This window comes from Mytilus trossulus, chromosome 3, assembly GCF_036588685.1.
Source record: "Mytilus trossulus isolate FHL-02 chromosome 3, PNRI_Mtr1.1.1.hap1, whole genome shotgun sequence".
Lineage (NCBI taxonomy): Eukaryota > Metazoa > Mollusca > Bivalvia > Mytilida > Mytilidae > Mytilus > Mytilus trossulus.
Genome location: NC_086375.1, coordinates 5339329 through 5395587, shown reverse-complemented (window position 1 = coordinate 5395587; position 56259 = coordinate 5339329). Strand labels below are relative to the sequence as shown.

At 32.5% G+C, this 56259-nt stretch overlaps 2 protein-coding genes across 3 annotated transcripts; one reads left to right on the top strand and one right to left on the bottom strand.

Moving 5' to 3' along the window:
- Positions 1–270: 270 nt before the first annotated feature.
- LOC134709184 (visual system homeobox 2-like) lies at positions 271–12479 on the top strand. The gene is made up of 5 exons (XM_063569361.1): positions 271–1096; positions 7917–7998; positions 9866–9989; positions 11336–11516; positions 11864–12479. The coding sequence occupies exons 1-5, from the start codon at positions 697–699 to the stop codon at positions 12127–12129; spliced, it is 1053 nt and encodes a 350-aa protein (XP_063425431.1). The 5' UTR covers positions 271–696; the 3' UTR covers positions 12130–12479.
- A 2826-nt stretch (positions 12480–15305) lies between these two features.
- Positions 15306–30355, bottom strand: LOC134710041 (triokinase/FMN cyclase-like). 2 transcript variants are annotated; one of them, XM_063570195.1, is made up of 16 exons: positions 30065–30355; positions 28890–29000; positions 27094–27278; positions 25488–25566; positions 25060–25149; positions 24279–24313; positions 23568–23652; positions 23041–23130; positions 21918–22034; positions 21359–21499; positions 20402–20536; positions 19152–19267; positions 18586–18689; positions 17355–17388; positions 16082–16171; positions 15306–15565 (listed from the first exon to the last, which is right to left on the bottom strand). In XM_063570195.1, the coding sequence occupies exons 1-16, from the start codon at positions 30267–30269 to the stop codon at positions 15413–15415; spliced, it is 1770 nt and encodes a 589-aa protein (XP_063426265.1). In that variant the 5' UTR covers positions 30270–30355; the 3' UTR covers positions 15306–15412. The 2 variants fall into 2 exon arrangements, with proteins under 2 accessions (XP_063426265.1, XP_063426264.1); XM_063570194.1 differs by lacking the exon at positions 27094–27278 and adding an exon at positions 26651–26835 and having other exon boundaries at positions 30065–30350.
- Between the last annotated feature and the right edge of the window lie 25904 nt (positions 30356–56259).

Sequence of the window (56259 nt, the reverse complement as noted above, 5' to 3'; positions counted from 1 at the left end):
TCAAATTTCACATGAAAAGTTTGTTTTGTTCGAACTTTCGTTTTTGACATTGTGTTTAGGACGGTTTGAAGTGTTACCCAATTCATTATATCACTTGGTTCGTCTCCCCCACCAGGACATCACTCAAAGTACCAATTATAGTTAAAACATTTGTCCATTTAATAAAAGCTAATTGTACTAGAAATCTCAAATACACATTTTTTAACTTATATCAAATCATTATTTATCCAAGCAATTGACAGAAATTGAATATAAAGGTTGTTGCATTAAATGTGTAAAAAGAACGGATAGTAAGGCGCCCCTTTGAGAAGGTTCGTGTTTATTTCATCGCCAGTTAATCTGTTAAACCTGCCGAATTTCACAAGTGATTGACAAATACAAGATATTTGTGTAAACAAAGGGGAGGAGATAGTGACGAAAAACAAAAAGGTAATTAGGATGTGATGACCACGTGACTTTGAAAGTGATGGGGTGGATACCTTCTTAACAGGTAATAAAATCTGTAATATGCAAATATTCCAGTTAGAGAACCCATTGGTCTGTGTGCATCATAATGGTGGGATATAATTAGCGAAGTTAAATATAATTGTAACAGTTCTAAATTGGCCTGCTAAGGACCGACAAATTTACTGATTTCCTCTACAATTAGCATAAGTGAAAAATTAATTACCAACATTTACAAAGTTTATTTGGACTATGAATACACAGCAATCAATGAGCTTCCAGACCCCGTACAATAATGGAACATTATACAGTCCACCACAACAGAGACAGTCTTTTGCAATCCATGAAATTCTGGGACTGCCAAATTGTCGACAGAACCAGAGCCCAGACTTTCTAGATGCCCAGGGATACACTAACATCTCGTATGTACCAGGACTAACACCGACGTCTCCATACCAAACAGGCAATGTTGGATTCGAAACACAGCCACAAAGTTTCTACAGAGACCAGACTGTTCCACAAGGTACAAGTAGTTCTTTTTGTCCATGGAGACTGGATACGGGGACAGTTACAGCCCAAACGTATACCACTGGTACACCACGATACACAGATAACATGGGGTACGGAGTCAAAGCACCGGCCTTAGACGAAGGTGAGTTTACGTTCTTTCTGCACTCTTTGGAGTTTAATTTTGTATAAAGTTTAGAGATTTACAGCTAGTACTGAAAATTAATGACAGACGAAATTTAAAACAACATTTGTTCTCAGGCGACTTGCAGTTTCTTTTTAATTTGTTTGGAATCATAGATCATTTGACTGATATTCTTTATTTTCATTTCAATCTTCTACAAACTCAAAAATAAATTACTAAAAAACGTTTATAATACAGAAAGCCGAATTCTAGTTCATTTTCCCCTCAGGTCGGATACATTCATGCTTAAGTATTAAGATTGTCACGTTAGTGACAAATAAACGAAATTTAAGTTATACTTTGAATTTTATAAGATATATCACAAGTCATGACGTTTATAATCTATCGCAATTCGGATAATCCGAAATTTTTCCTAGTGAACTTTATGTTTTGAAAATCTAATTATTTGTCATTTCGTCTCTCCTTAGCCTTGTCATGATGTCAACAAAAAATATAACAGTTATTTTGAAAAACCTATAAATTCTTTCAATATGGTTAAAAAATTCTGAATTATATACTTTTGAGACATGCTTCGAATATTTACTGCTGGGTCTGTTTTAAGGTATTTTTTTTCTATACTCAAATTGATGAAAATAAATTTAAAAAGTTTGCTTAAATAATATATCAAACATGTTTTAAAATTCATTCGGTAAAACAAAATGTATATGAACTATCAGGCACAAACGTGGTTGGTTCTAGTAGGTTGGAGGCATTCCTTTGAATTAAATAATTTCAAACATTATGACAGGACTTTTCTCCTCAGTGATTTTTCGCAAAAGGAACCTCTTAGTCTAGGACCCTTTCGGTAGGATATTTTCAGCAAATGTTTATTTTTGAACATGTTTTACACTGCCACATTTAATTCATTCACATAGGATACCATTTTAAAATTTATATACAAATAAACAGAGATTGTATGATTGCAAATGAAATATCTATTCAACAAAATTGATATTCAATTATATGTTTTTGAATATTCCTTGGTATTTTCTTCCTCTTAACATGTTGTTAACATGTTTCAGTGTTTTTTCTGAGTTACAAAACACGGGTCATGCCCTTGGTTTGTCAAAATGTTAAAATGATCAAGATGTTTCACCAACGTCCGGTTTGTATTTTCACAGTTGTCTATTTCCACATTCGTTCCTCTTAAGCATGTTCGGAATATGTGTTTTCTTATTTTTGTACCTTATGGTTTGGTTATTCTGGAGGGGGAATATTTTAATGACAATACAAAAATTAAAATTAAATTCGTCTTTGTTATGAAATGAAAAACAAATGATAATTTAACAAGGAAATGAATAACTAAAATTTTCTGATAAAACCGTTTTAAGGACAACAGAAAATTAATGAAAAAATAGGTGCCATGCAATAATGCAATGTATGCTAATATATATAGTATCACAACATATGGAACGAAAACAAATACATGGAAATAAGCACTATAGATAATGCAAGTTTGTTCAACATTTTTATCAAACGAATGAAATAAGTTTTAAAATATCCGTATCATTATATGCTTTACATAAAAGTCTTTTTTTGTTTAACGATTCTTTCGGTTTGAGACGAAATTTCATTAATTTAAATACATGTACAATTCAATTCAATTCAATATTTTATTTAAGTCTCATCTCTCAATAATATATAATACAACATTACATTAAATGTAAAAATATATAAATATAAAAAGAGAGCCATTCTGAACAGAATTACAAGAGACTATAACATTCAAAATTATATAAAGAATGCATCTATTATAAAACATATTGACATTAACATTATTTACAGTATAAAACATTTCTACGTCTATTTAAAATAAGATTACAGGCTTTGGCACAGCTACGAATCATATTATTATCTGTAAATAAAAACACTAATTTCTGTTTATCACCATAAGACATAAAATCACTATTAAAATGTGTTGCTTCATCAAATAATGTTTTTCTAAAATCATCATACAAAGGACACGATAAAATAACATGGGCTTCATCTTCTAAAACATTCGTACAATTATCACATACTCGATCTTTTAAAATTAATTTTTCAAATCTCCCCGTTACATGTGGGTTACTAAACTGCCAGCGGCAAATATTTCATGTATTATATATTAAATCAAATATATGTTTATGATGCATGAAAGAATGAATGTAATTTTCAGTGAGATTCTAACCATTTTTTGGAAATCTTTTTTAATATATGATACATTTATAAATAAAAAGTAAATGGTTTTTTTAACAAGCTAATTTTAAGAGATATTTAAAGCTAAATTAGAATTAAATAACTCAGTTTTCTCTTCTCTAAATCATAAAAAAATATAGTTTTGCATTCAAATAGTTTTCCATAATTAATATAAACAGAAACCGCATGACTTATATTCCATATGTTTTAAATATTTATAATTTTAAAATTGATTCATATTTTAAAATGTAGATGTTATCAGTTCAATCGGTTAAGTATTTTATTCTGTTATTTTTTAATATTAGATGCTATTTTTTTCTTTTGCCCTTTCATCGCATTTCATTGAAAGAAAACAACTTATTTTTCAAAATAAATTTATTTTCCTTGATATGTATCAGATTTTTCGTATATTTTATTTTCAAACGTTGTTTCTAACGGGAACAGTTACAAGCAGATATCAGTATTTTCATTGCTTCACGAGTCAATATTTAGCCAATTATCGCATTATTGTAAATCCATTGAAGAATGATTTGTTAGTTTAAGGAGGATTACAATCCTAACATCAACTAATACAATTTGTTTTTATTTTCTGTAATGCGGAAGGGATTAAGTTATTCATACCTGTAAGAATGAGAGAATTTATCAATGAAATATTTTGGAGTATTGGAAAAACTACGAATTTTGCGTTTTGTTGATAATTTTAAAGCTGTTCTTTTTTTATCGATGGCTCAAGATTATATGTAAATTTATACTAAATTTCACGACAGGGGGTTGAAATAAATTGGACAATAATCTATGAAAAGAATAAGAGATATATGATTTTCAATGAGACAATTTTCTACAAGAGACGGAAAAGGCGAACAGCTATAAGTGATTTTGTCCTAAAAATGGATTAAATTCTCAATATCACTAATTTCAAAGTGTAAAACTTTGATATTCTTGTAATTTTTTTATATGCAAAGTTCATATAGTTGTGTCTCTAGATGACGTCTTACGTTAATGGCGTCGTTAGGTTGCTTTCGCATCGACTCATACCTGACATTTTTTTCAATAATATTTGTTTAAATCTCAAATTATAATGTTATTGCCATTTGCAATTGTTAAGCACTTAAGAATTTTTATAGAAATAAAAATATTCTTCAACTTCATAAAAACAATTATATCGTAAAATAAAGCATGCAGTTTAATTCAAAATATTTCAAATCAGTACAACATTTTTAGAGTTTGTGAAATGATTACATGTCAGCAACCGTTATCAAACTTTCAAGCTTTCAATAATTTTTAATGCTAAATAAGAAACTTCTGAGAAAATGATGTATCCTTGATTTAGGAAGTAAAATTGAGGAAAACGTGTTATAATTCACACGTTATAACAATTTATTAAACAAACTAATTTGACGATTTGTCTATTAGATTAAAACCGGCAAAATTCGCCCAGTTAGCCTTCCAATTATCCGAGCCGATATTGTCATTAAACAAGTCGGTAACGACACGGTTGCCATTTGCTTATTGACATGAGTACAAAGATGGCCAATTGAGCAGGGATGATGTTTTGTCCGAGTACCACGGGACGTCGTGGTCTAGTGCGATCTTTTGTACCGGAGGTGATATCGTACCGTGAACACGGACAAAATGACAATACAATTAACACTATAACCTGATGACATCTTCACGTTGGACGTATAAACACCGACCATTTATTACGCGGCACTTGATCGGTCCTTCAGCTAATTCATGATGGGAACAAACGTCATGGTAACCTGTTATGTTAATGCACTGGTGTTCACGTCAAATGGTGCATTTTAATTAAAAGGAAAAAAAACTGGTCAAGTAGTTTGTAAAATTTGTAACATTTGCTTTTTTTCGGTACGGTTGTTGACATTTTCAAAGGGTCAAGATCGTTAAAACGTGTAACATATTATTTTGATTATCGTATGTAGTTGAAAATTAAATATAAAACCACATCTTTATTGTTATTCGAAGAAAGAATATTTTGTCAAAAAAACTATTTACTCAAAAAGGCTTTATTTTTTTATTTATTTATTTGTTCTTTTCTTTTGGTTTCTTTTGTTTATTTCTGTGATTTTAATATTCAACGAATGTCTGTCATTGAATTTCTGCACGCTTTAAAAATAATGGATAGTAGCGGAGTGTAAAATATAATGTTACATGTTCGAAAAGTAATGCTGACCTCAATCACAAGGGTTCGGGACTTCCCGATCAGATTGTTTTCCCTGTTTTGTTTCAATTGGTTGTAGTATGCACACGTCGTTTAAAATAGATTTCGTAAGCCTCAGTGCTCTATGCCTCGTTATTAAATAGGATTTTGCGAGCGTCAGTGCGCGAGCGTCAGTGCCCTATGTTTCGTTATTAAATAGGATTTCGCGAGCGTCAGTGCCCTATGTTTCGTTATTATAAGGATTGATCTAGCGTCAGTGCCCTATCTTTTGTTATTAAATTGATTTTGCGAGCGACAGTGCCCTATTTTTCGTTATTAAATAGGATTTCGCGAACGTCAGTTCCCTAGCTATATTTTGTTATTTAATAAATCTTCATGAGCTTCATTGGCCTATATTAAACCTTTTATATGATAATTCCATTTTTCAAATTAAGAACATACATTTCTACATCTCTTCTTTTTAATAAATATATTTTTAATACATTTGGTAGATTACACAATTTACCGTTTGTACATTTTTTACTAGGATATGATGTATTTCTTTGTTGACGGATGTATACGATAATTTCATGTGAAGGTCTGATAAACATTAAACTCTATTAAAAATGAATATATAAATTTCAATTGTTATCTTATTTCAATCAATACAAGAGTTGATTAAAACTGTCACGTCTACTCGACAATTATAAGATGTTTTCTTTGTCTCCGACTTTCAACATGAAGCTACAGATAAAATGCTAGGAACTTGCAGATATTTTTTTTTCAAGCACTATTTCGGCAGGTGAATTTGCTCTGGTTTAGGATCGAACCTAATTTTCCTAAACCAAATGACAGTTACATGCAGTAATTTCCGGTTTTCTAATAAATGCAGATTACGAAAAATTCAGTAAATGATTGTTTCGTCGAGTTGGGTTCCATAGCACCTGGGATTCCTTATCAGGACAAAACACAGAAAATCCATTTTCGATAGTCCGGGTGTTAGGAAGGAAAATTGGTTGTTTGAAACGTCATTGTTTGCTCGAAATGGGCAAGATATCGTTTTTACAGTTGCAAACTTAATTTTAATTCATACGGTTTGTCTAGTCGCAGAAACCATAAGTGTCGTCAAAAGCGCTCTCTGGTTCCGCCCCTACTTATTGATATACTTCTCTCTCATAAAAATGCTTTCATCGCTCATTTTTTATGACAATTTCTCAAAAAAATAAGCAGAATAATTAAATCAAAGCCAAATCTGTATTAGTCTGAAAGTAATACTATTTTTACCATGTATTTAACAATATATATTCAGTCGTGTTTTATACATCTTAATTTATAATTTTAAAACTAGACAGCATGTATTTCCAATCGTGTTGAGAATGATAGATATTGATAGGTTCTTTCGATCCCCTCTTACCGATTTCCATTTATCTTTCTATTACATGTAATACTACATGTAAAATGAGAAACCAGTGTCAACGTCCCGCTAATTAAATTTAACTTTTAACGTATCTAGCTGTATACCAACATCGTACTGTGTTCGGAATGTTAAATCCGAAAGACTTGCGTCCGTTCTACCGGTTCTTGAGTTTGTGTATTCAGATATTACCATTTATTTGCACAGTCTTGTCTTAGTCACATTAAAGTATACTTAAGTGATTAACTGGTACCACAGATTATCTCAAGTTTTTGACACAATCGGTTTGGCAGCCATGACACTGGGCGCCATGTTCTGTGTCGTAGTCAGTGCCTTTTCCTGTCGTTTAAATCGTATTTGTTTGTTTTTCTTTTATCATAATCAATAAAATGAAGTGCTATTTAAAATACCACTTTATTTTTTACTTAAGTGAAAGCAAAAAGTACGTTTGTTTACTATTTTAATTCAATATCAAGGTTACTCTTGACCTTCGACATTTTGTAGGTCCTATGAATAAAGTGGCTTGTAATATATTTGCATGTAAAATTGATGTGGTCATTTGTCAGTCAGAAGTACTTCCGGTAAAATGAGGGGGTGTAAAGAAACTATCCCTTTTTTACTGACAAACATTTAAGATCTGTAGACATGCAAGTTGAACGAATTTTCCCAATGAATTAACCTTTGGCTTTCAAGGATTTTGATGTCGGTCAACTTTAGTGAAACCAATTAGCTAAAAGGTTGTTTGAAATAATTTTACACTAGCAATTTTTGGGGCCCATTAATTATAGCTTACTGTTTGATTTGAGCCAAGGGATCAGTGTTGATGACCGTAATTTGATCTATAAGGGTTTACTTCTGGTGACTTGGATTGAGAGTTGTCTCATTGGCACTCTTACCTCATCTTTTTACATCTATGTATCACTTATTCTAATTTAATCTTAACATACATATTTTCCTGACTGCATATGATTAAGTACTGTATTTGAGATGTTTTCTATGTTATATGCTTACGTTTATATTGTTTGTATTTTCAGGTTTACAACGACCAGAATGTGCTCATCTGGAGAAAACAGAACAACAGTTAAATAAAAAGCAGAAAAAGCGACGAAGACACAGGTATACTAATTAATCAAACTTAATAAAAATAAATTATGGAAGACTTGCTGCATACCAAAAATTGTCTTTATTTATATTTAAGATAGTCTGTTAAACGACAGTTGGAATGGGAATTTTCTTCATTGTTGATTCTTTAAAGCCACTTTTATCTTATTTTTTGTTATTTCTTCTTACTTTTTATTTTACTTTTTTAAGTTACAGCAATTCGTAGGAACTATTTTAAATGAAATATGTACTGCTTTCGTATATGTTCTTCCTGTTCATACCATAGGGCTTCTATAATAATACATATATCATAACACGGCCACACTGGGTACATTTTCGGTTTTTAAGTGGGGGTTGTTGTTTTTTTTTGGGGGGGGGGGGGGGGGGTTGCACCGGAGAAAAATCCATAGTCATCGTCATACAACTGTTTATCAAACAGAGAATAGTTGGGATTATTTAACTGCAGAAAACTAGGCATTGTTTCGTATAAGCACTCATTTTGTAAAAGACCTTGAGCAGTTTGTATAAGACACCTTAATTAAACACGAACAATTTAAATGAATCTGACGTTTAAATGGCAAAATTGTCTTTCTACATACAATTACTCAATATTTTATATTTTTATTTTTTAAAAGATGAATTTTCTTTAACGATCTAATTGGAAAAACTAATTTCGTCATATCATCAAATTGATATACAATGCTTTATTATATTTCAAATTAAGCAAAACCGGAGAATAATTCAAAATTTAATAAGCGAGGCATGTGCGTTGTATATTATGTTTCTTTCCAAGCAGTAATGTGATTGACTGGATGTCATGACCATGAAATAAACAACCTAATCATTTTCGCTCCAGCTCAGTCAATTAGTTCTTCCAGAATGCTTAATGTCCAAATTTGCTTCTTTATTAACGTTATAAGATCGACCGGTCTTCAGTAATTAAGGATAGTTACTGAAAATAAAAGGAAGGAGTAGTTATTTCATTTTCCAATTTAATCATTTCTGCCAATAATGTTTGAACTGAACAAATAATTGCTTGTTATGTTTCTATCTTCATTACCTTTGCTTAAACAGAAAGAAATGGCAAACGGAATCTGGATATGAATTCAACATAAGTTACAAAACAAGACAGGAGACGTTCACAAACTGACGGCCATTAATCATAAAGCTATTTGAAAATCACAAATGAGAAAAAAATCAGGATCGTTTCGAATGTAGTTTCCTTTCCTTCTGCCCAAATTATTTCTATTAGGAAAAGTTAAGACATGGAAAAGCTAATGTATGCAATTACGACTTATTTTCACAAAGCATCTTGATAAATGTTGTATTTATGGAATTTATTCCATACATGGATATGTATCTTTGAGGCACGCTTGTTGAAGAAATTTAATGCACATAGTTTAAAATTACAGGAGCGCTATATATATAGTGTAGTAATTTAATCTACGCTATAAGATAGCTGTAAATCTTTAAAAGTCAATTTCTAAAATGTTTGAAATGTATATTTTACCCATATAAGTATTAACATAATGTTATAATATAATATTTCATTGTAATTAAAATAGGGACTTAACTATCATTGTCACTTGACTTTAAAGTTGCATTAATAGTTTCAGCCCAGCGTGGGCAAAACTACAACAGCAGAACAAAAATCGAAAGAAAGGGTTTTTACCCTATTGCTTTGCTTGTGAAATTTGTTTTTGCACTCTAAAAACACTGGTATATGCAACAGCATTATGCTAATCAATAGTTGCCGCACAATCGTGAACAATTAGTTCATGTCTATTGAAAATATGGATTTCTTTTCATATTTGTGGTGTTTTAGTATTTTCTTTCAAATCTTAAAACAATGGCCAAGATATCTTATTTTGTATTTTTGCAGAACAATTTTCACGGGTTACCAAATAGAGGAACTAGAAAAGACTTTCAAAGAATCTCACTATCCGGATCTGTATGCCAGGGAAGTTCTAGCTCTAAAAATAGATCTCCCAGAAGACAGAATACAGGTAAGAACAACAATAGCGACCATTACACCTTTTATACGTCATATATTTATATGGTATAATCTTATAACTTGAAAGGACGTATAGTTATACATATATAACATCTCGAAAGGGTGAAAGAAATATATCAAAAATGAAAGTAGAATCATTTATGTAGAAAACCTTGAAATTTACTGTACCTTTTTCACCAATGTACGTCAGCAGAAAATACTGAGTTAAACTATCAAAAACGATGCAGATGGTTTTCGTTTCAATAGAAACATATGCTTGACTGGTTAAGGAAAAAAAAACCACGCCAAACTAAAAGGTACATTTGTCAGGTGTTTGCTTCTTTTCGTATTTTTTTCAAATTGTACCAATGATCCTATAATGTTTAATTTCCTTTTCATTCAAGTAACCCGAAATCGGACAAAGTGATGTGTTTGCCTATATACCTTTCGTACTGTTGCGAAAAATAAAACCCAGTTATTTTTTATCCGAACACTAATAGTATTTTGAAAGTTTTCTTCGTAATCTCATTAAAATTCTTAAAAGAATGTACGAATCGAACCGAAAATTCTTTCTTAAAGTTAGAGAGGAAATTGTAGAGTTGTTATTCTTGCACCATGCTGTGTCTTATGTTTACATTGCATTTATTTAATCAAAATTGTTCCGACAATATCGAAGATAGTGGCACGTGCATGCATGTCACAAGCGATAAGGAACGGAAACTAACATGCCAAAATATGCTAGCTAGTTTGGAAAATAAACACCGAACATCAATATACTATTTTATCGTTGACCCCCAATGTGACCTTTATTTGTACATTTTATAATTATTTGTGTTTCTATCGAAACTGATAATAAAACAGCATATTTTGCATCTTTTTGTAAAAAAAAATCATTTTCACGGCCAATTAAAAAAAGTAAAACCTTTATCTAATTATGACGGATAAATATGTTTTCTAGTGTAAACTGTTTATCTTAAGTAAAATAAAGTAGTACTAATTAAAATCACTAGTTTTCATGCATACCTTTTTGTTAATATTAGGAAAGAATGCAACCTTTACGTGAATATATTATAATATTTTGTTCAAATTTCTATTTCACGCACCCTGAAATATATCTAATAAAACGCATGCCTGATCTTAGTCTTTATTTTGCTCATTTTTTTTTTTCACTTTTCATATATTTGTGGTGATATTGAGTGCTACCTTTGACTGTCCATCCTTTGCTATGTCGTCTTATTCTCGTTTCTCGTTTTTTTAAATTGCAAATATTGAGCGGGGGCATTCATGTTCTCAGACACTTTCACCGTTTAATTCTATGTAATCATTTACTTCAGTTAAGAATGTTTATTGTTTTGATAGGTTTGGTTTCAAAACAAGAGAGCCAAATGGAGGAAAACAGAGAAGAGATGGGGAAAGAGCAGTATAATGGCGGAATATGGTCTCTACGGTGCTATGGTTAGACACGCTCTTCCGCTTCCGGAATCAATTATTAATACTGCTGATAAAGGAATAGAGAAATCGAGTGCACCATGGCTGTTAGGTATGATGGTTTTATTTTTCGGTCATTTAGTCAATACTGGAGTTATATTTTGTAAAAGCATTACAACGAATTTCCTCTTTATTTTTACTTTCTTTCCCTGGCAAATGGTATTACAGTTGCTTCCGTAAATATAAATGAAAGCATTAATCGTTGTCAATATGAATATGTTCCCAATTTTACAATTATTATTCAATTCATATGTGTGGATAATGTCCCACACATTTATACACTCAAATTGACAATGAACCATCTTCCTATATCTAATCAATGAAATACACTTTGGAGAGAAAAAAAACTTTTTACACACATTTAAACTGTTTTTTTCAATGACGGCTTTCTTGTTTCAGGAATGCACAAGAAATCCTTAGAAGCATCTAAGAAAATACGAGAAGAAGAAGAAGATTGCATAGATAACACGGACAATAAAAATACAGACTTCCGGTCTGAGAGTATAGCCCAACTTCGGGCCAAAGCACAGGAGCACAATGCAAGATTATTACAAGCCTTGAATAAGACTGAACAAGATAAAGAGGATGAGGAATGTAGTGATAATTCATTTGATGGATCATTCTTTTCTGACACAGTGGAATCTTCTGATCTTCTTAGATCGTAATTATTTCACATTTGATCTTCTCCGTCCACCATGTACTGCATAATTATAATTTATAGAGTAACGTGACGTTGTGTATAACTCGTTGAAATAATCTTTAATTACCATACCTGTATTTCGAGACGCGGGATTTACTTTCAGATGTTGACCTACATCTGATAAATAAACTAAACACTATTGAATTCATACCTGCTCTCACCACATAGTATGCAAACTGCTATTTTGAAATATTTGCAGTTCATCACTTCAAATGTAACTTGAACATCAGTTTATTCATATATCCACATACAAAATTCCTTTCATTTATTTAGCAGTCTTTTTCATGTTTTAACAACTCACCAACGTAATGTCTGTACAATACAATTTTTCTTTCAAAATATTATTTTTGGTCTAAACAGTAGAAATTCAACAGTTCATTGTCAAATGAAATCAAATGTAGCTTTAATCTAGATGAATTTTAAATCTAAAAATATTTTGGCTTGGAGAAAGATCCCTTGTATAGAATGCCAAATTCAGGAATTCGATTAATTATGTTATGCTTTTCTAAGCAACCTATTTTACATGTACAAAATCAGTCTGCAAATGGAAGTCAGACTCACTAAAAAGTATCCTGCGATACTTTCTATTATATGTATCATCTATGTTTTATTTATTATTTTGTATTGCCATATTGTATGTTTCATTATAATATATATCTTTTCTATGATGGTTAAATCGGTCTGAGAGGACTGATATGATCAGGTTGGGTTTTTGTGTTGTGCAATAGTACATGAATGTTAACATTTAACAAGATAATAATGTTTTTATAATACCTCTTTTTACTCACTTCTTTTATTAACTTTTCCTACGGCAGAATCAATAGGATCTGTGTTCCTGATTTAACTTTTTTTAAATTTTTTAATGGTATTGAGTACATTCTGTTGTTTCGCATACCATTCCATTGCAATGCAATGAATTATGCTACATCGTATACTGCAGATTTTGTAATGTATCTATGTATCCTGTAATTATTTCAACTGTATACTGTACTTGTCAAAGAGTCGTTGAATCTTTACTCAAATTAATAGTATAAAAACAAATATTCTTACAGCTTTACGTGTGAAGTATGGTCTTCTAAAAGACCAAACTTTATTGTGTTATGATGAATTTAAACTCCAATTATAATTATTTTAAAAATTTGACGACAAGAAATTAATATGAAGGACATTTCAAACAAAGCAGTGAATTTAATGATAAAACAGTTATAAAATGATATATAAACACATAAAAACGAAAATCTTTTATTATGTCTTGTCATATTAGATGAAAAGGGAGGCAACACTTAAAATTATAACAGAATTTTTATCAAATTTAAGAACATATATCTTATTATATCATTTAATTTTACTTAAATTGATTTCATATTTATCGTTTGTACCAGTAACATAATGTAGAGAAAGCATAACATGTCTGCATTATATTTTACTTATACTATGTTTCACCATTATATAATGGACCCTGCATGTTTCTTTTTATATGAAATATTGGGTAGCTTTACATGTATAATTTGATATCATCTTTGATATTAGGATTATCTGACTGAAAATGATATATTAGCGAATTGCCACATCTCTCTGGCCTGTTGATTATTTACATTCCATATTAAACTTCATTCAATGTCCTCTTTAATCACCTTCGCAAGCCAAGGGTTACGATTCAATCTCCTCCTCTCGCGAGTGGATCTTTACCCGTGGCTTGGGAAGACGATCTTTTACTATCATGTCATTATTATGTAGCGATATTTCATCTAAACTTAAATGTTTTGAAGAATTTAGTGCAATATGCCAGTATCTTGCTGACTACTGTAAATAGAAATAAAAATTTTAAAAAAATATTATGCTCGTCATTACTTCAAACAGGTACACCAAGCCTACGAAAAGTCGTGTCCCTAATTTATTTTTACCCCTCATCAACAATTTTCTGTAGTGTTATTTGAGTTTAAGTTATTTCTCTTTGTTACCATGCTGGACGGAAATCAAGTAGAGTTTCTAATTTGACCAACAAAATTGAAACACATGGTATATACCAGCAAATCTGATAAGGGATACTAACTTGATTGAAATAATATATTGTACAAGGCTTAACCAACAAGGCTTTTCGAATTTCTATTGGCTAGCGATCAGTACATCAAGTTAAACTTGGTTGATGAATGAAGGAATTTGTGCATGTAAACCCCCAACATTGCTACAATGGAAAACAATTGTATTTAATATTCGTGAATCGAAAGTTCCTACCCATAGCGTCAATCGAAAGTTCCAGCTCAAATTACTTCGTTAACTGTAAATTAACCAAGTCAGGAATATGACATTTGTTATCCATTCGTTTGATGTGTTCGAGCTTTTAATTTTGCCATTTGATTAAGGACTTTCCTTTTAAATTTTCCTCGGAGTTCAGTATTTTTGTGATTCGACTTTTTATTGGTAGTATAGATTGACAGACTTTAACGATATAACGATACAACGTATGTCAATCGAATATAGTAAAAACTTCATATTAACATATCTTTGAACGAATGATTAAAAGTCGAACCATCAATGACAGCTCTATATTCTGATAGTGCCAATATTTCAGTGGTATTTATACCCGTTACTACATATGAAAGTGTGAATATTTTTGATTTGTTTACCAAAAAGTTCTTTTTTTCTATTCGTCAAACCATGAATCAACATAACAAAAGGTGACGAATCTGACTGTGATGACTGAAGTATCTTAAAGTTCGATCAACGCCAATGGTTTCAAATAAAATGGTTTAAAATGGAAAAATAAATCAAGAACCTTAAAAACATACATCATGACAATAAAGAAAAACTTCTAACAGACAAAAAGTTTTCAGTACACTGCACAAAATACTACAGATTGATTAAAACCCTGGATGAAATCGACAGCTTGACCTTCAGAAAGATTAAAGCTTGCTCACAAGTTGTCTCACCAGATTGCGCTCAAGGTGTTCAAGGTAAACAGACTCTTTGTTCTGTGAAAAATAGAGCTCAGAATTTTTTGAAATATAGATAGGTGTTTCTATTCAGGCTTTTTTGTAATATGCTGTTTGTACCTTTTTAACTTTCACCTTTCGATTGTCCTCTTCCTATCTTCTGTAGGTATCTTTATCACAAAGACCAACCAAAAGATAAGACACAAAATGTTGTGGATAACTAATCAAGTCAGATATGTATTGGTATTTCTAAACGGAAGACTTATCAAGTAGCAAAAACAATGTCATCACATTGTAATTTACAAAGTCTATAAACTATTTGGAAAGAATGTCCAGCACTGCCGATAACCAGATTGTAACAGCCATTGCACCTGGGTCGGGATTTGTCAACCTGTCCTGACTAACGTAACTAGAACGTCCTGCCCTTGCCTTCATTGTCGCTGTACTCTTGGCACCTTCTGTACATTTCTGGAACAGGAAGAAAATATTTTAGATACTCTAAAGAACAATTTTATTTGGGCCATTAAATGCCACATTCATACCAGAAAAGAAAATTCAATGAATGAATTTTAAACCAACGAAAAGATACACCAAAGGTTTACAATTTCCTTTGATGGAGTATTGAGGTGGGTTGGGTTGGTCGTATCATAAATGTGTATATCGCATCTCAAACAAATTGTTTTACATTTGTCATTTCTGGGCATTTTATAGCCGACTAGGCGCTATAGACTTTTCTCCTTGTTTCTATTGTTGTTAATTTCTGTGTCAATTGGTCTCTTGTGGAGAGCTGTCTCATTGGCAATCATACCACATCTTACCGTAACGTCACATTAAATCAACACCTCTTACTCTTATGACATTGTACAACCTCGTGTCGTATTGAATTCATAATGAAAATTAAGATTTTTGTCAAGTTGTGTTGAATAACTTTGAATTCTATAAAGTTGACACCTATTGTCTTAAACTACAATTTTTTTAACATACCTGGACAGCTGATTTAAATGAATCTAGAGGTGATTTGTTGGCTTTAAGGCAAGATAATAATTCTTCGCTTGCAGGATACAATGCATCCAACTGAAACAAATGCGTTTTATACTATAACTTTATTTTATAGTAAAAAAGTCTGGCTGTCGTGACAATTTGTTCATCGTCTTTGTTCGTATAAATAACAGCAACAGTAGTACACCACTGTTCACGTCATACATCGATTGAGAAGGTTACAAACTAAAATCGGGGGAAACCCATCAAATATAGGGGTTAAACAACGAAATAACAGAAACACTGAAGTAAAACAAAAACACCATACGACAATGTAACGCACACAGAAACGAACAACTGCTATTTTCCTAACTTGGTACAGGACATATACTTTCATTTATTTTTATTATTCTTATTAAAACTGTTAGAGACAAATTTATTTCCTTACTGATGAAAATAAAACGATATGAACGGATTCACGAGCTCTTTCTGCGGGTTTGACCTCAACCACTAGTATATAGCTACAATGTGCAATCGGTTTAATGGTAGATACAAATAAAAATGAAGTGTTAGCTATTGCTCAATAATTATATTCCATTTTTAAGTATACTCTGAACAGGACGTTGAAAAGATAAGGTGTAAAAACGAATTACACGATAAAACGAATACCATATTTAAAACTACGAAAATTATGTATTATTGCCAGTGAAGTAACTATCATGATCCATAGACCGAATGACGTAGAAGTAAGCAAATATTTGTCACCGTAATGCAAAGAATATCATAGAAAATAAATATAATGCCACAAAAAAAGACAAATGTAAAATGATTAAAACGAAAAAGGAGATATCATATTCACATGAAGCTTTACACCAAACTTAAATAAGTTTTAATTATTGGTAATTGAGATAATAACAACAAGCAATTCATACATGGATATTATGTGTTAGAATACGCAAGTTTTCGAGTAAAGGGAATGCAGATGAGTGACAAGAGTGAAAACACATTACATGGTATAGTGTACCAATTTCAAGATAGTTCTAAAATTTCATGAGTCTCAAGCTTCTTTGTTAAGTTCATAATAAAATTTGACGAAATTTTCATGAGAGGAGGGACGGACAAGGGTTAACTAGCATATCCCGTTTTTCAGAGAATGCAGTAGATACTATTTTTGAGTACACTCTTAAACAAATCAACTAGTTGGCGATGATCGCAGTAATGTTACACATTCTGAAGCAATACTACACAGGGAAAACATGTTCTTGTGTATCATACTTACCATTGTTCTATCCCCAGGATCAGCACCACCGTACCTATAATGTATTGGTATCATTAAATCAATGAAGCATACAAGGGTAACATTTCGATTAAACTTTTTTATTCCCAACTGACAAGTGCAAGAAAGATAACTCATATTCACAAATAAACAAAGATGCAAAATTTTCAATAATTCAAAATTATTTTAGAACGAAAGGATCTCATGTATTATAAGTAAAAATAAGATGTTACTGTTTATATAAGTTAATAAAATTAACGGTACCAATTTTCTTTCACCAGATGCGCATTTCGACAATACATGTCTCTTCAGTGATGCTCGTGGCCAAAATATTTGAAATCCAAAGCTTATATAAAGGATGAAGAGCTATAATTCAAAAGGTCCAAAAAGTTTAGCCAAATCCGTGAAAGAAATCAGAGCTTTGCATGAGGGAGATACATTCCTTAATTTATAATAATTTATAATATTTTGTAACAGTAAATTTTAATAACACAATAAATCCGTATGTCCATGCCAGTACCGAAGTATTAAAATATGCATCAATTACAAAATGAAATATAATGCTTGCCGGAGCACCTGAGATCACCCCTAGTTTTTGGTGGGGTTCGTGTTGTTCTATGTTGTGTTATGTGTACTATTGTTTGTCTGTTTGTCATTTTCATTTTTAACCATGGCGTTGTCGGTTTATTGTCGATTTATAAGATTGTCCCTCTGGTATCTTTCGTCTCTCTTTTACGTCCGTATGGTTGTTACACAATGTAATTGTATCATTAAAATTGAGCAAGCATGTCAAAAACTTTTTATTCCCAACATCAACTGACAAGTGTAAGAGAGATAACTCATATCATCAAATAAACAAAATGTAAAATCACAAAAATACTAAAGTCCGAGGAAATTCAAAACGGAAAGTCCATAATCAAATGGCATAATCAAAAACACAACAAACGATTAAACAAAATATTGTCTATTATTAATACTACATGCTCCAACATGACCATGACACAAACTGTCTTCAAAATAGTTCGTTAGTGCAATAATATTTTGATACATTATTTCCATGTGGAATTTTCTGTGGTTACCTTTTAAAGCAAAGTATTTGTTTCGACCTGTACAGGTATGATTGGCATAGTCTCAATGGGAACACGTTACAAAAAAATGTTTGTCAAGTAAAACACATGATATAATCAGTTGAAATATGCATTAATTATAAAATGAAATATCATGTTTGTCTTACTTCCGTATGGTCGTAACACCTGCAGCTAATGCACTGCTCCACGCTAAAGGAGAAATTTCTTTTTGTAGTTCACCAGCTACAGTGGTGAAAAATAAGCTATATAACTGTGAAATATAAGAACAGAAAAAATATCAAATATTTGTTATATTTAAATCATACAAAATGAATGTCATTAAAGATGTACCAGGGTTATTTATGTTTATTATTTAAAACTATAATAAATTATGACGACGTTTATATCGAAGCATTGTATATTGAGTTGATGTTACCACCAGGAATAATAGTCAATAAGATGATGTTATATTTTTCTACACATATAAATAAACTCATCATATATACCAGAACCAAATTTATTATATACGCCAGACGCGCGTTTTGTCTACAAAAGACTCATCAGTGACGCTCGAATCCAAAAAAAATTAAAAAGGCCAAATAAAGTACGAAGTTGAAGAGCATTGAGGACCAAATTTTTTAAAAGTTTTTCCAAATACAGCTAAGGTAATCTATGCCTGACGTAGAAAATTCTTAGTATTTCAAAACATTAAACAAAAAAATGAGCAACTTACCCCTCCAGATGAGCCTCCCATTGACACCTCAGCAATGTTCCCCAGTCTCTTGGCCAGTTCTGCAGGATTACCAACAGGCAATGGATTGTCTTTGCTATTTAGTTCTGATAAAACTTCTGTAAAGATGAGGATTTGTTGGTTGAATGACTTACATCAATATTCTTTAATGTATATATAGTCCATTGACCACTACAGTATAACATGACCAGTATCTTCGTAAAATGACTGATAATAATATTTTTCATAAAAAAAAATAACACTACGGTACTTTGGCAAACACAAGGAAACAACAGTTTTTTCTGGGTTTTTTTCTGTTTATTTTTAATTTTTATCTTTATTTCCCATGAAAAATACATTTACGTAGCTAATTATAAACATACAGTTATTTCAAGGTTTATTACTGCAACATACCCATAACATCTGTAAATGACCCAGTAATGGACATATTTTTTATAAACCAAAGATTTTACACCCCAGGAATAGATTAACCTAGCTGTATTCGATATAACATTTTTGGATTTGGTTTCTCAATGGTCTTTAACTTCGTACTATATGTGTCCTTTTAACTGTTTTATTCGAGCGTCGCTGATGACTTTTAAACGTACAAAATTGTATGCCGGTTATCTTTGATGATTTAACCAAATGTCTTCTAAAGAAAAAAACGATAACCATGTGTCATAAACATAGACATTCCTGTTTCATAAAACATCCAATACCCTATTTTATAGGACATCAAAAACACTGACCAAAATATACGCATCTATTGTTTGTCTCTAAAAACTGTAAATCACTAAGTGATTTTATACTTTCTTTTTTTTATCACTGAATTAACACAAAATTGTTCTTACATATGAAGGCGTTAGTATTTGTAGTAATTCAGTGTTTCTTATGTTCCATTGTTTTCCTCTTATAGTTGATGTGTTTCTTTCTGCCTTGTTTTGTGACCCGGATTTGTTTTCGCTTAATCGAGGTATGACTATTGAACAGTGGTATACTACTGTTACTGTTATTTATCTGTTAGCATGTTCAATTATAAATGAAAGCCTTTTTTTGTATGTATGCCTTATCTTATGAGGATACTAGTATATTAAAAGAACTCTTCCTTGATTTATTTGTTTGCTCAATCAATTCAACATATATTTATCTTAATAAACGTACAACACTGCTATTCTTAGTGAATGTTTTACAACATAACATGAACATTTCTGTTTACCCATAAAAATCAAATTTATGTTAATTGATCTGGGTACCTTGTGCCCCACGTGCCATGGTGCTCCCACAATCACCATCACCACTTTCTTTATCTAGACCGTTTAATTTCTCTTCAGATGCGATCAGCTGTTCAGCGGCCGTCTTAACCATATTATATAGTAGTTTCTTCATATCTTAAATAGACGATATTTACTCATAACTCATCCCATTTGATCAATATATGCAACGGTAATTTATATATAGATGACCTAAGATGCGTCCGGTATTCAATGCTTTTCAACTACGTAGTTTTTTTGTTTGTTCCTTTTTACTTTTTTATTCTGGTGTGACTGACAAGTCTATTGTAGACGAAACATGCGTCTGGCATTTAAGTTATTAAACTTGGTATCAATAATAAGTTTGTTTATCGATGTTTAAATAGGTATTTAAACTTTAGGTGTATAAAAAAGTAATAAACCAGTAGGACATGCTTTTATCTAAAATACGATAGTACTTTTTTCTACTCAAGAGAACGATCCTTATGTCTTATGTTCTTATGATCCTTATGTCTTATGTCCTTATGATCCTTATGTCTTATGATGACTGATGTACCCGTATTTTGACTATTTTATTTATTGTGTCTGTTTAGTTAACACATCAATATAAATGTAACAGAATTTAATGAGACTGTCATCAAAGTGAGAGGATTAGCGCTAAAAAACCAGGTTTAATCCACCATTTTCTACATTTGAAAATGCCTGTACCAAGTCAGGAATATGACAGTTCTTGTCCATTCGTTTTGATGCGTATTGTTATATGATTTTGCCATGTGATAATGGACTTTCCGAATTGATTTCCCTCTAAGTTCCGTATTTTTGTGATTTTGTTTTTTAGAAAGTCTATGAATAGTATTTTGCATCTACAATATAAAGATTGGCTCCTTGTTGTGTATATTTGCTGTGTTTATCATGCATGCACTTGACGTATTTCTGCTTTATGATCTTGTATTACTATACCTGCACTGACTGTGTCTTTCACAGTTTGCTGTGTTGTGATATGTTGTGAATCTTCTGAAACAATCTTTTGAGGAGTTGTTCTGGTACGTTGACCACAGGGTAAATAAGGACGAACCCAACCTGGTGCACTTGTTTCTGCATCTATAAGAAAAGGATTGTTCAGAGATGAAACATTTTAAACATTCCTTGAGTAGTCGATACTAAGTCAGTTGAAGCGGTTGAGCTAGAGAATTACATCTATAGCTCATGTTCTCCAATTACAAAATCAGTGTTTTTATTTTTAATTATAAAACATGTTTTACTAGTAACTGATTTCTTTATTTGTATCCTAAAAAGTAATGCCTAAATAATGTGCTCCAACTGAACATTTTCCTTTTTAAGTAGTTTTAATGTAAATAGCTTTGCAATAAGAAAAGAAACAAAACATGGACGAATATTTTGTTATCAAATAACATTTTTGTAACGTGTGTCTACCAACAGTCACCTGCTCAATTCCTTATTGTACTCACCTAAAAAAATTCTTATTGTAATCACCTAAACAATTCCTTAATGTACTCACCTAAACAATTCCTAAGTGTATCGTCTAAATGCAACAGAGTGATAGAAATACCAGCCATCTCTAAGGATGTTGTAAAAGATCCGCAATAAACTCTTTCTACCTCTACACCTCTCGACTCTGTTGATTTCAAAATAGAGAGTTAGTCATGTTTATGAATGTGACATTTCGGTGGTTGTTTCTTGCAATGTTTCTTGCAATGTTTGTTTAGCCTTGATATAAAGACACAAAAAAATCTTCCGATTATGAACGGAGTTTGCATGAAATAAATCTTTCGTTTCAGTTATATTCAAATAAATGCATTCAAGAGGTCTTTGCGTCGGAACTAAACACATTTATTCTAAAAAACAGTTGTTGGCATGACACGGGTTATGTTCTTCTCATATATGTTATGATGGTATGATACTAAACCCATAACGGGAAGGATTGTGCCTGATGTTCATATGATGAAATCATAATCTTTCAGTCAGTTTAATTGAAGTCTGGAGCTGGCATGTCAGTTAACTGCTAGTAGTCTGTTGTTATTTATGTATTATTGTCATTTTGTTTATTTTCTTTGGTTACATCTTCTGACATCAGACTCAGACTTCTCTTGAACTGAATTTTAATGTGCGTATTGTTATGCGTTTACTTTTCTACATTGGTTAGAGGTATAGGGGAGGGTTGAGATCTCACAAACATGTTTAACCCCGCCGCATTTTTGCGCCTGTCCCAAGTCAGGAGCCTCTGGTCTTTGTTAGTCTTGTTTTATTTTAATTTTAGTTTCTTGTGTTCAATTTGGAAATTAGTATGGCGTTCATTATCACTGAACTAGTATATATTTGTTTAGGGGCCAGCTGAAGGACGCCTCTGTCTCTTTGACACATTCCCCATTTCCATTCTCAATTTTATTCAAGAATATATTTATAGAAAAAAACTAAAACGCCTCTTTTTTCCATTTTATATTTAGATAGACAAAGACAAAAAAGAATAATAAATAAAAACAAGCAAATTAATGAATAAACAAGAAATGATTTTTATATGTGTTTTTTCTATCGATGTGTATAAATGTTTGTAATATTATTCATTGTGCAACTTAAATAAACAACAAGAAAGAATTTACTGTCATACAGTAATGGTTACTTACCTAACAACAAGATGGCTTCCCTTGCAATGATATTCAATTCTAACACAGACGTACCACCAAGATTGTTAATCATACATGCAACCTTGTCACCTGTGGTAACGAAATAGGAAATTACTTAATGATGGGAATGAAATAAAATATCAAATTAGGAAAATTAGGAAATTATAGATATTTCAATAGTTATTCAAACATGAAATTTTATAGAGGACTAGTCTATCGGTTTTGGTTTACCCTTTCACACCATTGGAGTTAATCTCAAATATTTGGTTAGGTCGTGTTGCCCGATCTTTAGCTTTCTGTTTAGTATATTTTGGACATTTTTTGTCTCTTTTTTTGTAGTTGGCTTGTGTTGTTTAATTTATGTCATTTTGATTTCAACATGCTTTACAATTTTGACTTCGTAAACGTGTGATGTCATTCTCAGCTTCCAATGAACACCCATCAACAACTGTACAAGTGAAGTGCTGACATCAAAACTAATACAAACAGTTGTCAATTATCACTTTGCCAATAAGATAACTACATACCTGCTTTGACTTCTAGTCTTGAGTTGTTGTTTGGGTCTGTCATGTGGTCAATCATCATTCTAACAGCTTCATTAGCCGACACCAACTATAAAATAAACAGACGATACAAACAATGATTTGTATGCCCTACCTACGATAGTAAAGGGGCATTATGTTTCTGGTCTGTGCGTCCGTCTGTTCGTCCGTTCGTCCGTCCCAATTTCATGGTCCACTAAACATAGAAAATGATAGTGCGAGTGGGGCATCCGTGTACTATGGAAACATTCTTGTTTTAAATGTTGTAATACGTTATCAAATGGACTTGGCTTATAAGATATCAGTTATTAGATGAACTTTTTGTCTTCTTTTATTTATGAGAAATCTTTATTTGGCTGTTATACAAATTCTATTACTATTCATTGTATATCTACAACCGCAAGTGAATTTCAAGTAAAGAGTAAAAAAGTTTCGACAGTTAAGAGCAATCCTTATTTAAAAATAAACTAATATAAATAAACAATCACCTTTTAGGTGCATGTATTAAGAATGAGAGTAAACTATGCGTCAAAAACAATTGTTATACAACATTATAATATTTCATTCATTAAATTATAAACTGACAGAAACCTATCAGTTAATTTGTTCTTATTGAATGTATACATATCACACATATTAAGTTTGTTTTTAAGAGAATAGCAAGCGGGGTTTGAGTTTTTGACACCAGACACATACCTTTGTTCTCTTCACGCCAGCTTCCCCATGAATTCCTAAAATGCCAAACTTTTATACGTCATTCAAAAGGAAAAAAACAAGGTGATCAAATCAGGTATTCTATATTGTATTTTGTATACAAATGTTTGTCTTTTAAAAGTTTTTTGTCGTGGCATTTAATTCGTTGTAGACTAACAAGTTAGACTATCCCTTGTATAAAATTGAGAATGGAAATGGGGAATGTGTCAAAGAGACAACAACCCGACCAAATAAAAAACAACAGTAGAAGGTCACCAACAGGTCTTCAATGTAGCGAGAAATTCCCGCACCCGGAGGCGTCCTTCAGCTGGCCCCTAAACAAATATATACGTGTATACATTCCACTCCTATTTAACAAATTTGGCAATAAAAGTTTCCAATTTGGAATCTCATAAATAAAAACGAAGTGCTGATTGGTTCTACATCAATGTAGTTGTTAAAAAATTAACCTATATTTCGTACTTTCTGATGAAATCATTCGCTGCCATGACATTTCAGATCAAACTGATAGTTCCAGTATGAAAACGTTTTACTAGTGCATTCAGAACATGACAGACTCTGATATGGGCTATCGAGGTTTTTGTGGTGTTTTTTTTAATTTAAGCCTGCTTTCTTTGATGTTATCCCGTCATTATTCAAACAAAGGTATCACAAGAGTAATAAAAGAGGGACGAAAGATACCAAAGGGACAGTCAAACTCATAAATCTAAAACAAACTGACAACGCCATGGCTAAAAATGAAAAAGACAAACAGATGCATTACCAAGTCCGAGCTCAATCTCATCAGCTCCTAAAGTAAATGTTGCTCCTGCTCCTGGTATTGTACACGACGATAAACTTAATCCAATGGTGCCTGAAATTAGAAAAGGTAGAAATAAAATAATATCTTATTACCATTTCATCAATAAGGTACAAAAAAATTCCTTGTGTTTATCAAAGCATTAAAGCATTTAGATTAATGTGAGTTTAATACTAAATCATATGCAATTCGATTTGCATTAGATGCAGAACACTTAAAGAAAATAGCACTTTAACAGTCAACTTCGTGTTTAAATTGCATTTCGCAACTTCCAAATATAACACTTATATTTATCCTGTGGTCAAAGACAGGATTGTAATTGAACCAAACTGTCAAGTACTCTCTTAACTTGAGGTTTAGTATCACATATTTTAACTCTTAAACAAGCTTACCCATTTTCGTCACTGCATCCTTTGAAATTCTTACAATATCTTCTAATGATCTCCCTTCTTCTGCTAAAGCACCGCATATCTTATAAAGTTAAAATGAATCAAAAATACTTTTTTATAAGAAATCTATAAACATAAATATCTAAAGAACAACTTTAGAAAAAAATTATGATTTTTATACTTGAGTTATTTGATCATTTTACTTAATACTCATATCTTGCTGTAAAACAATAAAAATTGTTGTACGGTCTAATATATTTACAAAACTTTATTGTTGATATTGATTTATGTATAAGAATAACAACTTAAAACTGTAACTATCATAATTAAAAATGATGAGTAAGTGTTGAATTTGTGATTTGTATAGTTGTTGTTACTCCTTTTGTCTTATTCATGTTTCTCCATTGCGTTGTCAGTTTATTTTTGATTTGTGAGATTATCCCTTTGGTATCGTTCGCCTATCTTTTAAAATATCTTCGTTTGCTTTCTATTTCTTTGTCAAGTTATCAGTCTGTGTATTTGATTGTCACTAGAAAACAAATTTTTAAATAAACTGAGAAAATTTCAGGAACTCCAATTGGAGCAAGACTAGTGCATCGACAAGATTCACGTATCATGCAATCCAACCGCATGCTTCTTACCAGACAGACCATTTATAATTATTTTACTCTACTCAAAGTGACGCAAACGGTAAAACATTTGAAGAAACAAATAAAAAAAATTGATGAAGTCGTTTCACCCATTATGAAGATTCAAGTACAGACGTGGTCCCTATGTACATTGGCATTAACTCCTTGATCCATATAATTCCAAACTCCGATGTGCATGCAATTTTGACACTGAAATGTTTCCATTGTATTAGAACTGACCATGTAAAGCGTCTAGCTAATATAAAAGTGCTGGGGATATAAATGAAAGCGGGCATAAAAAATTAGCAGGAATATAAAACTACACGAAAATCTTTTTAACGACCGAAGTGCATTGTATTGGTATATCAGAGAAGGAAACTATGCAGATATCTCGATAAGAATTGTCAATATAAGGTTTCTAGCTAAGTTTAGTGGTGCACTTTTTACCTAAAGCAGGAAGGAAAAACAAAAATGGGTGCATGTATATTGTAGATTAATGAAATATCAGACCAGGGAAATATTTCAGCTGTATCAAACCTTCTCGACTAGAATGGTACCACAGAGTCCCCGCCGTCCAGCAGTTTTATCCGATGATTTAAGAGCACAGTCTTCACCAACGACTACCATGTCACATTTGTATCCTTCATGTTTTGCTCTCTCTACTGCTAAACCAAAGTTTATCCGATCTCCTGTGTAGTTCTTTATGATGACAACCGTACCACCTAATATAGGATCGTGTAAATACACCCATCATAGATACAAGGAGTGAAATTGTGTATTTGCGTATTTTAGATGTCTATTAGACGTGATAGTATTTTGTATAACGACTAAATTTGGCAATTACGCGTATATATGAATCTGTTAATCTAAAGAATAATTCAAAGGTCTATTTTGGATATTACCAAGATTTCTGAAACATTACTGAAGCGGATGGGATGCATGCACTAGCGGTTTGTTTTCTTCATGACATATAGACCGACCTTTAGAATAAGAATAGTGCCGACAAGTCCCCTCTTCCCAGCAGTTTTATCGCTGCTAGTAACAGCACAGTCCTCGCCAACAATGACCATTTCCACGTTTATGTGTTCGTGTCTAGCACGCTCAAGGGCCAAACCAAAATTGAGTCTGTCCCCAGTATAATTAGTCACAACCATTACACAACCAGCTACAGAACATTAAATATTCACCAATAAGGCCAAAGTACAAGCCCTATTTTGTTATGTCTCAAATTGCATATATTAAATTTTTATGGCAGTTTATTTAGATAGTGAATATAGTACCGGATTATCTCCCCATACAGTCAAGATCAAAATTTTAGCAAAATACTACATGTCTACCCTAACTTAGAGAAACACAAAACACAAGTGTTATGATTATTTTATGTTTGGTGTAATGAGGTTTTAACGTCCGTCTCGTCTTCTTGTCATGCGCACCAAGACAGATGACACTTACAGAAAATTGGCTGCTTACCATATCATAAAAAAATGAGGTCAGCCTCTCCCCGTTTTTTATAAGATTTGTATTTGTAAATCTTTAGTTTTCAGTGTATTGTTTGTGCGCTATGATTCTTCATTCAGTCTATTTATCAATTAGCAATGGTATCGGTTGCCTTCCTTAATCTTCTTCGTCATCTAACTTGTATGGGCTATAAAGTGTTTTACTCTATTCCGTATTCCGTAAGAGTCTTTACGATTTAAATGTCTTATCATGATACACCTAACTGTGCTTGTTCTGGTTGTAATTGTAAAACTAATATTATACATTGTGATTTATTTTGGCCTTTTCATACTAGATAGTAACATAAATGACGCTTTCACTTGCAGTCTTACTAATGTTTGCGTCAGTTTTCTCTATTGAATTGTTTCATATGTTTCATGTTGGGGCCGTTTATAGCTGACCATATGATAAGGACTGCTTATAATTGCTCATGTCCACTTCATTTGAACTTTTGTTGAAAGTTGGCTTATTGTCAATCATATCACATCTCCCTATTTTTATATTGTAATGTCTCCTTTTTATGCCACACCTACGATAGTAGAGGAGCATTATGTGTTCTGGTCTGTGCGTCCTACCGTCATTTCGTTCGTCTGTTCGTTCGTATGTCCGTCCGTTCGTCCCACTTGAGGTTAAAGTGTTTGGTCAAGGCAGTTTTTGATGAAGCTGAAGTCCAAACAACAATAATACGAGTGGGGCATTCGTGTACTTTGGACACATTCTTGTGTTACATTGTAAGCGTATTTACATGTATTTAAACATAAGTTCTTTGTTATTTTATAAGATTAACGTAGGTAAATGGATAAAAATCACAGTTCTTAAAGTTTGTCCCTCCATGTAAATGTAATCGCATAAGCATCTTACCGACCATTTTTCCTTCTTATATCATTAATTATACATGTTACTAAACATGTATGTCATCATATTAACTGTATTTGTTACCTTAACTATTGTGTCTGTATTTATATTGTATGTTTCTCTGTAAACTTGTATCTATAGTTTTTAGAGAATAAAATATCTATCTATCTATCTAAAGAATTATAACATGGGAGAATAACCAAATTAATTTCGTGTTCGTGCATAATTAAAAACTGTTTTTTAAATTTATTGCCGATTGATCAACACCCAGTAGCAAATAGTCCATGCATTTTCAGGACCAAATTCGTAGTTTAAAAGCGTCAAGGTAGTTTATAACTAATATTTAATAGACATACAATGCTTGAATTTCCGAGCATTCACAATAACATTTGGTATTTCAGTATTTTATTTATTTTTTACATACCTGCATTTTTCTTTGCGACGGCTCTAAGACATGCCAGTATACTTTGAGGAGGAGGTGATGTAAAAACAGCTCCTGCCACAGAACCACTCAGCATTCCTTTGCCAACGAAACCTTCAAATCATGATTAAAATAAAATTCATACTACGACACATACCTAATTTTGTATATTAAAGCTTAATATATGTGGTTAAATCACTGCTGATTAGAAAAAAAGAAAAATCTTCAAACAGAGATATGTAACCAAACATTTTACCAGAAGGATACATAAACAAAAGTCTTACCAATCTATGGTAATTTAACACACAATATTTGGGATTGACATGCTCCTAAATGGTGTGTAAAAAATGCGTTTTGCACACTACAATTTCAATATAAAGGTTTGCATCTGAAATTCAGGGAGTACAAATTGTTCGTGAAAAATGTGCAAAAGTATTGCCACATTATGACAAAGATGATTATTAAAAAGATTTGTTTTTTTTCAAATTGTCTTCATAGATCAAAAACTGATCCCCGAGAAATGATCAGAAATGAAAATACTTCTTGTACATCAAAAATGGAGAGAAGAACTACCTCAATTTATAATTAATATAAAGCTTAACCTATTCCTTTTTTTGTTATCAATTTAATCCAATTCAAATATGTATTGCCATGTAAATTTTTAACATTAAGTTTGTGACAAATACTAATAACTAGTTTTCAAAAATGTTGGACACCCGTCAAATGGGGATTGCTTGTACAAGTATCATTCGAATGACATAGTATAGATCTGTTACATTTATTTCTTAAATTCTTCAATTCATTATTATATCTAAAATGGCACTGTTATGAAAAATACAATACAATTTCACGAAGTTGAATAGAAAAATCTTATTAGAAAGCAGAACATATATTGCTCGAATCTATTTTACAGAGCTTGCAAAAATCAGTTAGTACTTTCTTAAAAATTTTAAAAAGCGTTATCAATGCTCGTCGTTATAAATAGATAAACATTAATACATATGTTTTATTGAAAACATTCATTCCCAGCCCCAACTTATTGACAGATAATAGAGGTAATATTCTATCTCGTTTAACTAGACTGAATAAATTTATGAATGAATTCGATAAGTGTGTGTGTACTTATGAATACACACTCAAGTATTGATTGTAAACATAGTCCTGAGATAAACACTTACCTGCGTGAGCAGGTTCATGGCCGGACCCACCACCACATATTAGACTAACTTTCCCACTGGCAATTGCATCGTTGATGTCAGCGCGAATCACAACTCTGTGACCCTCGACCAAGCGAAGACCTGGGTTTACCGCTACAAGTCCTTCTAAATTCTCATCAACACATCTTTCCACAGTATTTACAAGTTTTTTGCAAGCCGTCGACATGTTTACTTCGGACGCCCACTTAGGGTCAAAATTTAGGACCTTATTTTATCAATATAGTAATATACAAATCAGCATCGGAAAGATTATGGTATGGTGTGCCATTCTTGTCAAATACGCGAAATTTATTTAGATATGATGGGCCAACTTGTACAGATCTGGAATAATGACCGATTGGTTAAGTGTGCAGACTATTTGTATTTGTATGACGGTGTGAGTCCTTGAGTACTTGTCTTGCAGCTTATGTTATAAATGATCCTCTGATTATACATTTTTGTACGGCATTTATTTTTCTTAGCCGGTTAAATTCCATGTTTCCTTATTCAAAATGTATAAATCATTGGTCAGAGAATGTCATATAAGAATTAAAAAAACACATGCTCTCATTTAAGAGGGATTAATATGATATTCATAGTCTATAAATGGAAAAGAATACACCAAGGTTGAAGAAACAAATATAGGTTTTCGTATGTAGGTATGTAGAAATGAAAAGGAGATGGGACGTAAGGAACACTGAGATAGCAAACCATCAGCTAAAGTTGATCAATATATAAGTCTATCATCTTTTTCCTAAAGGCTAATAACGTGTCACAAATGTTAGTGTATGTGGCATTTTGAGCGTGTTACCCAGACCTGTTCGTAAATGTTTCTTCGACTTCTGATTTACTAGTATGTGGACTTAGGATGGTCTAAATAGCATAGCCAAAACCATGAATGTGACCGTCATCTAAAAATTTAGGAATAGAAATCGCAGTATTTGAACTGTTAATTTGTTTGATGGTGTTTATCGCGTTTCCAGATCTTTGATGTCAAATGGTTGATATTTTTTTTTAATGCGGAGGAATCCGGAGAGAATAATGATCTCTTGCGAAATTCTTATTTTCAAAATCACAACTTATCGTTTCAAAAGAAACCTTCAGGGCTTTCATCACTATCAGTATCGCAGAACTTTAAGTGAAACTAGTTTTTCGTTGAGCTTGACTTCGGACCTTTTTACCTATTGTGGAACCTCGTGTTATGAATACTACATTAAATTGAAGGATAATTTCAGAATGATGTTAGCCAATCAAAATCATAATATATGATGATGAAACCTATACTTTGTTTTTGGAATGTACAAGTACCTGGCCACGTCCATGGCACTATGCGTTTTGCTTGATAATATATATTTCTATTTGTGTCAATCTAATGAGTTGTACCCTTTTCAACTGATTTTTGTAGTTCTTTCTTACTTTGTACTTATTTTGGGCCCCGCTTACATGTTTAACCCTGTCACATTCTACTGTATGATGTGTCTGTCCCAAGTCAGGAGCTAGTGTTGTTATCATTTATTGTTGTGTTTGGTTCTTTTTCTATTATTCGGTCATTTTTTGTGTGCCCATAAACAGGGGCAGATCCAGCCATTTAAAAAAGGGGGTCCCAAATTTAGGATAAAGGGAGGGGTCCAACCCCATGTCCCCATTCAAATGCATGGATTGTTCAAAAGAAAGGGGGATAAAACCCACGGAAAGCAAGAATCGCAATATGCCATCATTAAATTGAGATGATGGCATATTGTGATTTTTGCTTTTGTTCACCATATCATCGTGATAATTTAAAGAATATTACTCAAATAACGAGGTTTCTGTTACTTCCATTTTATACGTGAGGAAGTCATGTATATTTGACTCACGAGATTTTACAAAAAGAATTGGTTGCATATAAATAGTTACTTTGGTTATATGATATACATATAATACTTGAAAATAAAGACGGTGTAATTATACACATATGGTTTAACTACATTTATTGTCAGTCAACAATAGTCATTGGAAATTCAAAACAAAACAGAAAGTCTTTGTTGTCACCCCTCAAGTCCCATTGTACTGCAAGCTGGATCTGTAAAAGAAATGGCAACAACTGAATAACGAATGCATCAAGGTGACATTTAATAAACATCCTTGTGTAAATTGTATATAATTTTGTGCAGTTTTGTGAAATGTCTATGTGTAAGAACAAATTAATTAAACTACAATATGCATGTCTTGTTATCAATAGGAAACGATGGAGATGAAAAGCAGAAATTTTAAACTGGGTTACCATGGTTACTGCCACTGAAAAATAATTTCTACCCATCACATGACATCTTCGAACCCTCATAGTTGTTGTAGGAATTATTTAGCATGCGGGGAGCGAGACATCGGTTAAACACTCATTCTTACTGAACGCGGCTGAGAATTGAATCGGACCTACTTAAACAATGGCATTAAAGTCGGTGACAAGAGTCGGCATTGGGGATTTGCGAATAGGAGTCTCAAAGGTTTTTCTCTTGGTCGCATAATTACGTCCGTTATATTGTACACAAATAATAATAAAATTGTGAATGGAAATGGGGAATGTGTCAAAGCTTGCATACAAGTATAAAAGAATCCTATATTACAAATAGAATATGTATTTGTTTGCCAAGAAAATTTCACTTACGTTTGGATAGCTCTTCATGACGAAAAATTCACTGCTGTAAACATATTCCATATTTTGTTTGATAGGACATGTTATTCCGCAGTCATTACAACCATTAGGATTAGGCATGTTAAACTTTATAGGAATACCGGCGAGTATACCAAAAATCTCGGCATCCAACGTGGCAGAACTTGCAGCTGCAAATACAAATGATAAAAATAAATTCTACGAATACGAATATAAACTTATCGTCATGCTGTAGTAGGAATTGTAAGATTTTGAATAAAAGCTGAATAGACATCGTCACAGATTTGTCTGCACACTTCATCGTACTTGTAGTAAAATGGAAAGTTTAAAAAACATCAAGAAAAAAATTTCAATCTTTTAAAGAGTAAATTAGAAAAACAGAAAAAAAAACTCATGCCCAACTAAAGATAAGTAATCAGAACGATAGCATATTGGGACTGATGATTAAGAGTAATAACCGTCAAACAAAGTTTGAATTTAAAAAATAAATTTAAAAAATCGGCCTAAGTTGAATTAATCGGCATTTTCCTTCATGATTTTTTCGTGCCATTATGATCTTATTATGATCTTTTTCAAATTCAACTCGATACAGCTTGTTCATTAATTTGATTTTCAGAAACACTTTTATGTCCGTGCAACAAAAAACAGTATCACAAGTATGTTTATAAAAACCATGCATAAACTACTTACGTGAAACAAAATCCACTTTGACTGTAACATTAACACCATGATGGAAAACACACGGAAGTTTATCACAAGGACTAATATTGACTTTTTTAAGGTTCTGAGGTCCATCCTCTGAAAATAAGAATTCGATATCAGTTATTAAAACTATTATACATTACAACTAAGCTATCTAACAAGTATACTAGACGATTTCGTTGTTACCATCTTTTCTTTTCATTTCGCATTGATTCGTTCGGTGTGCTTAATCATCTTTCATGCAGTTAGGACGGACTTTTGAAAAAGGACTATTTTACTCATATCTAAACATTTCAATCTCACTTAAATGAGACACATCAACGGAAACTTGTAGCTATTTGCACTAATTAAATTTATATATTCCTTACGACTACATCAAAATAATAAGTGTTTACCAAATACACACAAAAGAACCGTACGTCAAATTGTTTTGTAAGGGGTAGGACTCTTTTGGAAATCAATAATTAGTAGGAACTGAATGGAAAACTTTAAGGACCAAGCAGGGATAACACTTCTAGTCTCCACGACTGCTAACAGAGAATGTTCAGGTCGTCCAGCATATGGCAATATCCTAAATAAATATCAGACGTTTTTTGTTTAAATTCCAATTAACAAATATTTAAAGTTACATTTCAGTTACTAATTCAAAATCCTGGTTTCGTACCTGGAATATGATATTAAATGCGAAGCTAATAAACATGTAGTACACGAGTGGAATAAAGTCCAAATTTGAACGAATTAGGAGCAAAATAACATCGCAAGACGTTCCTAGAGTACAGGAAAATAAGGAATTCACAACATTGAGCTATATTTGTAATTTCCTGATGGAAGTAAAACAGATGAAGGGAAGAGAGGAATTCATGCAATAAAAAAATACTTTTGATGAAATTTTCATATTTTCCCCTCATTCAATACCCCCAACCCCTAGAAACCCGTAAATGATTTCGAACGGTTTCATTGGGGTCCTCCAGATCTTCTTATGGAAATCCTAGATCCACAATAGGGAGGCTATCCCAGAAAAGTATGTCGTTTGCATCAGACTGCAAACGTGTAAACCTGTTTACATGCGCATGATGTAATGACAAAAACTTCTTTCCATACTTTCTCTCTATCATTGTTGGTCAACCTTATTATCAGTTTATATAAATACACTGTTGTAATCAGTAAAGTAGTAGCTATTTATAATGAAATACAATTTAAATCAATCAAATGTTTTAAACGAGTTCATGTTATAATTTAAATAAATAAATAAAACAAAGAAATTTTATACATACTGCAGTATTTGAATTGAATATCAATCGCTACCGTCAAACCGGCGAGCATCAGAAGGACCAGAGATGTTGTTGAGATTTCCATTTTTGTTCAGGACTCGTGAAGACCGCCGTTGCACGCGTGATTTCTTTTAATTATCAGAATTCAAGTCATTGTCTTTGGTTTTTATATAAAACTGAGTCACGTGAATGCACCATGGGATAGTTCAATTACCTTCGGGTGTATGGTAGACTGATTAGGTCAAAATTGGTGACGATCTGAAATATTTAAATGTTAAATCTATTCATCTCACATAATATTATAAAATGAAAATTGTGGTTTTTCCTTGATATAGTAAATAAAAATGCACGAACCTCAATCAAACGCACTGTCAAAGAATAATTTAAATATCGGTAGTAAATTTTTTTTGTCAATTTCTAGCTGATTTTTATAACCAACACAAAATCTAAAAACTGAAATAAAAAATAATTCATGTTGGTCAATTCTTTATTAACTAGTTATTTAGATTGAGAATACAAATTACATAAAATGGCCTTCTACGGTTGGGTATAAATTCAGTCTGACAGAATATGGCGGTGGGATAAAACGAATAGAGAAAAAAAACCATGAATATTACCAAATTCAGACATGATGACCGCGCACCTCCCTTGAATCCCTCCTATGTAGGCTATAAATGAAAATCGTGAGATCAGCATATAAATTGTCTGGTGACCCTTTAATATAGTATCATATAATATCATTTAGCCAAGTCACTTGAATTTCTCACGCATTTTCAATAAGGGGGTGCATTTGCGATATTTCAATATCGAAAATTTGAAGGAAAACAAACCCAACAATTCATGCTGATTTTGTTTCATTGATATGTTGTCTTGCTCGATATAAAAGCATTTGAACAAATAACAAAGGGTTTTCGTTTCACGATTCGCCAACTACAAGCTAAAATACTGTTCTAAAACTAGTTTAAAATGTCCGTTACGCTGCAGGTACTCCAATAGATATTCAAGTGTTTTTATTTTACGAATATCCTCGTTTGAATAATGGGTGTGATCGCTTAACATATGCCGTAAATGACTTTCCCGTTTCAACATTTACCTACTGTTGTACTTTTTCACTCTTTTCTCACTAATTCAAAATTGCATATCTTTTTACAGAGTAAAACTCCTGGCAAAATTATTTAAAAGGTTGCGTTTAATTCCGGAATATGTCAATAATCTGGATATTTTGTAATGACAAAGTTATATGACATCCTGCAAACTGACATAGTATCCAAAATGTGAAAGTTAATCAGTTAAAAAAAGTCAGTGTTTAGTAAAACCCATATATTTTCCGCAGGCTTATGAAAGTAACGAACATTTTCTAAAAATGGTTAAAAAATTAAATACAATCTTTTTTGTATTCTGAAGGAGAGAGTGTTGAGAGATGTTGGGAAAACGATGATAAAGTGCAGCATTATAATTGAAACTTGATATATATCTGAAATTAAGGACTTCCTGGTGTTTCGACCAAAACGAAATGTACGTTACTGTAGTGACACAATACAGAAACACATTTTCTTGTCAATTTCAGAATGAAATATAGCTACTAAAAGTTAAAATTTGATAGAAATGAGAGTATATTATAGACAATTCAATGAAACAACATGTAAACTTTAATAAACAGAAGCAAGTAACGAACATTTCAAAATTTTATAATCTTCTGCTCAAGTCAATTTTTATTACTGTAAAGTTTCTCAATTTTTGCTGCATCATCGGGGTTTACTTTAAGCATTCTTTTCGATTTCCCGGAGGGTTGTGGATTTGATATCTTGCACAAAATGTCCTTACGGTCAACCCAAATGATATCAGACCTACTTGGCCACTGGAACATTGCTTTCTTCTTTTCTAGAAAAGAGATTTCAATGGTGTTATCTTCAATATCGATTGTTTTTATTTGACCGATGTACCATTTATTTAAGTAGATAGCAGCCACGTAATCTGCAATGCTATAGTCCATTTCTGGATAGGTTTCCCTGGCTTCATCTGCAACCTCTGCTGTTTCACCCTCTTGAGTTCCGGTCTTCAAAACTGTTTCCAGCTGCCAATTTTCACATGTAAATTCATCTGACAAACAGGTTACGCAATAACAACTTGTATTACGAACAGCAACTACATCATTGCCCTTTTCTGCTACAGCATGTAATTTCATCGTACCTGGTACCGGACGAAGCTTTTGTTCAGATAAAAGTTTGCTTTTGTTTTCACATTTGTCTTTTGGCAAGAACATAAACTTGATGCTCTTTAGGCTACATGATTGTGATTGTGTCCATGCAAAGAAATCATGTGGGTCTTGTATTGCGACTTTCCCAGTACGCACCGCTTCGTCTGCCATTCGTTTACTAGTACCTCCAATCCCATCGCATGGGCCTTTCCCATGACCGGCCTCCCAATAGTTCCACTTGGCCCTTATGCCGTAATCGAGACTGTGATTGGCAATAGCATTAAATATTGCTTTATTGCGATATTGAGATGTCGGACTATCCGTCCAGTAATGGATACATTCTACAGTTGGAAGAAGTTGTTTTATCTCTGGTATAATTAGGTCGATGATGGATAGTACAGTTGCTGAATTGTGACCCATCTCATCTGAGATTACTACTATACTTTTGTGTAGCAGCTCATCCTCGTCAACCTCGTAGTAAACTACAACGGGATGTATTGTCACGCTAGTCTGATTCCAATAGGCAGACTGGATCTCTTCCACGGATTTGCACTGATAGTTTTCGGCAAAGTCCATATGTACAATGCAATGATTTTTTGGTAGATTTATCTTCAATTCTTTCATTTGTGCATATTGTGTTTGTATTCTTGTTACATGGTCTTTGAATTCGTTCATCTGTTTTTCGAAATGAGCTATAAATCCACTTTTGTCAACTGTGCTGTCTACAACTTTCATTGTCATTTTTGTTCTGCCCTTCTCTTCTACTTTAACTCTTTTCCACTGACTAAATACCACATCACTGGCCTCTGTATTTTTCATGTCTTGTATAATCTTTTCTTGTTTTTCAACTTCTTTTTCTGCATTCAAAGAAACGTCTATTCCTAATCGTTTTACAGCTTTTAATGTAAATGACATGTTTTGGTGTTTGGTACATAAACATGTGTCTCTTCTTATAAATGATGTCAGAAGAATATTCTTTGGACGAAGTCGTGTAAAGGTGGTAAATGACAGCTTCACTGTGGGATGCTCCATCATAAATTTATGGTACAAGTTTGAAAGGTAGTCTGTCAAGATTCTTTTCTGAACTTTCTTAGCATCTGTTTTAACATAATCTGCCTTTCCTGGCATAACTCTAGAGTTTTCATCCCTCTGTAGAAATCTTGTTACATTGTATCTATACTTTCCCATCTCTCGAATTCGATAAAACCTTTTGATATTGATGTCTTTAGTTGCTACTTTTGCTAGTTTATTTCTACTGAGTCCTATTCTTTGTGCTAGTGTCTTAATCATCCTGTACTTTTTCATGGTTTTACCCGAGACAATGTTTCTTACTATCCTAGTTCTCATTCTTGCCTGAGTCGATGTTCCCTCTCCTGCTGATTTAATTTCATTACAAATTGTATTAGCGAAAAGTAATTCTTTTCTGACACTGCTTCTCTGTTCAGCTGATAAGTTCATTTCATCGAGTTGCTGTTCAGTTTTGGATCTTGGTGTACTTGTGTTTTTGTCAGTTTTTTTTCGTTTCACTCGTTGCAAAGAGCGAGCAGTTGTTCTGTACTTCCTCTTTAAATTTTCATGCTTGGCTTGTAGACTTTTCATTTCGGCCTTTATTTTAGTTAATTCTTTGCTTATTCTCATTTTCGGACCATTGGCTTTCTTCTGGAATCTCATTTGGACCAGCAGTCTATTTTCAGTAGGAATGACAGACGATGTTCCACTTTCATATCCACTTGTGGAGGGTTCAATCTGCTGGTTATTGGCATGGATTAATTCTAATACCTCTTTTTTTCTTGCTCTATAATGTTTTAGATAATCTCTGTTATATTCGTTTCTTTGCCTCCTCTTTCTTTGAGATAATTGACTACTAGGTACATAATTTTGTTTCCGTCTCTCTCTTTCCTTTTGAAGATAAGCTTCATTGTTTTTTTCTTTCAGGCGCTGTCTGTATTCTCTCTGAATCTGGGCCCTCGATTTGACCATTCCTGTAAATGAAAGATAATTGTATGTAGATACGGGTTCAATGATATACATAAAAAGCTTTCGGGGAAGTCGTTGAAGTCTTTAGAAATATTTATTTAGTAAACATTTAAATTTGAATACAAAATTTCATACGAGGTAAGCTAAAAATTATTTTGAAATGTTCGTTACTAGAGACGAAATGTACGTTACCACTACATATGTGGGAATTGTCCTACATTTTGAATGCACAAACTTAAACGTGACGATTGGAAACGTAGTACTGTCATCACATTAGTAATTTCTTCAAGAAATTGCATTCAAGTTGCATGCATTCTTTTGAAGCAGGTAAGTTATCATAGACGTGATAATTTTCAATACAAAAATATTAGAAAACGTCTGTTTCTGTAGGATTCAACTTTTTATTAATTTGTTATGTACTTTTATTTATTCAACTGACATACAATTATGCAATGAAAAGTGATAAATAGACATAGTGATAGTTTTAAGACAACATTAAAGAACTATTTCAATGTGTATAAATAGTAAAAAGTTCGTTACTTTATATAACGAACATGTCACAACTACAATGTCATTGATTAACACATTTTAAGACATCCATGTCAATTACGATGTATGACCATATTGTTTGGGTTAATTATGTAAACACGGTGATATAATATTTCATAGTTGTGTATTTCATAATAAGAAATGCGTAATAATGTAAAATGTAAACGTACCTTATAAATGTGGATCCTTCTCCTGTCAAAAGTGTATAAATGAATGAAACTGTTTTCGTTTTAAATAAATGGCGGCAGTCAACTCATCCAGCATCCCATACTTTTATGTAAAGCTATCACGTTTTGAGTCTGTTTCGTATCCTAGGTAACGAATTTGTCAGTAACGTACATTTCAAGTATACTGAAGACCTTCAATTTAAGAAACCAATAGAGTTTATTGAATCGAAAAGGTTTATTTTTCTAGAAAGGATAATATACAGAATTACCCAGTGCTAATCGGAATATACTGAGGTTTAACTGAGAGAAGTTTTTAGCAGTAACGAACATGTCATAACTACGTTTTTACATCTAATATCTTCCCTTCCGACATTCCCAGAATCTGTTAACTGTACAATACAGAAAATTATATCTGTCTTGATTTGAGTAACTTTATCAACAAAGTTTTATTCCCTGTTTCAGCTCAAGTTTGATCATGTATATATATATATATTAAAAATTTCGACGTATTTAAGTTGGCGTAACGAACATGTACCTGCTTTTTGTGACAACCCTTAAGGAGTATGCTGTCATGCGTTTTCGGGAGATTGACGAATGAAAGTTTTTTCCCTGAAAGATATCACCAATTCCTCAACGCTGTGTAACTGTAAGGGATAAAGAAATGCACAAAGAGGCAACTTTCTAGTGATCAACACCTTATTTAAGATTTGGCGACAGTAACGAACATTTCAATTTGTTGATTCCGTTACCGAAAATTAAAAAAAAAAATTAAAAATTCTGATAACATTTTTTAATTAAAAGAGTGTTGGTCCACATGGATTAAAAATATACAGCAAATAAATCTGATACTCATACAGGAATTCGTACACACACCGGCGACAGCACATGCACCCTCTTATTGAAAATGCGTGTCTATCTATAATTTAAATGATTTTAAACAAGAATGTGTCCACGGAACACGGATGCCCCAATCGCACTATCATTTTCTATGGACCGTGAAATTGGGGGGAAATTCTATATTTGGCATTAAAATTAGAAAGATCATATGATAGTGAGAATGTGTACTTAGTTTCAAGTTTTCATTATAAACTACCTTGATTTAAAAAAAAACTTTAACCGGGACAGTCTGACGAACGGAGAGACGGACGGACTTAATGGTCGCTTTGTCACGGAATAGAAGTTCCTTCATAACATAAGTTCCAAAAGGAAAGAATATTCTGGAATATTATTTCCACAGGAATAAATATTACAGTAGATGTTCCTAACGGAATAAATGGTATAGAATATTTGTTCCAACAGGAATAGGTATTATGACATTGTTTATAACAAAGTTTCCATTGGAACTTCTGTTAGGTGGAACAAATATACGTTGACAGCTTTTCCTTCCAGTTTTTACCTACTTTTGTCTCTTTTGTACATTTGTATTGTACGCTTGTTGTCCTATTGTCGTTTCACCCGTACATCATTTTTTCCACGTTGACAATTAAGGTATCCGAACCTACTAATAATAATCTTCCTATGCATGAGCTCAGTAGAATCATTTTTTCAAAAACAAAAAGACAAAGATTAGGAGGACGCAATCCACGGGGAGGGGACAGGCCCTGGGGATCTCTTCTTATATACACACAGACGTACTGCTTGTATCGGTCACAATTTAAAATTTCAAACCTATAAATGTAGTGCAATTTCACGGAGGTAATATATCAATGGGCAGTATTAATATGCCAATAGGTGATAAATGTTCATCTTTTGTAAAGATATTTCCATATGAATTAAATGAATGGGTAAATCATGCAATATACGAAAGGAGGTTTTAACCCCAGTCGGACGTCTGTACCGAAGTTTGTATGTTGAGACCCACGTGGGGAAATAAAAATTCATACACTTTTGTACATCAATTATAAAGCAGAAAACACAATCTAGGATTTACAGACGTCTCGATCTATAATTTTTTTTTTTCAAAGAAAGGGTTGGCAAGATAGCATTGATACTCTTTAATGTTCTAAATATATGTCGTTATCTGTCGTAATTTCATAATATTCCGATAAAATATAAATTAGATCTAAATTAGGAAGAATTTGGTCCATCTTTGGATTTTTGTTATCTACTAGACACTTGAATTTAATCAACTGTTACTTTATCTGACTATTTATGGAAACCACGCTACAGGATTAGATTCAAAAGCGTAACGTTTATCATTCGTTTGGCCAAATATTTTCACCTTTGATCTGTCGAAGAAACACCTTTCGGCTTGTTCCATGCGTGTGTCATAATGTCACCTTAACTATTAATGTATTATTAGTCCTGCAAATGTCAAAAGAATATAGGAATATGTGGTATGAGTGCAAATTAGACTACTCAGTCTCCATCCAAGTCATATTTTGTAAAAGTAAACCTTTCTACACGGACGTTCTTAAAAATGAAATTTTAAATTCATCTACATTCAAGTCCATCCGCTTCACAGAGAGTCATATAGTAAACAAGCAGATCACAACCACATCAAAGCTTAAGGCTTCTTCTGAACATTTGAAAGTCCCTACTATGTATTGGCTACCTAAACTACACCAAAAACCATTTAAATATCGTTTCATCTCGGCCTACAACTAATCTGTCAGTGCTCTTAACTAGTTCATTAACTCCTATTAAAGAGCTTATCATAAACTAAATAAACAAGTAATAAAATATATGGACATAGTGGTATAAACCATGTTTGGAGTGTAAAAAATTCTTTGGATGTTTTAGATAAATTACGGGCTTTTGATGGTCCTTTTGATTCTGTTAATAGTTTTGATTTTTCTACTCTTTACACTACACTTCATCACTATCTTATTAAACAAAAGTTTTCCTATTTAATTAAATGGTCGTTTGGTAAAGCTGAATGTCGATTTATTTGCTGCAACGAGTCATTTAAAGCCTTCTTCTCTAATGAGAAAGGTAAATATGCTAGATATACTTACTGGAGGTGTGATGAGATGATTGAAGCTGTTAATTTTCTCCTTGATAATATTTACGTACGTTTCGTCAACAAAGTTTATCGACAGGTTGTTGGTATCCCAATGGGCACTAATTGTTCCCCTTTAATAGCAGACTTGTTTTTACACTGTTACGAATCACAGTTTATGACTACTCAGTAAAGACCTGTCGAAATTGCATTTAATTGATAAATTTTGATGATATTTTTTCGTTAAATAATCAAGAATTTTCTCAATATACAGCTGAAAAAAGTAAAATCACAAAAATACTGAACTCAGAGAAAAATCAATTAGGAAAGTCCAGAATACATGGCAAAATCAAATAACAAAACGCATCAAAAACGAATGGACAAAAACTGTCATATTCCTGACTTGGTACAGGCATTTTCAAATGTAGAAAATGGTGGATTAAACCTGGTCCTATAGCGCTAACCCTCTCACTTTAATAACAGTCTCATCAAATTCCGTTATATTTACATGATGCGTTAAATTAACAGTCACAATTAATTTACTACAGAAACTTTTTATTACAGAAATTTACCCCAAGGAACTTACTTTAAATAAATCAAATGTATTCGGTAATACAATCCTTTCCTGGATTCAGATATTTCGGTTTTAAACGGGAAACTACACACTAAAATTTACGACAAAATAGACGATTTTTCGTTCCCTATTGTACATTTTCAATTTTTAGATGGTGATGTTCCTTTGGCACCATCTTACGGTGTTTATATTTCACAACTTGTTCGCTATGCCCGTGTCTGTTGTGACGTTTTTGATTTTAACGAACGCAACCTATGTATAACTGGTAAATTATTAAACCAGGGATATCGTTACCATGAATTACTTAAAACCTTTACTAAACTTTTCCATAGATATAAAGATTTGGTTTTGAAGTTTGATTGTACCTGTAGAAAACTTATTTCAAACGGGATAGCACATCCTAATTTTTACGGAAATGTTGTTAACCGTGCCCGGAAATTTAGAAATGATCCATGTAAACTTGTTGCTCCTTTAAATAAACTTATTCTAAAAGGTTACCTAATCAACACTGTAATAAGATCATTGAATATAGTTTTTATTGGTATACATATTGATTTTGTTATCAGTAGATTGAAAGCTAACTAATTGTTACTCGTATGTTATATACATATTCATTTTCATAGATCTACACTCTGTCGATACATGTAACTTGGCATTGCACAAAGTCATGTTTTTCTCTGGCTGTTTATGACGTCTTTACACTAAATCCATTGTATGTTGGATGTGTACGGATTGAGTGTTTAGTCTTAGAGGCATGATTTTTTATTAGTTGTTAGTGGCTTTGAACTAGCTGTCAGATAACTGCGAGTACTCTCTGATCTGTAAATTGTGTCTTTTTGTGTCGGGATGTATAAGTACCCGGCCACGTCCACTTTTATTTTTTGTCTATCTGATGAGTTAAGCCTTTTTCAACTGATTTTTATAGTTCGTTTCTTATGTTGTACTGTTAAACCACTGTCTCAGGTTAGGGGGGGGGGTTGGGATCCCGCTAACATGTTTAACCCCGCCACATTATTGATGTATGTGTCTGTCCCAAGTCAGGAGCCTGTAATTCAGTGGTTGTTGTTTGTTTATGTGTTACATATTTGTGTTTCGTTCATTTTTTTTACATAAATAAGGCCGTTAGTTTTCTCGTTTGAATTGTTTTACATTGTCTTATCAGGGCCTTTTATAGCTGACTATGCGGTATGGGCTTTGTTCATTGTTGAAGGCCGTACGGTGACCTATAGTTGTTAATGTTTGTGTCATTTTTGTCTTTTGTGGATAGTTGTCTCATTGGCAATCATACCACATCTTCTTTTTTACATTATCGGTCAAAGTACGTTCTTAAACACGGAGCCTTGGCGCATACCGAACAGTAAGTTCGTAAATGACAAGTAACCATTCAAACATTAAAAACAACCAATCGATATAAAAAATCGAAAAAAGAGAAAAACCTATGACCACATAATCAAACGACAACTACTGAACATCAGGTTCCTGACTTAGGACAAGTGCAAACAGAAGCCGCGGATTTAAACGAATATTAATAGATACCAACAGTCGCCCTAACATAATCTGAACCAATAGTGTAACATCATAACATAGAAAGACACACTATTAAATATCAATTGAAATGGCTAAACTCCATCAAAATACATTAACAGAAGTGAACACACACTGAACGAATAAATTCGATCGATGATATAATGTAAAATACAAAATCAATAAGATATTAGGAGTGAATTAATAAAGGCAACCGTAGTATACCGCTGTGAGATGTTGAAAAATTATAAAAAAAAAAAACCATCCAATAACATTGAACAAAAATAAAACCTGCCAAATACCATAAGAAACACAGGTTGTGTTGTGTGGGATACAGTTTAAATGGAGAATGGAAATATTTGTTTGTTCATAACCACGAAGAAGTGAATATTTATAGTCATACCATACACTTTTTAAAACTAGTATATAGACGAGATCTAACCCCGTATAAATAAACATTAAATAACAAGAAAGTATTTCAAATAGTATCACCAAGTCAAATTAACAAAAAAGTGCGATTTGAGAGTACTCGCAGTTACTGGCAGCTAGTTAAAAGCAAGAAGAAGAAAAAATGATAAAAAGAAATCATGCATCAGAGACTAAAATCAACTAAAACACATCCCAGAGAATTTAGTATTTTAACGTCGTGGACAGTCAGTACTTGTTATCAAATATGTGTATCTATGAAAGAATTTAGTAATAGTTTTAAGTAATTTATGGTAACGAAATCCCTGACTTAATAATTTACCAGTGATGCATTGTTTACGTTCTTCAAAATCTATGACATCACTACAAACATGAGCATAATGAACGAGTTGGGATATATAATCACCATAAATGATGGGGCCAAATTAACATCGCCGTCTAGAAAAGAAAAAAAATAACAATAGGCAATGAAAAATTGCATTTTTTGTCGTAAATTCTAGTATAGAGTTTGCATTTAGAAATAGAAATGTATAAATCTATGAAAGGAAAACTACTGCTGTTTATGTTAGATATGGTTAATGTAAGTTTCTTTTGGTAAATTTCAGTAGTATATTAAGAGAACTCTGGATTATTAAACGAAAAAATATCACCAAGATAACGGTAGGTATTTTTGCATGTATCAACCAAATGTGACAAGGACTTTACTGAGTTTGGTAATAAACTAGGATTCTTAGCGTTACAAGAGTATGTATATCTGATGTTAGAGGGACCCAGTTATTGTCGTATAAACACCTACTACTTGTCGATACACTTTATCGTCAAAAGGTGCACATATGTTATCCAGGAGAAAATTTAAAGCTTCAATCATATCTTCACATTTCCAGCAAGTGCTTGTTTTTAGTCAGGGGCCAGTAATTCAATGGTTTCGTTTGTTGATGTGCTACATGTTTGTTTTTCGTTCATTTTTGAACATAGATTAGGCCGTTAGTTTTCTCGTTTGAATTGTTTTACATTTGCTATTTCGGGGCCTTTATAGTTGAAAATATGTGGTATGGGCTATGCTCGTTGTTGAATGCCGTTACAACACTCTCTGACTAAAGGGTGGTTGAGTGCTCTCAAACAAAAATATGAAAATGGCGATGGAATCTTAATTCTAGATATAAACTTTGACCAACTATTTTTTATTTAAAGAACCATTTGTTGCCATTGCCAACATATGCCACATTGGTCAACTTGTACACTTTTATTATGTACTTTTTACTTGTATGTCAAGTTAATTGTTTATGGTAATATTTTGTTCTATTCACTTTTATCTTTTGCATTGATTCGTACGAATGTTATTGCAAAGCTTTGATAGATATACAAGTTGTTTGGAAATAAAACTAGGAAATTGTTCGAAAACATGTTTATTTTACGAAATATAACAAAATATTTAACAGTTTGGTTTGGCTGTCATTCACTATAGCTATTTAGTTGACAATCTCTGTTGGGAACTTGAAGCAAACCATATCGTGATGTTCATCCTTTACCTCGAACTCAACTGTTACTCTCAACTGGAAATAAATACAACAAGATTGAAAATGCTATAGAAAAAAAATCATTATTTGGTTACAAATCAGTGCGTGTAGTTGTATTTTCCGCCACTTTTTAACAAAGTAACCTTAAGATTGGTGGTCGATATTTGTCTGATGTTTTATTGTTTTTATCATACACATATTATTTGCTGTTAATTTTATGATTTTTGTCACGATAATAAAACAAAATGTACTCATATAAGGAGTGTGTCAATGTGTTTTGTAATTCTAGCATTTATTCTGTAGTTGTAAACTTGTTGTATTGCTGATGATTTTGTAATAGTTTTTTTCATAATTTTCCCGAAAAAAGACTGAAATGCTAAAATTGGTAAACTTTCGTCATCTAATTTCAAAACTTCAACAAGGGGTAAATGGTGGTTTTGGGCATTTTAATAGATTTTCGTTATTGCTTATCATAATTTTTACATATCATTCAGCATGTTTTGGAATTCTGTTTTCTCTTATTGTTGAGGGATATTTTAACAAAGATGGTCATGTTGGTTGACCAAAGCATAATTTATAAATTACAATCCAATAATCATCGTAAATTTGGTTTGAATAGATTCAAAATAGATTAGTTCCGAAAAAATGAAGTTCGAGAAAGTTAATGACGGGCGCCAAGTAATGTCAAAAAGTTTTGTAAATGTTCCCGTTGTTTACAGAACTATTATGTAGTGTACAATTTAATCAGAATACAACACATTCAAATTAAAAAATACCTACCAATGGATATATGGGATTTACAAATATTTGGTTTGAGTATACAATTGTTTCGCCATTTACGATTGGACAATGATCTACATTATTATTTGCACATGCGTCTTTTGGGATTCCAACAAAAGGAATTGGTATAAATCCCAGAATTCCATGTACTGATGTTGTTACTCTTCTTGTGTCGACTTCTGCAATGATAATCAAAGAATTAACAAAATGCCAATGTAAATTCATAAAGGTAATAAAACCTAACAAAACCAAATGAATAATTGAAATATATGTAAAACAAGTTCTGATCAGTATCACAGCCTTGTATACAATAATTGTGTTGCAGAGCAGCATTGGATTAGGAGGGGGGAAATTGTCCATACTCCATCTGAATGATAATGCCGCGTAAAGTAGGCCTTATTTCAGGTATTTATTTAAGACAGGCAAATTTGTCATCTCAATTGAAAATCCGTTGATCAGTCGAATTCAATGATGTTATTCACTTAACTTACTAACACTCAAAAAAGTTCCCCTGGTGATCTTATTTAAACATGAAAATAATGTGTCGGTCCTTCGCAAAATGTTGATGTCAGGGTCTCAAGACCACTATTTTTCGAGAACTCTATGACATTTTGCGATGGACCCAAGTTGTTGTTATATATTCCTTGTATATTTTGTAATGCCATTTTTACCTTAAAACTTTGATGCATTAATAGTTAGGTTAAATGTTTTTAACAGATCCTATTCAATAAAGTATGTGTCTGACAATATAGAATGGCCATAGTTGGCCTTATTTATAATTTGTCTTCCATTGCACTTTTTTCTTTAAATGGAGCATTAAAATAATTGAAATACGCTTTAATGGTCAAAAGTAGTATAACTTTTAGTCCACATACACTTCTCTTTCAAAAGAGTACCTGTGTTGAAGACATGTGTTTCGATATTTTAGTGTTGTGGTATTAACCAATCAGATGTCTTGTAACTTACTTGAAGTAAATGTAATGGCGACTGTGACATTTGTTCCACGTTTCAATTTACAAGGTTCTGCTGTACAAGGGCTGATGTCAATTGATTTGACAAGTCCATCCCGGGAACCTGTTTAGATAATAATTTAGTAAAAATATCAATTCATTTAATTTCCCAGCAACGACCTATATATATAAATCAAGGCAACAATAGCATACCGCTGCTCGAAAGTCCTAAATTCATTTGAGCCACTTCATTATTTTCCTCTACTGAATATACACACATATGCTTCATGTAACATAATTACATAATTATATAGATTGTCATGTCCCACAGTAGTTGTGACTTATCAATAAAATGTACAATGTACTAAATTATTATATCATTCATCTTATAATCGTACCTCAACGTGGACACGAATAATTTAGAAGTTGTATGCAAAACTAGTTCGATACATACATGGTTGTCCTACATTCAATGTTATGCCTCATAAAAGATAAGCAGAATAAGTACTAACTGACTAGGTGCATTAACATAAGTACATTATCTATACAGACTACTGAGTAGGTTAATGTGCCAACTTCGGTATATTTGTTCCAAAAATCAAATGTTTGACAAGACACTTTTGTTTTGGTGCATTGTAACGTAGATAACAGCTGTACGTGTTGTTACAGTAAATAATTATCAAAGGCACCATGATTATAATTTAGTATATATAGAGATATGTGTGCCATGTCTTAAAGCAATGGATACAATCCTAGTCCAAAGTCGAAACTTACAATACAATATAACGAATAAAAACAGTGGATTTTCTTTTCTATAAGCTCTGCCTATAATTTAGCTTGATTTGATGAGTTAAAAACAAACTGTGTTTGACTTAACATTATAAAAATACAAAGAAACGTTTATTAGCTTCAATTGTATACCATGAGTGCTCATTCTCATCAGAGTTTGAAATTCATATTGCATTGAATAAAAGATAGAAATGTTAATTTACCAGAAGAGGGTTGTTTGAATTATAAAAACAATGAAAAAAACAACATATCTATTGAAAAAATGAAATGAGGATCACTGAGACTCGATCTCTGAGATAAATTGTAGGTCGAACAAAAAGCCTGAAATTCTATAAGACACGTGGCAAACACAGAATCTTAAGACTTATTAAAGAGAATGAATACTATTAGGTTTATATTTATTGGACATGTTATTATGAAATCATTCGACGAACAACAAAAGGTTTTAACAAAAATAAAGTATCGGGCTGTGCTGGACAAGATCCTATTGGTATGAGTTTAAGATTGGGTTGTATCGAGCGGAATACGTTTTCTTGATGAATTGTGATGATTCAATTGACAGCAAATCTAGACGGTAAGTTATAAATTTTGAGCATTTTCAGAGCACTGCGTAAACAATGATCAACGGTTCAAAATTAATATGTGATGATTTTATATACGAATATATTTTTAAGTACATACATACTACATGTACTAGTAAATATTCTTTTTTTAGGCAATAAAAAAGATGTTACATACCACAGTCCCTGTATTGATGAATGACGATAGCAGAAGCTGCGACCAAAACACAAGAGAATATTGTTAACTTGATCATAATGTAGAATGTCCAGTTGGTGTATGGTCAGTTAGTAAAGTATTATGATGATACCAGCCATGTCTTATAGTCGTAATTGGAAGAGTTCATTCTAAGGTCAAGTGGAGGTAGACGAAGGTTGTAAATGTCTGAATTTGTAACTGTATCAATATTCTTAAACTTTGAAATAAAATAATAAAATGTTTAGCAATGAAAACACATTATTTAAAAATATTTGCTGAATATTCCAAATAAAGTATGATGCAGAAAAAAAGTTCTTGCCTTTCCTCCCCTTCTTAACAGCATTTGAGATATTCCACATTTAACATTAATGTCACACAAGGACATACATGTAACATGGCACCATATTCAGCTTTATTGATGGTCTGATATATATAGTCCAAAGTTCATTCAGAAAATAAAATCATACGACGTCTTCGAGAATCTTTAATAAATCGAATGATATTTTAGTTTGATTTGTTTTGGGATTCTTTACCAAATCAAATCGAACTTAATTAAATACCTTTATTCAGAAAAATATATTAGGAAAAGATATACTCCAAATTAGGGGTTGGGCCACTGAATTCACTGAACATATTCTATATAAGTTATTTTTTGTTTCTTTATAAAGATTGAAATTCAAAGCATGAATTAAACTTACAGTTGCACTGGCATAGGGGAGATTTTGTTTTGATTTCCGAACTCGAGAGACCCCGAAGGCAAAATATAAAATCCAAAAAGATCAGATCAATTCTCATATATAATGTTGCCTTTAAATTTTCGTTCCAATGTGTTGATAATGGTACAGTTTAACAAAAAAAAATCACATTTTTTTAATTTTTACACAGTGCTTTAAAACATAAAACACAGGTCACTTACAATTTATGTAATTTTGCTTTGTCATTACTGTGAAACTGGTTTTTTTTTTAATTTTTCTGTAAGAGGTGGTATTGGTGATCACAATGCATATAACCTTACTCTGGTTTTTCCTGTGATGATCACTATCATCTCCCATAGGTTGAATGCACATTATGCTACCTGTGTCAAAATTGTAATTATAAAGTTACCAATGAAATCAGTTTAAAATGTACATGCTCTGTAGTTCAAGCAAATACTTTCTAAGTTACCCGAAATAAAATTTCGCACAAAATTCTCATCTCAGAAATTCTTTTTAAACTTCGAAACCTCTGACATGTCTGACAACGGCAACATAATCATATTCATTACACACCAATTCTAATGAAATATAATCTAGTATATTATTTGAGAAGATTGTTGTATAATATTTTAAAATTATGACAACCATGCCCTAAGGGGTAACATACAAATTCTGATTTAAATGATTAAGTTTGCAAGAAAACCAAAACTCCAAAATCGATAGGACACAATCTATATGTAATTTATTGAGTTCTATAAATTCGTCTACTCTAGATTGATGATCTTGACCATAACATGCAGATATATACGTATGCAAGTACGATGAACAGAAAAAGAAGTACGTCACCACTTCTGTTATTCGCCACAGGGAAAACCATAATTGATGGTATGGTATAATAATAATGCATGCTCCCCTTCTAACATTATCTTATTTTTCCTTTAAGATCAATTGCACTATCGCACTGTTTTTTTTCTCTTAAAACAACCATTAACAATTGCAGACCGAACAACTTTAAAAGAAAAAAAACAACAAATAGAAGAAAGGGTGTGTTACCATTTTTCCTTAGCTGTGAATTCAAGGTAAATAAAGTATAATATTCAGCAGGTGACAAAATGAGGGAGAAAGTTTTAAAGTATAGAGAAGTATAAGAAAAATTCACTACTTTGGAAGAAAACCTACATTCATGCAGTACGATGATGCAGCACCCTACATCATTAAACCTATCAACTAAAAGAATTTTGAACCTTCCAATGTGTCTTTTGTTTACATAGATAGATTATAACACAATGTCGACTCCTTTACCCCTAATTTTGATAATTTTACCCATTATGTCTGTTTGTTTTGTTCATGCATCGGTGTCAATATAATAGAAATTGATGCTACTGTCGTACAAGTGAGAGGTTTAGCACTATAAATAAAGGCAACAGTAGTATACCGCTGTTCGAAATTCATGAGACAAAACAAATTCGGGTTACAAAGTTAAATTGTGGGAAACACATCAAATGAAAGAGGAGAAGTACGACACAACAGGAACCCAACATCAAAATGTAACACACAGAGAAACCATCTATAATAAAACAATTGTCATTGTTCTGACTTAGCACAGGACATTTTAAGAACAAAATGTTGGGTTGAACCTGATTTTGTAAAACCAGTTTAAATTCACACTTTTCAACATAAAGAAATGCCCGTATCTAGTCAGGAATATGACAGTTGTTATCATTTTTTTTTATGTGTTTGAGCTTTTGATTTTGCCATTTGATTGGGGACTTTCCGTTTAAATGTTCCTAAGAGTTCAGAATTTTTGTGAGTTTACTTTTTACACAAGTACCCAATTTGCCGTAGTTAATTCCTTTCCACCTGAAAATTTGTAGTAAGGCGAACTTGGATCGATTTTGTATAATGATTTTAAAAGCGAAGGCGAAATGAAAATAAGCGGAAGTAAGATGAAAAGATAAAAGGGAGATTTAAATAAAATTATTGCTGGTGATCCCGTTATTGGTTATATTTTTCGTAGTAAAATTCACTTTGTCGTTGTTTTATTGATCTATTTTTACATTTTTGCCGAAAGTTGAATTACGTTACATACAATATTACTTATATATAATGTCTAAAAATAGCAACAATCAACATTCAATCTATTTAAGCCTGGATCAGTTTGTGAAAATAAACTGATACAGTTACTGAATTAAAATTATATAAATGTCTAAGAATATAACTAAAACACACTAATTGCTACATTAAAAAGTCTTTTAGATGTTAAATAGAAATACGCAATATTTCGCTAAACAAATTAGCTTCATCAGGCGTGTGCATCTCTGAAGGTGAAATCGGATTCATGAGAAAATAATATTTTGTGTAGCTTAATCGATACAAGAGTTGAGGGACAGTGTAACATACTGAATGATGGGACATAAATATGTTTGTAGCTACAACTACATGAAGTTGGGATAAAAGTTTAACACATTCATAGATGTTCGATTAATTGCATGAATTTTTATAAACTAATTTGTATGATTTCAAGATAATTATGGTTTTGATTTGCTTTGAAATCTTTTTTCGTCTCTCTCATTGAGTCCATCAGGTTCAAGAGTTCGTTACTGGTGCATCCAAAATATCTTTCTTTTTTTGTCTTCCTTGTGTATCCAAATTTTGATTTTTTCTCAATGATTTGAAATGTGTCCTGCTCTTAAAAGGTGTCTTGTAATTGGGCAGTTCCTTTCTTTTGTATAAAACGACCGATGGTTCTTTAGTCGGATGTTAAATGGTGTTTCTGTTTCACCAACATATTGCAATTTGCAAGTTCCACACGTTAGAACATAAATACAATTGTGCGTTCTGCAATTTGATGTTATAAATATGTTTCTTTGTGACTGTGCTGATGAACTTGGTCTTTAAATTGGCGACTTTGCAGCACTCACAATTGCCCCTTCTGCATGGTTTATAACCTCCGATTGTTGATATTTCCCGTTTAGATACTTTAGATGATACTAGAATATCTTTGAGGTTTTTTGGTCTGCGGTAAGCCATAACGGGAGGTGATGGAAAAATCTCGTTTAAGGAAGGATCATTTTCAATAAGACGCCAGTGTTTGTGGACAATTGATGAAAGATTTGTCAGGTGAGGATGAAAGCTAACAACAAACGGGATTTTACTTGTCTGGGCCGTCTTTTCTTTGTATTCAAGTAGGTTTGTTCGGTCTTTTTCTTTTGATTTACCGAAAGCTTCTGAAAATTTTTTTTCTTATAACCTCTGGATTTGAGTTGCTGTCTGAGTTGCCCTAAACGATGGTTTAATTTTGATTCCGATGAACAAATCTTAACATTGGCTTGGCTGTACGGAATGCTCCGGGAGCAGTGTTTCGGGTGACAACTCTTCGGAGAGAGAAATTGGTGTTTATCAGTTTTTTGGTGTGAAGGTCGGTTGTCATGACTCCGTTTTCTAAAGTTAATGTGGTGTCGAGAAACGCAATTTTCTCATTTGAAACTTCAGATGTGTACTTTATCGATTGATGAAATTTTTGCAGGCGTTCTGCAGTTTCGTTCCATTTGATGTCGATGTCATCAATATAACGGAGCCAAGACAAGGGTTTGTATGGTACATTCGAAAGGATGCGTTCTTCGAGACTCCCCATGAAAATGTTGGCAAAAGAAGGTGCCATTTTGGTTCCCATACTGGTACCGTCAACCTGCAAGTAGTGCTGGTCGTTGAATACAAAAAAGACAGTCTGTTGGGGATGTTTATTGTTCCATACCTGTTCACAAGCGACTATTCCTTCATTTTTGGGAATATTTGTTTACAAAGAAGACACATCCATCGATACCAAAATTGTGTTGTTTGGTAAGGGGTTTAATGAATCTATTTTCTTCAAATAATCTGTAGTATCTTACTTATATATTACTTATATATATACAACTCGTCTAAACATCAACCCAACAATGTTAGATCTGTAAATTTGCGAAATTTTGGTTCTTCCCTCGCCGGGATTCGAACCCATGCTACTGTGATATCGTGACACCAAATCGCCTGCACTGCAGCCGTCTCGCTAGACCACACGACCACCTGGGCTCTCAAAAATGAGCTTTCGGTGGGCATGTGTTACCTTTCCACGTCAGTTTTAATCTAGCAGCGTACTACAGTACATGATATATAAGGCATGAAGATGTTATTGTTACAGATCAGCTAAATTATCTATAGTAAAGGATCCTACAAATTAATGTAAGATACAGTCACAGAAAATAATTATATTCATAAGTACGTCTGAGTCAGTGACAACCCTTCAACAGATGTATCCATCGGATCGCCATCAATGATGGTGATACATGGCTGTGTACATAATGTATATACAACTCGTCTAAACATCAACCCACCCATGTTAGATCTGTAAATTTGCTTTTGCAAATTTTTGGTTCTTCCCTCGCCGGTATTCGAACCCATGCTACTGTGATATCACGACACCAAATCGCCTGCACTGCAGCTGTCCCGCTAGACCACACGACCAACTGGGCTCTCAAAAAAGAGCTTTCGGTGGGCATGTGTTACCTTTCCACGTCAGTTTTAATCTAGCGGCGTACTACAGTACATGATATATAAGGCATGAAGATGTTATTGTTACAGATCAGCTAAATAATTTACTAGTACTTATATATATATATATATACATGTCATTACACGAAAGTTGTTTATATCTTAATGGAAAAATAATTTTCTCCTTGAAGATTTTAAACCAGTCTTTCCCATTGTTCAATTTACAACCAAAACAATTCACTAGGCAAAGTTGGTTCTATATAATCATGGAATGCAAAGTCCAAACATGTGTGGAGAAACTGTCGATATCTTCTGATTGGTTCTCTCTGACTAACTTACGATTGTATATCTTGTATGTACTTAAAATATGTACGCATATTACTGAAAGTATACCATTTTGGTTAAAGTGACCTTGCTAGATCGAAACCAGAGCACTTCTGTAATCTTATAAAGTGTTAATAACCTTGAAAGGAATGCAATGTGTACTATGCCGATCACACTTGAACAATTACCCTTTCTTCATTAATGATTCAAAAAAGCTTAAGCTTGCATTCAACCTTAAAATTTCAAGATTCTTCCTTTTTGAGTCAGCCAGTTTTAGTATTTCAATAGAAATGACATAATGGTTTTACACTAGTAAAAGGCTGGTGAACGATCGGGGAATATCCATTCACCAGTTAAGGCATCGACCCAGTGTTATAATAACAAAAAACGGTACCATTTTTTGCACCAGATGCGCATTTCGACAATATAAATGTCTCTTTAGTAATGTTCGAGGCAAAGCCAAAGCCACATACATAGCCGGCAACGATTTGATCAATGTAAAGATTTTGTTGATTTCTTCCAGCAATTTCTTAAACTAATGTTTTGAAAAAATAATTGTTTTGCAAAGAATTGAGTAAGATAAGAAAATACCAATAAGTTAATGTTACTTTTTGGCTCTCCGCAAATTGTAGCAACAAATGAAGACAAGGCCTCACCTGAACAGTTGAAGGTTTCTACTATATATATATAACTACTCATACTTTGTAAAACCTCACCAGTGTCTGAGCAAAACGTTAAAGAATCAGGGGGTATGTCAATAAACGTTTCTTCCTTTTTCTAAAATAAGAAATTTCAGCGGAAGGTACCATGAGTCTTATGTATACGAAACGCGTGTCTGGTGTATTATAGACATTGTGCCTC

Excerpts from the sequence above, each read along its gene's own strand:
- LOC134709184 (XM_063569361.1), top strand. The coding sequence starts at position 697 with ATGAATACACAGCAATCAATGAGCTTCCAGACCCCGTACAATAATGGA. Across the intron at positions 1,097-7,916 it reads AGCACCGGCCTTAGACGAAG|GTTTACAACGACCAGAATGT; the intron begins GTGAGTTTACGT and ends TTGTATTTTCAG. Across the intron at positions 11,517-11,863 it reads GAGTGCACCATGGCTGTTAG|GAATGCACAAGAAATCCTTA; the intron begins GTATGATGGTTT and ends TTCTTGTTTCAG.
- LOC134710041 (XM_063570195.1), bottom strand. The coding sequence starts at position 30,269 with ATGTCGACGGCTTGCAAAAAACTTGTAAATACTGTGGAAAGATGTGTT. Across the intron at positions 27,279-28,889 it reads CGTCGCAAAGAAAAATGCAG|CTGGTTGTGTAATGGTTGTG; the intron begins GTATGTAAAAAA and ends AATGTTCTGTAG. Across the intron at positions 18,690-19,151 it reads TGGGAGGCTCATCTGGAGGG|TTATATAGCTTATTTTTCAC; the intron begins GTAAGTTGCTCA and ends TATATTTCACAG.